General features: G+C 51.0%; 3 protein-coding genes across 6 annotated transcripts; all 3 read right to left on the reverse strand.

The window, feature by feature from the left end:
• Positions 1-5,987: 5,987 nt before the first annotated feature.
• On the reverse strand, positions 5,988-20,167 carry EPGN (epithelial mitogen). The gene is made up of 7 exons (XM_064149676.1): positions 20,076-20,167; positions 16,471-16,746; positions 16,186-16,384; positions 15,620-15,709; positions 9,982-10,102; positions 8,343-8,495; positions 5,988-7,584 (listed from the first exon to the last, which is right to left on the reverse strand). Exons 3-7 carry the CDS (start codon positions 16,220-16,222, stop codon positions 7,530-7,532), a joined length of 456 nt encoding a protein of 151 aa, XP_064005746.1. The 5' UTR covers positions 16,223-16,384; positions 16,471-16,746; positions 20,076-20,167; the 3' UTR covers positions 5,988-7,529.
• MTHFD2L (methylenetetrahydrofolate dehydrogenase (NADP+ dependent) 2 like) lies at positions 19,027-53,918 on the reverse strand. Of its 3 annotated transcripts, XR_010303654.1 has the most exons (9): positions 53,490-53,918; positions 50,379-50,563; positions 49,010-49,132; positions 46,654-46,806; positions 45,412-45,519; positions 37,303-37,395; positions 33,379-33,504; positions 20,428-20,753; positions 19,027-20,173 (listed from the first exon to the last, which is right to left on the reverse strand). XR_010303654.1 is itself a non-coding variant. In XM_064149668.1 (8 exons), exons 1-8 carry the CDS (start codon positions 53,633-53,635, stop codon positions 20,641-20,643), a joined length of 1,047 nt encoding a protein of 348 aa, XP_064005738.1. In that variant the 5' UTR covers positions 53,636-53,918; the 3' UTR covers positions 19,027-20,640. The 3 variants fall into 3 exon arrangements, 2 of the variants coding, with proteins under 2 accessions (XP_064005738.1, XP_064005737.1); XM_064149668.1 differs by having other exon boundaries at positions 19,027-20,753; XM_064149667.1 differs by lacking the exons at positions 19,027-20,173; positions 20,428-20,753 and adding an exon at positions 33,036-33,236.
• A 6,361-nt stretch (positions 53,919-60,279) lies between these two features.
• On the reverse strand, positions 60,280-62,441 carry LOC135178961 (alveolar macrophage chemotactic factor-like). 2 transcript variants are annotated; one of them, XM_064150391.1, is made up of 4 exons: positions 62,211-62,441; positions 61,997-62,123; positions 61,579-61,708; positions 60,280-61,373 (listed from the first exon to the last, which is right to left on the reverse strand). In XM_064150391.1, exons 1-4 carry the CDS (start codon positions 62,269-62,271, stop codon positions 61,365-61,367), a joined length of 327 nt encoding a protein of 108 aa, XP_064006461.1. In that variant the 5' UTR covers positions 62,272-62,441; the 3' UTR covers positions 60,280-61,364. The 2 variants fall into 2 exon arrangements, with proteins under 2 accessions (XP_064006461.1, XP_064006460.1); XM_064150390.1 differs by having other exon boundaries at positions 60,280-61,708.
• Positions 62,442-69,236: the final 6,795 nt, after the last annotated feature.

Below are 69,236 nucleotides of genomic sequence, written 5' to 3' on the forward strand. Positions count from 1 at the left end.
AGGCACCTTCCTTGTGTTTCTCTTCCTGACCAGCATCCCTCCAACAAACACCCAGGAGGTTGTGATGGTGTAGCCCTGAAAAGAGGGGGAAAGGCACAAAGCTCTCAGCTACATCCTGCACGTTCTATCTGCCCAACATGGCCTGCAGCTGAAGGTGCCCCTCACTATCCCTGCCTGCCGTGACTCACCCTGCCCAAGGGTGGCTGCTGGGCTGCCTGGTTTACAAGGCAGGGATGCCCCAAAGTGCCCAGGCTCTCCCTGCTGCATAAAGGTGTGACAGCTGCCTGCCAGGCCTGGTTGGTGTCACACAACCATCACCTTCTGAATGAGCATCTATTAAAAGCTTCCTGGAAAAGCACTGCTGTGCCAGACTGCTGCAGGCTCTGCCCCACGGCCAGCACAAGTCAATGAAGCTCAGCTCATCATGGGATTTGCTGTCAGGAGTGGGACACAAACAGCCTCAGCTTTACCTACAGGAATGATGCCAAACAAATCAGCTTTGCCTGAGTTAGTCAGAGGCTCCGGCAAAGCAGGGCCCTGTCCTCCAGTGCCTCAAGCCGTAGTGGTGCTGTCTGTCAGGTGGAGCTATGGAGAGGAGTCCTGCCACACCAGTCATGAGCATGGAAGAGAGAGGAATCACAGAATCAACCAAGTTGGAAGAGATCATCCAGTCCAACCTATCACCCAGCCCTATCCAGTCAACCAGACTCTTGCCTCTCACTATCCAGATCTGCAGAAGAAGAGGCTCAGGGCAGACCTCATTGCTCTCTACAACTACCTGAAGGGAGGTTGTAGCCAGGTGGGGTTGGTCTCTTCTCCCAGCCAACCAGTGACAGAACAAGGGGACACAGCCTCAAGCTGTGCCAGGGCAGATTCAGGCTGGATGTTAGGAGGAAGTTGTTGTCAAAGAGAGTGATTGGCATTGGAATGGGCTGCTCAGGGAGGTGGTGGAGTCCCCATCCCTGGAGGTGTTTAAAAGGAGTCTGGATGAGGCACTTAAGTGCCATGGTTTAGTTAATAAGAAGATGTGAGGTGATAGGTTGGACTGGATGATCTTAGAGGTCTTTTCCAACCTGGTTAATTCTGTGATCTCCAAGATCATCCAGTCCAACCTATCACCCAGCTCTATACAGTCAACCAGACTCTTGCCTCTCAATTTGGAACCTTCATGAGGAAACCTGATGGCCAATACTCACCAGATAAACTCAGCATGCAGTTCCCATTCAATACTAGTGGTGAAGCGACTCAGTGTTAGACATGGAATCAAAACCTCCTGTTTGGATACCTGTGGCCTTTCTAGCAGTTGGAAAACTGAGCCCAATGCTCAGCTCAGTTTCACAGGGGGCTTTATTTCCACAAAAAAACCCAAACCATCCGAAGGAAAACTCTCCCAAAAATGGCTGTGGAAGATATGACTCAACTCCCAAGTTCTGCTCATGTTGAAATGCTCCAGAGAATGTTTTTAACCCAGATTTCTCTGTGACATTTTCTGTCACTGACTGGTTTTGTGTGTAATTCAACCAGAACTTTAATTTGACTCAAAGACATTAACAGTTGGGCCTGACCTCAGCCTCTGTGTTGGGATGTGAACTGTTGCCTCTATGCCTTCCAGTACCTGAAGGGAGCTGACAGGAAGGCTGGGGAGGGACTATTGACAAGGACTTGTAATGACAGGATGAAGAGTGATGGGTTTAAACTGGCAGAGGGGAGATTTGGATGAGATGTTAAGAAAGGGTTCTTGACATTGAGCATGATGAGACACTGGCACAGGTTGCCCAGGGAGGTTGTGGAGCACAGAATCACCCAATGTGATCAAAGATCTGTGCTACACAACCTCCCTGGAGGTGTTCAAGGCCAGGCTGGATGAGGTCTTAAGCAACCTGTTCTAGTGGGAGGTGTCCCTGCTTATGGCAGGGGTTTGGAACTGGATGAGCTTTGAGGTCCCTTTCAATCTAAACCATTCTATGATTCTGTGTGAACTTAACAGCAGGTTGTGGACCATAACTGCTCTTTAAAATCAGCCACACAGAAAACTCCACTACAGAAGCCTCCTGAATGCTGTGCTTGGTTTTGTGTGTCACTTACTGCTTACAGTTTGACTTGTCTTCCTTTATCACTTTGAAGCTCCAGCAGGTCAGATGAGATCTAGACTTTGGTTCTCAGTTTCTATCCTTCCACTAACAAGGTGTCCACCAAATCTGGTAAAGGGCAACTTGTCTGTCTGTCTGTCCAGGCTTTAGGCTTCTGCTGTCCCCCTGAAATATAGAAGCAAAATGTTGTGTGCAAGCAGGAGGAAAGCAGGCAGCTAGATCCTGCATGAGCAGGCCAGAGAGCCACAGGAGATGCTCATGGCTGGCTTCATGCAGCTTGCCATTTTCTGTGCCTCTCGACCACAGCCATCTCCTGTCTCTGCTTCTGACTCCAGCAGCCAGCTGAGAGTGCTCTTCCCACTGGCACAGCATCTGGCACAAGAGCCTGGTGCAACACAGCTCCCAGCAACAGCACAATAAACAACCTCCTCTGCTGCACAAGGCAATGGTGTGGGCTGTGCTGTGACACCTCCCTCAGATTGCCAAGAGCTGCTGCTGCTCTGCCTCCCATTCAGAGCAGCCCGAAGCCTGTGCACAGTGCAAGGCTTTACTGCTGCCATGCTTGCCCTCCTCAGCTCTTAATGAGCACCTGCTTGTGTTGTTGAACCGGGTCTGAGGAGCACGACAGGCTTTGCTGGATTTGTGGGACAGGAGGAACCTCTACAGGCCTGTGCCTCTGCAGAGCAAGGCTAAGCGCAGGGCATGCAGCAGCAGCCGATGCCAGCAGGGCTCTGCCACGTAGAGTCCAGAACTTGTTCAGCCCCAAGAAGCTTCAGCTCCGTGTCAAGAGCTCCTGCAACGAGCAGGGCTGAGGAGAAGCCCACCTCGGGTTATTTTCCTGCACCAGGGAAGGGGCCTTACTGCAAACACACTACCCCCAAACACTGCCTTGCTCACAGGGATGCTCTCAGGACAAATTCACCACGGCCTGCAGGTTGCAGGGCTGCTGGGAACCACTCTGGATGTCAGGAAATCAGTTCCCTTGCCAAGGAAGCCTGCCCTTCGTGGGCTGCTTTTCCAGCCACAGCAGATTTCAGAGAGCAGAAATGAAACAGAACATGCAGAATGGCAGAGCTGGAGCATCATGCTGAGAGACAGGTGAGGCTTTAGGGTTTGTCTCACTTTTTTTGTTGGTTGTTTTTTTTCATTAAGTCCAGAGTCACTGGCAAGTAACTAACTTCTCAGCTAGTTCTGAGGACACAACCCATACTTACACCCATCCCCAAGAATCATAGAATCAGTCAGGTTGGAAGGGACCACAAGGAGCAGCCAGTTCCAACCCCCCTGCCATGCCCAGGGACACCCTGCCCTAGATCAGGCTGCACACAGCCTCAGCCAGCCTGGCCTTAAACACCTCCAGCCATGGGGCCTCAACCACCTTCTTGGGCAACCCATTCCAGCCTCTCACCACTCTCATGCTCAACAACTTCCTCCTCACATCCAGCCTGAATCACCCCACCTCCAGCTTTGCTCCATTCCCCCTAGTCCTGGCACTCCCTGAGAGCCTAAAAAGTCCCTCCCCAGCTTTTTTGTAGGCCCCCTTCAGACACTGAAAGGCCACAATTAGGTAACCTGGGAGCCTCCTCTTCTCCAGGAGGCTTGGTAGCCTTGTGCTGACCATGTGAGCACAAAACACTTCTTTCTGTGCACTAGAAGCTGGGGTGCCATGGTTAAGCGGGAAGGAGCAGAAACCCTGTTATGGTATTATGCATAATACACTCCTGGTTACCAAGGATAAGAGAAAATCTCTGAGGGAAAGCTGTCTCCTACCTGCCTGCCTGCGACCAGAGCTCTGAGAGATCTTCTGCAGCAGCCCCTGGCACTGTCTGTAGTCACTGGCTGGCTATGTGGCTGCTCCTGTGCCCTCTCATCTCGGATAGCTTCATCAGCCCACTGCAGGCGCTGCTGGTATGACCTGTGCTCCTCCTGGGGCAGGTCGGACAGGGCACTGTGTGCTCCGAACACCAGCTCTCAGCAGGCTTCCTGACACCTCCTTCCAGGGCTAAAGGCAGAGTTCCGAGGGGCCAGTCCTTTCCCACAGCCTTGCACCTCACCACTTAAAGCTTGCTGGGGCCAGAGAACTGCAGGCCACCAACACAACTCAGCAGAAGCTGGGTGCTGGATTCAGGGGAGGGATTGGAGTCCCAGCCAAGCACCAGCAACAAAGTGCAGCTCCGTGGTGGCTGCAGGTACCAGCGAGGCAGGCTGAGGGCTGGGTTGCTGGAGGGCAGCTAGGCTGCAGATGCACTGCAGGAAAAGCCAGTGTGGTTCCTCCACAGCCTCACACAGGGCAATGCTCTGGCCCTCAGAAAGGCAGAGCCTAGTCTTTAATGCTTCTCTCTTGGCCCTTCTGAGCTGAGGTCCCAACAATGTTGATGTAGGGCTGCCTAAAAGACACAAACAAGGTGGGTCCTCTTGAAATGACACTGCTGGACACAGGCAGCTGATAGGAAACAGAAGCTTAAAACCCTGTTAATGATGCCACTACTGAAGGAGTTTGAGTCTGATAAATGAGCCAGGGAAGATGATCCTGATCATCTGACAGGCCAGTTCTGCAGGAAATTCAGCCCTGTAAGCAGCAACATGCCATACTGGCCCAGAAGCATCTGTCACTTATCAAGGCAGGGCTCAGCAGGGCTGACTCCTCAAAGCCAGGGTCACTGCATCAAACAGCAGCGTGATTCACTCCTGCAGGGATGCCTCAAGCACAGTCTGGGCCTGATGCCCCCTCAGAACTGCAGTGACAATGCTCTGCTCCTGCATGGGCTCCAGCTGATGCAGAAAGCTGCTGTCTGTGCTGATGCACTCAGACAGTGAGGAACCCATTTCTGGAAGCCTCAAGACCACACAGGAAAAGAAACTAAAATAAAGCAAAGACCTCCTTCTTCTCACCATCTTTGTCTTTCTGTTCTGTTCTGTTCTCATTCTGTCTCAGAGTCTCATTTTGCATGGCACAGACTCCTCTGGTGCTTCACTCTTCTCTTACTACCAGCAAAAGCAAACCTTCACTGCTGCCCCAGAAACCAACAGAAAGCCTTTCACTTTTTAGTCTCATGCTAAATCGTGGCCCTGAAATAAACCTTCCTTGCCAGCTATGTTTAAGCAGACCTTAACACCTGGAGGGCAGTGTGTGTTCTGTAGGCACAGTCCTACTGCCACCAGTCAATGCTTCTGCAGAGCCACTTGGCCACTGGTATGCAAAGGCTGCATTCAGCCAAGTGGTTAAAGCCAAACAAAACCCTGCTTTGGCCAAGTGCAAGTTCAGTTGTCTGGACTTAGGCCTCTGTTACCAAGTGCAGGCACCTCCTGAGCAATTTGTATTCCTGTGGCTCTGCTCTGAGCCAAGCCTCTGTGCTGCCAAAGGCTGGGTCCTCTGGAAGGGAAGGCAACAGCCACAACGAGCAGAAAGGCAGAGACAACTCACTGCAGAGGAGGAGACTCCCTCTAGCACAAAAGCTTGGAGGCTTTGCATCCTTTGGCCTGTCTAGCTCTAAAATGTTCTTTGGGATGGCTGACGAGAGAGAGGAGCTGCACCTGTGCTGTCCTGAGAACATTTCCCCTCAGCCTGCCCCAGGGGTGCAGGGGGTGAAGGCTGAACATCTGTATGTGGATGCACAGACTGCAACTGACTTCTTTAGGGGCAGCTACTGGAAGCTGACAGGACACAGTGAAGAGCAGAAGCTGTCTCTCAGTGGATGCAGCAGAATGGAGAGGAGCAAATAGGCATCTGGAGATGAAGAAAACAAAAGGGCTGAGAGTTGGGCAGTCAGCTGAGTGCCTTGCAGAGCTCCCATGGCACAGAGCAAAGGACTGGTGCCTGCTTCCATCCAGCTCCTCTCCAGCCCTCCTGCCTGTGTCACACTCTGCAGCCTGCTGCAGGGGGACTCCAGCCAGATGTCTGCTGTGATCTTTTATTGATTGCCACCAAATGGAGAGCCTGGAGGGTTCAGTACTGACCAGGGCCCCTGTGTGAGAAGCCTGCAGAGGAGCTGCAGCCCACTGGGGTGCCAGAGGTGCAGTGGCTTTGTCCGAGCCCAGCCCACAGACATGCTGCAGCATTACCATGGTCTCGCAACACACAGTGGGGCTCAACAAATGACATCCATCCTGTTGTGAAAACTCCCTCACAGAACAAAGCAGCTGAGCTTTCCAGCAGGGCACCTCAGTTTAGGAGCCTCTGTCACCTCAGAAAATCACACAGCACCTGTCTTTTTCTCCCAGGTGACAAAGCAAAGCAGATGTGTCTGTGACATGCAGCAGCTGAACTGAGACCTCAGAGCCATCTCCAGTGTCATCAACACTGGCAAACACTCCAAGCACCAGAGAGAAGCCACCATCTTCAGAACCAATTTTCTCCCCTGTTCCTTGAATCCTTTTGCTTCCAGGACTCTTCACAGACAAGATGAATTAAAACCAGCATCAGAGATGTCCCCTGTTTGTCCAGGGTGGAGTAAAATCCTTGTGGTCATTTCTATCTTCCTGAAGTGGTCCATCACACACAGAATATGAGAGCAGCATAAAGGGAATGTTTCCTGAGCAAAGCTACACTGAAGTTTCACAGCAAAATGCCAGCTTCTCTAGCAAGAGCAGTCCTGTGCTGCAACCACAGAGCAGCCAGCTCATGTTCTGCTGAAGTTCTATCAAGCTGATGAGCTGCTCCATGATGTCAGGGAAGAGCAGAGCTCCTTGTCAGGAGTGCACTCAATAATCCATTTGGAGGAAGATGTTCTATTCCTCTGCTTAGGACAACAGGGCCAGAGGTCTCCTGAGATGATTTTCCAGGAGTTGCTTGCTCTCTGTAAGCTTCTGAGAACCAACCATTGCCCTCAGTCCAAAGGGCCTGATGGTTTTGTCCTTTGTGGCAGGAGAAGCCTACAGTTTGTTTAGCACACTGAATCATAGAACCATTTAGGTTGGAGAGGACCTTCGAGATCACTGCTGTGCTGGAAGAAGACTCTATCCACACACACAGGCAGCAGGCACTGAAATCAGAACCCAACTGGCTTCTTGTCAGCACATGAGGTTCAGAGCACAGCTCCACTGGGGGACAGTTGTGATTTTCCTCCAGAGGGGACAAAAAGGAAAAAAAAGAGAGAGAGAAAAGACCAAAGCAGAACACTGTAGGAGGGCTTGAAATGACTGAAAACAGCTGAAACCAAGCAGCCCTCCCCTCAGCAACACTAACAAAGGGGAGCACTGAGAGGGCTGCAGGTATCCTCAGCTGCTGCTCATCTCAGCTTGCAGCCTTTACTGCAAAGGAGGAGTCTGTCCTCAGAGGCAGAGGGAGCCCAGCAGTTTTGCAGGAGATCCTTTTAGGTACTCCTGCTGCCATTGCCTTCATTTCATCCCAGCAGCCAGGCTGGGGTAGCTGCCTGAGGGCGCAGGGTGGCCTCCCAGCAGGACTTCCACTTGTTGCCAGGTGAGCTCCAGGCCAGCTCCTCACAGCGCTGTCTCGCCCACACACACTTTGTAGGGGGATTTCAGTTTCCTGCATCTGGAAGGGACAAGAGCAGGTGATTTAATCACACAAGCACAGAATAGAGGGGGTTGGAAGGGACCTCTGGAAATCATCCAGCCCAACCCCACTGTCAAGGCAAGGTCACCTAGAAAAGGTCACACAGGAACACACTCAGGTGGGTTTGGAATGTCTCCAGAGATGGAGATTCCACCACCTCTCTGGGCAGCCTGCTCCAGGGCTCCAGCACCTTTCAATTACAGAAGTTCCTCCCTGTGCTTAGATGCAACTTCTGATGTTCCAAGTTTGTGTCTGCTACCCCTTGTCCTGTCACTGGGCACCACTGAACAGAGTCTCATGCTCCTGACACCCACACCTGATCAGCATTGATGAGACCCTCCCCAGCTGCTCTTTTCCAGTCTAAACAGCCCCAATTCTTTCAGTCTTCCCTCATCACAGAGCTGTTCCAGTCCCCTCAGCATCTTTGCTGTCCCCCTTTGCTGTCTCCTCTCCAACAAGTCCCTCTCCTTGACCTGGGGAGCCCAGAATTGGATGCAACAGGCCAGATGTGGCCTCACCACTGCAGAGCAGAGGGGAAGGATGAACTCCCTCATCCTGCTGCCCATGTTCCCCTTGATGAACCCCAGATTGTCATTGGCTTTCTGGGTCACAAAGGCACATTGGTGGCTGATGCAAGATCGGCAGATCAGCCCAGAGACAAGAGCACAGCTGCAGTGCCCTCAGCTCCATGCCCACCCTGAGTGGGCTGAGTGAGAAGGGCCCAGCCCAGCAGGTACCTCTTCCTGACGTAGCAGTAGACGATGGCAAGCACCCCGCTGGTGAGGATGCCCACGCCGATGCCCACGGCGATGTAGCGCTCGTAGGAGTTGTGTGCGTAGGAGTTGAGGGTGAGGTGCTCACACCTCTCGCCATTGTAGCCTGCCAGGCACCTGCAAACCCAACACACAGCAAGCCAGAGTTACTCACAGCTCCTCGGGCTTCGTGCCCCAGCAGCACACCTTAGTTTTTGTCCGCTCTAAACGAGCCAGACCAAGTCTAAAGGAGGAGAGTGGTGCTCCATCAGGACCCCTGCACTCCACCAAGACCACCAGCTGGCCCAGTCTGCCCAGCTGCAGGCTGGCTCCACCACGGCAGTGACTGCAGCAAGCATAGCCCAACCATACCCTTGTCCTGGAGGGTGTGGACAAAGTGCACTGTGCTCTGCTGATCCTTAGCTGCTGCCTCTAGAGGCCAAGGCTGCCCAGGATGGATCCTAGGAAGCCTTGAGGACACTCTAGTCCTGACTGCTGTGTAAGCAGATGTGGATTAAGGGAGCTGCAGGTGGTATCTTGGAAGATTCTGCCTCCTTCATTGTGTCCATTGGGAAGATCTGCTGCTTCTATCACTTGCTCCAGCACCAGCTGTGACTTGAGATGCCACCACAGCAAGGGTGCATTTTCCCTCTCCCTTGCCCAGGCACAGCACTTATGAACAGCCCTGAGGGACCACAGCACTCACAGGGGTGCATTTTCTCCTCCCCTTTACCCTGGCACAGCACTTATGGACAGCCTGAGGGACCACAGCACTCACAGGGGTGCATTTTCCCCTCTCCTTTACCCTGGCATAGCACTTATAGACAGCTCTGAGGGACCACAGCACCCAGAGGGGTGCATTTTCCCTCTCCCTTACCCAGGCGCAGCACTCATGAACAGCCCTGAGGGACCACAGCACTCACAGGGGTGCATTTTCCCTCTCCTTATCCAGGCACAGCACTCATGAACAGCCCTGAGGGACCACAGCACTCACAGGGGTGCATTTTACCCTGGCACAGCACTTATGGACAGCCCTGAGGGACCACAGCACTCACCGGGGTGCATTTTCCCTCTCCTTACCCAGGCACAGCACTCATGAACAGCCCTGAGGGACCACAGCACTCACAGGGGTGCATTTTACCCTGGCACAGCACTTATGGACAGCCCTGAGGGACCACAGCACCCACAGGGGTGCATTTTCCCTCTCCTTACCCAGGCACAGCACTCATGAACAGCCCTGAGGGACCAGAGCACTCACAGGGGTGCATTTTCCCTCTCCTTACCCAGGCACAGCACTCATGAACAGCCCTGAGGGACCAGAGCACTCACAGGGGTGCATTTTACCCTGGCACAGCACTTATGGACAGCCCTGAGGGACCACAGCACTCACAGGGGTGCATTTTCCCCTCCCCTTTACCCTGGCACAGCAGTAGTGCCTCACAAACAGCTCTGAGAGACCACAGCACTCAAACCTCTGCCAAACTGGAAGCCTGCAGGTACCTGCCTGACACTGAAAGCTGTGCTCTGCTGAGAGTGTGGCACAGTAGATCAGTGACAGGCAGCAGGCAGAGGGGCAGTGCCAGTGCTGTTATTTCCCTAGGAAGAACTTGTAAGTGCTCTTTACTTGCAGATAGGTCTCCTCAGCTCGCTGTGGAAGGCACAGAGCCCATTGATGCAGTAGCTGTGGTGCTCTTCAAGGCAGGTCTGCATCAGCTTCAAGAGCTTTGGCTGCTCTGTGTAATCTGCTGTGAAAGGGGGAAAAGCCATGTTAGATACAGGCCAAATCAGACCATTGGAGGGTATTTTCACAGCCCAGGTGGAACAGACACTGTCTGCAGAGGAAACTCAGCTGACATGGGACCATGGAGCAGGACAAGCTTCTAAGCCATCCCAGCACAGCTTTAAAGAAAGCACAACCCAGACCTGCTCTTGAGAAGGGTGTAAGAAATGGCTCTGAGAGATTCATCTGAGGTGACAGAAGCACAACCCAATCTGCAATCCAACCAGAAATCCACCTCAGGGATCCCAGGGGTTTAGGACACATGAAGAGGACTGAATTATTCCCACTGTGCTTCCCAGCCTGAATCCAAATGAGGAGTTCATTCCATTTGCCTTCCCCCTGACTATTGCAATTCCAACCCTCCTGCCTGCCAGCTCTGCAGCTCTGTGGGAGTGATAGGCAGTGGGACTGCTCCCATCATCCATTCTCTGAGGTCTGATGTTAGCTGAGGGTCCAGTTATCCTTGCAAGCACCAAGCACTGCCCAGGTGCTCTTCCCACACAAAAGCATCATCCACAACTCTCAACTTCTGACCCTGTGCACAACCAGAGGCACCCAGGTCAGCCAGCAGGCTTCTGCTTGGCAGGCACTGCCATGGCTGCCTTATTCCCAATCACGGTTGCTCAACAGGGGATAAAGGAGAAGGCAAAACAGTCTTTGGGGGTCTCGTATCTGAGTTGCACACTGACAGAAGAGCCCAGGAGCCCACCCTGTGAAGGAGGGCAGCAGAATCTGGAATAAAGCTAGAAGCAGGGGTGAGGCAAGTGAAGAGAAAGCTCCAAAGCTTCACCATGACAGCAGCTCTCTGCTAAACCGCTCTCTCTGCCCAGCTACAGCAGCCACTGGAGGGTTGGGCTGTCCAAGCAATGTCTGTCTTTTCAGGGCACTGTTTCAGTGACAGCTGAAGGTGATTTCCTAACCCAGTGTATGTCAACAGCAGCTTTCAGTTATGACCACGAGAAAAATAGCAGGGTGCAGGAAAGTGACCAGGTCTGCTCAGGGTGACAGCACAATGGCACAGCCAGCAGAAACCTCCCCTTCTGACTAAGTGCTGAATCAAGGCCTGGAGATACCACACTGATGGAGCCACTCTCACAGACATAGACCTCAAGCTGTCAGCTCAGGATCAGCAGCACCAAGCCCCTAAATTCCTGACCAGATTCCGTTTTGAGGTCTCTAATGGCAGGAATCCCCTCTGTGCCCTCAGCTAAGCTGTATGCTTCTTGGTCCTTTATGCAGCTTCATTGCAGAGGTGGTAAGTGATGGTGAAGACCTGCACTTCAGAGCAATGCACAGCTTCAGTTGGACATCCAAGAGGCATGATGCTATTGCTGGTACTCAGATCAAACAGCAATACCATGAAAAGATTCACCTAGGCTCTTCTTTTTGGGTCAAGGAAAATAATGAGTGATGGTTCCTAAATATTGGGTAGATAGACGCTAAATAGAGATTGAAGGTTAACAAATTGATCTGGTCACAAAACAAGACCAGGAGGTTAACATGCTCAGCCAGAAGTAAATACCTGTGTTTGGTCATTTGCTTTCAATCTAGACCTCTTGCCCAAATCTTCTGGGTGCTCTTTGGCTTTTCATTCCAAGACATTCCACAAGGGCTACAAGAATTGGGGCTGTTCAGACTGCAGAAAAGAAGGCTCCAGGGAGACCTTAGAGCAGCCTTCCAGTACCTGAAAGGGGCCACAAGAAAGCCAGGAAGGGACTTTTTACAAGGGCTTGCAGTGATAGGATGAAGGGTGATGGCTTTGAGCTGGAGGAGGGCAGATTTAGACTGGATATTAGGAATAAATTCTTTACAGTGAGGGTGGTGAGACACTGGAACAGTCTGCCCAGGGAGGTTGTGGATGCTCCCTCCCTGGATGTGTTCAAAGCCAGGATGGATGAGTCTAGTGAAAGGTGTCCCTGCCCATGGCAGGGGGTTGGAACTGGATGATCTTAAAGGTCCCTTCCAACTCCAACTATCCTATGATTCCTATGATTCTAAGAGTGGCCTCTAAATCCTGACAGAGTATTCAGGCTTCCAGCTTATCAAGAGGCTTGGAGAGAGATAACAAGTCTGCTTCAGAAAGAACATGCTGGGTTACTACACTTGCTTGGGAGAAGGTGGCAAAGCCATGTCTTGCTTTAAATCAAGTATCTCTGGGCTGAGGAAGGGGCAGGCACACTCACAGCCCTGAAGCACGCAGCCTGTATGGCAAGGAACTGGCACTGGCTGGGCACCAGCTCCACTGTCGAGCTCTGCCTCTGGGAATGCTGCCCACAAGCTCCAGGGACAAGCTTGATGGCTGAAAGCACATCAGCACATGAGCAGGCCTTGGAGGGCCAGATTTAAGGAAGAGAAGAACTGAAGAAAGGACTCTTTTCAGGAAGAAAAGACAGCTTTTGGAAGAAGAGATGATGCTGTTTTCTGCAGAGGAGGACTGTACAACTGAGAACAAAGCAGATGGCAGAGGCAGCTGCAGGGCTAAGCATGCCAAGCAGAGCCAGGATGCAGGAAAGCTGCAGAAGTCCATTTTCTCCTCAGCCTGAGGTACCTGTGAACCAGCTAGTGAAGCTCTGCAGGGCAGAGGCTCAGCAAAGAGCCACCACTACATCCACACTTCCCTGGTGCCTCTCCTCAAACACCAAACACCTGGATCCCAGCTTCTCTGAACCTAACTTTGCAGCACAGCAGGGGCTGGACATGCCACTGCACATAACCACTCACCAAGCTCCTTCAATGCACATTTCCTGCTGCCCAAAGCACTGCTTTTCTAGGCAGGCCCCAAAAAGATGTCTCCTAGACAGCTTTAATCTTTCACTTGACAGATGGGGGAAAAAGGAAATAAATGAGGAAGGTGCAAGCGTGGACAGCAGAGGCATGCAAGCCCCAGCCACCTCTCCTCAAGCCTGCGCTGGCTAAGATGAACACAGCAGGACACTTCCTCCTGCACTGCACCACAGCCGAGAGGTGGCAGCCTCCCATTTGTCAAGGGCTGGGAGAAGGCGCAGGAAACCTCTCCCCTGAGTGCCCTGGAAGTCAGCACTGTCATCAGAGACAAAGGTCAGCCGGGAGCAGGAACCTGCCTAGAAAGCATCTCACTAGACAGACACCTCTGTGCTGCCGACAAGTGAACACTTCAGTCCTCCCTCCTTCCTCCCTCCTCAGGAGCTGATCCCGGGCTGCAGGACCAGCTGTGAAAGGTACCCACAGAAATCCCAACTGCTGGTTACTTTGGCACTGCAGGAGTACAAATCACCTCTGAAGGAATGATGATACCAAAAACAAAACAAAAGACCTTCTAACCCATGCCAGAGCATTATGCTCAGTCATCTCACATCATCCACCTAGGTACTGCTCCAGCTGTTGAATAAACACATCCATGTGCCCTTTCATGCCACGTGAGGCAAGCAAAGCATGCTGAGTAAGCACTTGGCAGCTGCCTGCCCCGAGTCACTCACACGGATACACCTGGCAAGACCCAACACGAACTCCAAACTGCAGGTATTTGGGAGCCTGGGCATGCCAAAACTGACAGCCCTGCCACCCAGGGCAGGACAGCTCAGCCCTCAAGTATGGTGTGTCGAGGAGGAACAGCAGAGTCAGAAAGGGGAGGCAAAGGGTCAGCCCCAGGGTCAGGGCTTCCCGTAGAGGCTGCAGGGAAGCAGCAGCTCATGGCAGCGAAGGGATCTCATTTTACTCCCCAGTGAAGCCAAGCCCTGCTCTACTCCTAGCTGCCTCTCTTGTTACACAGACTCCCCTTCAGCCCAGCCAGCCTCAGAAGTTCTTCATCCTTGCTGTTCCAGCTCCCAGGCAGGTATCCTCTCCATCCCCTTTTCCCCTCTGGCTGATCACTGAGCCCGACGTTTCCCAGCCCCAGCGCTGGTGATGAGTAACAGAAAATAAGGAAATGGGAGGCAAATGGACTGAGGAGAAATTAATGGTTTTCCAACAGGCCTCCTTCTCCTGAGGACTCACAAACCCCTGAGAAGCTGCCAGCTCCTCCAGTGATGCTGACCCAGGAATTCCTTTTCTCAGGCTCCCTGGGTATGAACCTTACTATAAACCTAATTCATGCAGTAACAGGGACCACAGAAAATCTTCAGAGGCACAGGCAGGATTTCTGGTGACTAAGCATTTCTTGGCCACTTTCTTTCTGGAGATGCTGGTTTTTAACTTCCCAGTGGCTTTGTAAAAGTTCTACTCACCCAGACTTCTAACTGCCCATGGGTGCCTGAATTGCTTGTCAATCTGCTCCTGCCTTTGAGGGCAGCACACTGCTGGCATCCAGCTGACCTGCACAGCCACAACGAGCAGAAAGGTCCAAGGGACAGTCACAGACAGGGCTGTGCCCTGGCAAGAGGCCTCTTGTTTGTTAAAATATGGTCCTTAACTCCTGCTTTCTACAAACTCTACAAACAGGGTAACTAAATCCACTAACCCAGGCCAGAGTGCTGCTCTGGTAAACCACTCTGCAGCCAAAAATCAGCTTCTTCTCCACTTCAGATCCAGATGTGTGTGTATATTATGTGTGCTTTACACACAGAGACATCAAACCCACACGTGGATGAATCTCTACCACTGCATCCCTATTGACAAATTAAACACAAGATAAAAGAATACCCTGTCTCGTTGTGAGGAAAATAAAGCCCAACAAAGAGCTGTTAAGCCACCCTGTGCTGACTTACAACTACAGCAGATGCTCTGCATGCATATTTTTGTCCTTTTTAAAGTACAAAGATGCTAATGAGTATCACAGTTCAAACCCTTCCCTCCTTTACTGACCTGCCAAAACCTCAGCTCCAGATCTCACAGCTCTCCAAAAGCAATGACATCACTACCACCTCAAGTAAGATCAAGAGTGCAGCTTGCAGGATAAACACCATGCTCTGGTCTAGCAGGTAAACAGCTCGAGTTCACATGTCAGTCAGGAAAGAAGACAGAAAAGAGAGCCAGCACTCTGATGAGGGCTGGGGAAGCTCTGATAGCCGAGAGCAAAACTGCAAGAAAGAAAGAAACTGCTGAGTAGCAGCAGCGAGAGACATCACTGCAAGTTATGCTGGCTGTGCTCTCACTTGTGTGCAGAAAGATTCACGCTGCAGAGAGCTGCAAACCAAGAGCTGGCTCAAAGGCACAGACAACGGCCAGCAGCCCAGGGGAGCTGTCCCAGCTAGCCTTAAAATAGCTGCTTCAAATGGTAACTGGCTTCGGACCCTCCAGCTGAGGAGGATCTGTCTCAGCTCCATGCTGAGCCTACCCAGGTGAGCAGGACCTCTGACTTCAGAGAGGTTTTTAAGGCTCCACGAAACAAATCAAAACACAGCAAGAATTCAGCAGTGTCTGAGTGACAGAAGCATTACAGCACCTAGCAGCCTAACAGATTTTGTTGGAGGCTTTTGGTTTGGGGTTTGGTTTGGGGTTCTTTTGCTTGTTTGTTGGTTTGTTAAGTGAGAGGTTAAGAGAAAGGCACAGAAGAAAGAGGAAATACCTTCAGCGTGGTTTTTGGTCCAATTACTCCGTAAGTCTGTGCTGAGGGATGGACCAGTAGCAGCTGCCTCTTCGCTCAGTGCCCCCATTGCTGTGCAAAGCAAACAGATGCTTACTGCAAGGGAAGAACTCAGCATCTCCACTCCAGCTGCACTCCACCCAGAGAAGATGGACCTGCTCCACACAGCTCTGATGCCATGCAGCAACACAACTCATTTCAGTCTTGCCTCCAAACTTCCTTGTACCACACAATTAGGCTTGTGGGGAAACAAAACTGTCGTTTGCAAATCTCCAAACTATCTCTCCAGTCTCTTCCCTCCTCTATTATCTCACAGGGTTTACAACACAGCTGCTACAGCGTTACACCTATTTACCAGCCTAAGTAGCTTCTTTTCAAAGCAGCTAAATTACAGCCTATCAGTTAAAATCTCAGCCAGGCTGAAAAGTGCTGAAGTAATTCTGCCTCTGCACCGCTTCCCACCCTTACTGCTGCTTTTGGGAAGAGCCAGCTCTCCTCCAACACAGCCTCCTACCTCAGGGACACCCAGCAGGCTGCTCCAAACCTACCTTTCAGCAGGATGTAGATTAGCATTCCAAATGCCATGGCAAGCAGCTGCTTTAGCACCTTCTCGGCTCTCCTCTCCAGGTGGCTGGCTTGCTCGGCTTATCGCTGCTCCCAGTGTTTCCTCTCGCACTTATACGCCAGGAAGCGTCATCTGCTCCTCTCGCCAATCACAAAGAGGTGCATCTGGCAGCAACCTCACCCCTAGGGCAACCACACATTTATTTAGGAAACTGCTATTATCTTGCAATGGGATCGGGTTTTCTTTTGAAACCCTGGTTTCCTATTACCTGTGGGCATCGTTGTGCGTGAGGAGGTAGAGTTTAGAGAGGAGAGAGCTGGTATCTGCCAGAGCAGGGCAGCTCAGCAGAAGGTGAGCAAAGGTGTGGTGAGAAGGGGGAGCTTTCCTGCCACTAGCACGTGCCTCTTGCCTTGCTTCCACAGGAGGACAGTCAGCCTTTGAGGTGCTGCTCTGGAGGGCAGGGTCCCTGCTTTTCCTCTCTTCCTTCCTCGGTCCTCCTTGTGCCTCCGCTCGCTGCCATCCAGCAGCGGCACGGCGAGAACAGCTACGCAGAGATGAGAAGCGATCAGACACAGAGATAACGGATGGTGTTCTCCATCAGCGACTGCCAGCGAGAGGCCTTTGATCCCAGGCTCTGGCAAGCACATTCAGCCCTGCCACCAGCCCCGCACGGCGCCTGGCTGCGGCTCCACACGGCTGTGCAGAGCGCTGGCAAAACACACAGTGGAGATCAGCTAAGCTCTGGACTCCTGTGCTAGGTGAGCCCTTCATTGCTCCTGCCACAGCAGCCCATCTCTACCTTCTCAAAGCAGATAAACATCATGAGAACAATCGCAGGTCTTACACAAAGCGTTTGTAAGCCACACCTGTGGTACACATCTCACTCTAAGCCTCTCTCCGCAGCCCCAAACCCTGCCCAGCTTCCTCAGTCACAGGCAGCTGGGAAGGAGAGGGACTGGTCTCTCTGGAGGGTCCTTGGGTAGGCCAGACACAGCAGAGCAGATAGGCCCAGCTGAGTGGAGCACACACCCCCAGGTCAGCACCCAGCTCTCACCAGGGGAGAGCAACACTCCTCAGCAGCTCCCTCCTCCTCATCTGCCAGCTCCAAGCAACACAGGCATGTCTACAGAACAGAAACCTTTCTATTTGCAGCAGTGAAGGGAGGCTGTAGCCAGGTGGGGTTGGTCTCTTCTGCCAGGCAACCAGCAACAAAAGAAGGGGACACAGTCTCAAGTTGTGCTGGGGGAGGTCTAGGCTGCATGTTAGGAGGAAGTTCTTCACAGAGAGAGTGATTGGCATTGGAATGGACTGCTCAGGGAGGTGGTGGAGTCACCGTCCCTGGAGGTGTTCAAGAAAAGCCTGGCTGAGGCACTTAGTGCCATGGTCTGGTTGACTGGATAGGGCTGGGGGATAGGTTGGACTGGCTGAGCTTGGGGGTCTCTTCCAACCTGCTTGATTCTATGATTCTAAACTCTTCTGAGAAGCGCTCCGGTAGCTCTGGTGGGCTCAAGGCTTCCCTCTCCCCCCTGCCCTCTGCCCCGAGGTCTGCAGGATGGCACCGAACCACCTCACTCAGCAAGGGGCAAACACAAGCTGGCAATGCACAGCGTAATTATGCCCTCTTCAGGGACTGCATTCCAGGAGGCTCTTCCCTCCTGTGGCTGCCGGGAGCAGCTTCTGCTCTGCCAGGAGTGTTTGTGCTGCCCAGACAGCCCCCGAGCGGGGCTGAGCCCCCCACAGCGTGGCCTAATGCAAGGCCCTGGGTGCGGCAGGGTCTGCCTCTGTCCGACACAGCTGGGCCTGGCACACCAAATGTACTCTGGGTGTTGGTTAATCATAGAAACATAGAATGGTTTGGGTTGGAAAAGCCCCCCAAGATCATCCAGTCCAACCACCAACCCAACACCACAGCCACCAAACCACATCCCCAGGTACCATGGCCACACGTTTCTTGAACCCTCCAGGGATGGGGACTCCCTGGGCAGCCTCTTCTAATCCCTGACCACTCTTGCAGCAAAGAAATGTTTCCTCATCTCCAACCTAAGCCTCCCTGGCACAATTTCAGGCCATTTCCTCCCCTTGTGCCCCCCGAGACTACGGAGAAGAGGCCAACCCCACCATGACAGGGGCAGACTCACTCAAGCCATGTTAGCAGAAGTCACTCCACAAACTGTTACTCCATGTAAGCAAAACACCACAAACTGTTACTCCACCCAAAAAAATGCAGAGATGAAGGTAGTTAAATCAAAGAAATTTAACTGGACTCTAGCACAGCAGCAGCAGACCTACATTTGCTCCACCTCAGCACATTGATCAAAACCAAGCAACTGCTCCCAGAACCATGCTCAAGCTTGCCACCAAGATGAACAGCACAGCGACCAAGTCTTATCACAGCATCAACCAGGTTGGAAGAGACCTCCAAGCTCAGCCAGGCCAACTTAGCACCCAGCCCTGGCCAATCAACCAGACCATGGCACTAAGTGCCTCAGCCAGGCTTGGCTTCAACACCTCCAGGGACAGCAACTCCACCACCTCCCTGGGCAGCCCATTCCAATGCCAATCACTCTCTCTGCCAACAACTTCCTCCTAACATCCAGCCTAGACCTCCCCTGGCACAACTTGAGACTGTGTCCCCTTGTTCTGTCTAGTTCCATCCTAGCCAGCAATGGGCTGACAGCCTAAATATCGTCTCACAGGCACCTTGATCCTCCTGACCTTTACACCTTCAACAGCTAAGTGAGTGTCTGTACCACTCAGTAACGACTCAGCCAGGCCTTGAAACAAGCTCTCAGGAAGTCCACCAGAAGAACAATCAACACATCAGTGACAGCCCATCTCGTTTCTTTTATTACAGCAAGCACATTCTTTGTTTAACAGCAGTAGTATTTAGCCACAACTCAGTTTTTCTTCTCCTTTCAGTCTGCTGGCAAACCCCTAAGGCTCTTGACAGAAAGAAGAGACAAACCCACAGAGTCCAGACTGGCTCCCACTGACACCAAAGTCCATAACGCACACACTCAGTTCAGCTGGCACCTTGGCAGTACCTTCAGCTGGAAGACTGCATGAGGTTATTCCAGATCCAACCTAGATCCTAAGGCTCTTGATGGAAAGAAGAGACAAACCCACAAAGAGTCCAGACTGGCTCCCACTGACACCAAAGTCCATAATGCACACACTCAGTTCAGCTGGCACCTTGGCAGTACCTTCAGCTGGAAGACTGCATGAGGTTATTCCAGATCCAACCTAGAACTAATACTTTTTTGGGGATAGAAACATCTTACTCTCCTACAAAGTCCTCTCTAAGCAGCAAAATATGGTAGCCAAGGATTCACAGGGCTACACCATGCACCCTGGACTCCAACACACCTCTTCATGCAGTTTCAGAAAAGAAGAGAGTAATTAAGAAGAGAACAATTAAATGGCTTAAAATTCCAACACAAAGGTTTCACCAGGATAAACGTTTGCTTTTCTCTCCTCTCTCTCCCCATCCCCCCAAACTATACACCATGTACACACAGAGTACTTTTAAACACATTCTCTCCAGCTGATGCCCATCCAGCCCACCCAGCTCTTCAGGTTTCTTTAAGGGGTATTGCACACCAAGATGTTTTGTCAAACAAACCCAGACACAGAAAGAAGTCTGCCCTCAATGCTAGCCACATCTCTGGTGTGTGTTTCTGTCCAGCTGATGCCCACCCAGCTCTTCAGGTCTCTTTAAGGGGTATTGCACACCAAGATGCTTTGTCAAACAAACCCAGACACAGAAAGAGCAGAAGTCTGCCCTCAATGCTAGCCACATCTCTGGTGTGTGTTCAAGGTCAGGATGTCACCAGCGTTCAGGTTCACTCGACTGCTTTCACACAGGTACTGAACCTCTGCATCCAGGTCAACACTGCTGCCTTGCAGTCAGAACAGAAATTGCAGTCCTGCACTCCTTCTGGATCCAAGATTTCTGTTGCTGTCTCCAAGGGCTTAGAGAAAAAAAAAAAAGGCATTTTCAAGACTCCAAACTACATCCAGAGCACTTCATGACCTCAGAGCCCAAACCATATTTTTTTTAAGCATATTTAGCATGGTCAAACTTGTAATTTTTATACTCTTTGATGAAAACTGAGGGTCCCAAGTGCTTGAAAGCCCTGGGTAATTGCAAGCCCTCCCCAGACAGACAGGAACATTTGTAATTCATGCTGCCTTTCACACACACACACACTCCCCACCAAGGTACCTGCATGACTTTCCCATTGAGCTTTGCTCACAGAAGTCCGTAGGAGGTTACACAAAGTTATCTATCAGCTTGTAAACCATCAGGTTCAGTGTACTTCAGATGGAAAAATAAATACAATGTAGAAATAAATAATCTTTGTAGTAAAAAATAAATGTTTTGTGTATCAATAAATAGAACAGCTTCGGATTCCTCTTCCAAGGCAGCCCAGAGGCTTTAGTAAATGAGCTTTTTTGCAACTAGGAGAGTGTTCTTCAGAAGCATGGCCACGGTCATAGGTCCCACCCCTCCTGGCACTGGGGTGATAAAGCCAGCCTTCTTCTTCACTTCTAAGAGAAAAGAGAAAAAGGCATTGATTCAGAACATTTCCAAAGCCATTGTGTCCCTTCAGTTGCCCACAGATGCCCAGCTGGCAAGGAGCACAGCCCAAGTACTGCAGGATACAGCAGAAGTTACACAGTATCACAGTATCACCAAGGTTGGAAGAGACCTCACAGATCATCAAGTCCAACCCTTCACCACAGAGCTCAAGGCTACACCATGGCACCAAGTGCCACGTTCAACCTTGCCTTGAACTGCCCCAGGGACGGTGACTCCACCACCTCCCCAGGCAGCCCATTCCAGTAGCCAATACAAGTTCAGGCAGAGTCCTCCTACAGCCGTGGTGGGCATAGAACACAGCCAGGACCAGGGCTGCAGGGCAGCTCTCTTCATCTGAGCATGAGCACCCAGGGGCTAGTCTGGTGCCACAACCTGCTCCTGCTGATCTACCTGCAGCAGGCTGCCCTGTGCTGAAGGGAGCAGCAGGCACTCAAGCAGCCCATGCCCAGGCAGACAGAAAGTGAATGCTGCTCCACTTCTTCGGTAAGGGGCAGTTTGTGACCTGGCTGTCCTGCTGGCTCAGGAACATCTGGCTGACACAAGGGTACAGCATCAACTTGCATCACATCCATCTATCAACAGGGATACTGCACCTTCAACAGCCAGAAGAACCATGGAAGCTGGGGATCTCCTGCAGGGGACAAAGGTGAGCTTCCCATCACACATTCCTGAGAAGCAGCACGCAAAGCACAACAGCAGCAGAGCAGCACCAGCAGTTAAGTCACTTGCTTAGCTTTCCCCCACGCTGGCCTGCTCCTTCTAACAAGGACATTCCATGACTACAATAGGGAAATTAAACCACAGAGGGTGAAAGTTCAGTTTCCTGGTCGGTTTGGTTTTCTGCTCCACAGTATGGACAAGGCACAGAAATAGGAGTTGTTTTCAAGGGGAGAAAAGGGATTCTTGGAGCAAAATTCCCACTGCAACTTCAGTCATTAACATTCAGCTCCTCCAAAAGCCAATTTTTGTTTGGTTTTTATTTTTTTGGTTTGCTGTCTTTCTGAAAACCTGGAAATAGCTCCAAGCACCTCACTCTGCCCCAAGTAAGTTCACACTTTGAGTGCTTGCATTAAGAGGTAAAGACTCTGAAGCATTGTTTGACACCTGCCAAACTCTCCTCTGTGCACAAGGAATCCATCTGATGGAGCAATAAAATCTTCATTCTGAAAACCTGGAAATAGCTCCAAGCATCTCACTCTACCCCAAGTAAGTGTACACTTTGAGTGCTTGCATTAAGAGGTAAAGATTTGTGTTTCTGAAGCACTGTTTGACACCTGCCAAGCTCTCCTCTGTGCACAAGGAATTCATCTGATGGAGCAATAAAATCTTCATTCTGAAAACATGGAAATAGCTCCAAGCACCTCACTCTGCCCCAAGTAAGTTCACTCTTTGAGTGCTTGCATTAAGAGGTAAAGATTCTGAAGCATTGACACCTGTCAAGCTCTCCTCTGTGCACAAGGAATTCATCTGATGGAGTAATAAAATCTTCATTCTGAAAACCTGGAAATAGCTCCAAGCACCTCACTCTACCCCAAGTAAGTTCACACTTTGAGTGCTTGCATTAAGAGGTAAAGACTCTGAAGCATTGTTTGACACCTGTCAAGCTCTCCTCTGTGCACAAGGAATTCATCTGATGGAGTAATAAAATCTTCATTCTGAAAACCTGGAAATAGCTCCAAGCACCTCACTCTACCCCAAGTAAGTTCACACTTTGAGTGCTTGCATGAAGAGGTAAAGACTCTGAAGCATTGTTTGACACCTGCCAAGCTCTCCTCTGTGCACAAGGGATTCATCTAATGGAGCAATAAAATCTTCACTCCATAACCTTCTCTGCTGCACCAAATGCAATCCTTTGGTACTGCAGGTTACTTGCAAAGGAAGGAGCTGCAACGGCTGGGAACTCATTGCATGACAAGGGGTAATGAGCAGCTATTTGCTAACAATGCTTAGGCCAAGTGGCATCTTACTAACCTGATTACTACAGAGGTTTTCTTCCCCAGTGCCACCGGGAGAGGCTTTTTATTTGTTTGTTTGGGGCTTGGGGTTTTTTTTTTGCTTGCTTAGAAATAATTTCATGCAAACTCACAGCCAATGCTCTTTTAAAAGCAGGCAGAGAGAGAGAGAGAGGAGAAAACTGAGCAAGCAGAACTCTTGACACACGAAATATATTTGCAGTGAGGTCACTACAGAGAAGCAACACCTGGCTGTGGGAAAAGATGAGTGGATGGGGAACTGGGCCCCTTCTTTTGGAGCAAACAAGCCAACTTGCTTCACTGTGGAGAATGTAGGGGCCCACCAAAAATAGTACAGGAGCACTGAGCAGCTGGATAGCAGGGTATGGGGACAGAATATTTGATAGACTTCAAGGACTGAAAATTAAATAACATCTCCTCCCCCAGCCCCAGCTTCTCCCTGCTGTTTGAACCTCAAGGCAGGGACCTAAAAAGGGCTTTAGCAGAAGTTAATGCAGAACATCACCGGGTAGGGTGTCCTTGCCCATGGCAGGGGGGTTGGAACTAGATGATCCTTGTGGTCCCTTCTAACCCTGACTGATTCTATGATCTCACTTTGCTGAAGAACAGCAGGTCCTGCATCTGGAGCTGGCAACCTCAGTCACAAACCCAGGCTGGGTGCAGAGTGGGTTGAGAGCAGCCCTGAAAAAAGAGACTTGGGGGTGTTGGTTGCTGAGAAGCTCCCCAGGAGCCAGCAGTGCCCTCATGCAGCCCAGCAGGCAGCTGTGTGCTGGGCTGCAGCCAGAGGAGTGTGGGCAGCAAGGCAAGAGAGGGGATTCTGCCCCTTGGCTCTGCTCTGTTGAGATCTCATCTCCAATCCTGCCTCCAGTTCTGGTGTCCCCAGCATCAGAAGGACACAGAGCTGCTGGAGTGAGAACAAAGATGATCCAAGGGCTGAAGCACCTCTGCTGTGAAGACAGGCTGAAGAAGCCGGGGGTATTCAGCCTGGAGAAGATTCCAGAGGGACCCTAGAGCTGCCTTCCAATAGCTGAAGGGATCCCGCTGAAAGGCTGCAGAGAGACTTCTCCTGAGGGTGTCCAGAGACAGGGCAAGGGGGAATGGTTTGAAGCTGAGGAAAAGCAGGATTAGAGCGGATCTTAGGAGTAAGTTCTTCAGTCTGAGGGTGGTGACATTCTGGAACAGGCAACAGGCTGCCAGGGAGGCTGTGGTTGCCTCCTCCCTGGGAGTGTTCCAGGCCAGGTTGGACGAGGCCTTGAGCAGCTGAGTCTAGTTGAGAGGCATCCCTGCCCATAGCAGGGGAGTTGGAGTAGATGATGTTTGAGGTCCCTTCCAACCTGAGCCATTCTACCATGCTAATTACAGCTGGCACATTTGCAGCTGCCTGGTACCCCCAGACTCACTGCTGCAGAATTTGGAGAGGGAACCCAACAGCAGTGTGGGATTTCCAGCTGCACTCTAAGCAATGAATGGAGGTGTCAGGTTCCAGTTAACGTTCTCAAGCACACACACTGTGTCTCTGCACCAGTGAGGCTGGCTGGAGCTGCCTGCCACTGAGGTGGGAGCTTATGGCTAATGCAGTTCCTGCCAGTTCCCAGATTCATGTGATAGTTACTGAGATGCAGCCACATCTGGAACTTGTCCAGAGAAGGGTGACAAAGCTGGTGAAAGGCCTGGAACACAAACTCTATGAGGAGAGGCTGAGGGAGCTGAGGGTGTGCAGCCTGCAGAAGAGGAGGCTCAGGGCAGACCTCATTGCTGTCTGCAACTATCTGAAGGGAGATTGTAGCCTGGTGGGGGGTGGCCTCTTCTGCCAGGCAAGCAGCAATAGAACAAGGGGACACAGTCTCAAGTTATGCCAGGGAAAGTCTAGGCTGGATGTTAGGAGGAAGTTGTTGGCAGAGAGTGATTGGCATTGGAATGGGCTGCCCAGGGAGGTGGTGGAGTTGCTGTCCCTGGAGGTGTTGAAGCCAAGCCTGGCTGAGGCACTTAGTGCCATGGTCTGGTTGACTGGCCAGGGCTGGGTGCTAGGTTGGTCTGGATGAGCTTGGAGGTCTCTTCTAACCTGGTTGATTCTATGATCTGAGGGAGCACAGGAATATGCTGGGCACTTGGAATGTCACTAAGCTTGTTTCCATGGTGATGCTACAGACCTCTTTCTGTGCTGTTATTCAAACTACTCCAATCTTACAAAGAGCTACAGTGCACAAGTGGACCAAGCCCTCCCTAATGAGTATCACACACAGCATTCATTGCCTCTGGTGTCAGGAACAATCCTCAGCATAAACAGCAGGCAGCTTTCACAGCTTGCTGGGTAATTTCTCTAGCCCTGCTCTGTCATTATGGAAATACCTGTGGGACAGTGTGGCAGCAGATTTGTTTGGTATCTGTTAGCATAAAACCACCTGGGGAGCTCCTGCACACAAGCTGACCCACGTCTCTGAATGCACAGCAGGTGCCTATGGTGGGGACAGTACCTATGGTGTCTCAGTTCTAATTCCCAGAGACTCAAATATGTTTGATAGAACCAAACAACAATTTATAAGTGCCCTTTCCTCTTCTCCCTCCTTTCACGAAAGAAAGGAATTAGATGTAGAAAGAGGAAAAGGTAAGCACAGTCAAATAAATCATCTCACTGTGACTTGGAAGTTAAACAGAAGAAAAGTTTAACAATAAATTAAAAGGTATCTGAGGTGGGGAAGTTACAAAGGTATAGGGAAGGGAAAACAAATACCAAATGTGTGAATAAAAGCAGATTTTTGGATGGTAAGGGCTTTGTCTGCCTCGTGGGTGATGGCCACGTGGTAAGAACCAGGGACAGGATGGGGATGCTGGTAAGCAGAGAGAGAGAGAACAGGCAGTCCCCCTGCTTTTATAGGCCTTTAGACAAGAAGGGGGAGTGGGCTAACCATGAATCACCTGGTGGTGTTCAGACCCACCCCTGGGGAGGGGTCAAGACCACCTAGGGTCAGGTTCAAGGTCGCTCCCCCTGGAGGGTTAACCTTGTACACCAGGTGACAGGGTTCTGCCTCTAGGAGTAAATATTGATCTGAGGAATGCCACTGCCCATGAGGAATGGCAGCCAGTAAAGGGGCAAAAAACCCTTGCTCCTCAAACATGTAAATAGATGGTTTTTTTTTCTGCTGAAGTGCAGCAGGCACCTCACTGCAACCAATCTCATGCTGACAAAGGGGTGCTGGTATAAGGGTGGCTACCAGAAGGATGGAGACTTCGTTTTTCCAAGGAGTCCCATGGAAAAGACAAGGGGTGATGGAGACAAGTTGCTGCTTGAGAGCTTCCCATTGAACTCCAGAAACAAATGTTTCCCTATGAGAACAGTTAGACACTGGAATCACCTCCCAAGGGAAGCAGTGGAGTCCCCTCCACTGGGCAGTTTCCAACTTCAGCTTGCCAGGCTGCTGGGCCAGCTCACTGCAACCTTGGTTGGACCAGATGAGCCTTGGAGTTGTTAAAGGTTGGACCAGATGAGCCTTGGGGTCTCTTCCACCCTGGCATTCTGTCACTCTGTGTGCTGCACTGTGGTTTCCTTCTGGAGCCTTTGTTTCTGCTGCTCAGCAGGGTAACTTTGTCAGCTCTAAGTGCTCTCTCTGGGTGCATGCTGCTCTCCCAGGAGCTTCTCTGCCAACTGGAAAATGCTGGGATGCAAATCAGCTGCCTATGGGGGAGGAGCTGCTATTTTGCAGCTTCTGTAAAACCCTAAAATCTTCCTTTGATTCTTCAGAAGAAATGAAATGTAGATTGTTTCCTTGAAAAACAGGATCCACTGCTTTGGAAGCAGCCCTTCATTCCTGGGCTCCTTTAAAGCTAAGGACATCAGACACCAAGCGGGGTTAATCACACAAACCAGAGGGCAAGTCTCAACCTGAAGGCAGTTCTGGGTCTGGTGCATCTGCACTAAGTGATGCAGAGCAGTTCCTGCCTAAGCACTGTTTCCACACAGCTTTGTTGCTCCCTGTAAAGCTCCTCTGGATTGCTGCAGCCCTGCAGAAGTGTCAATCACGTGCCCAGCAGTCCCAGCAGGCAGCCCTGTTCTGCCCTGCACGTTCTGGGTTTCTTCTGACTGTGCAACCAGCAAGTGCCTGCCCCACTTCTCACATCTCCTTGCTGTCGATGTTAGCCCTGCATCTCCTACTGCAGCCATCTGAAACAGCAACCCAAAGGAAAACCAAAGGAGTTATGGCCCAGCACTGTAATTCCAGCAGTGCAAACATCTGTGCTACTCCAGCACCTCCAGAAGCCAAGCAAGAAAGGCATCCTGGGCAGGAAAATCCAGTGCAAAAGGATGCTCAACAGCTTCTTTGCCTTCAGCTAAGCACAGGCAGGTGGATGGGATGGCCTCTGTGCCATCTGTTAAGGGACCCTTTTCTGGGAAGCCCTCCCTGCTTCTGGTGGTACCATTTTTCAGAGGCTCTTACACTGCTTTGGCTGTGCAAAACAGAACAACTCTTCTTTACAAACCCTCCCACTGGACCCACATCCCTTGGGCCTTTCCTGAAAGAGTTCTTCTCTATACAGGCTCCCAACAAAGACTCTGAGCCCAGCATTGCTGTGTGCCTGTCCAAGGGGGTGGGAGGACTCATCAGCATGCAGAGGCAGCACTTAAAGCAAATCCCCCTGGGGTCCTGCATGCTGGGGTGTTGTGGGCATTCCCACTTGCAGTTTCAAAGGTTAGCTGCTGCACTGCTCTGTTGCTACCCTGCTCTACCAGCCACTCCTGGAAGAGCTGCTCCACCCAAAAGAGCTGTTCCAGCTCAATGCTCTATGTGAGTTGCTGCTTTATTTCATGTTCCTGGTCTCTGCAGCCCTCCTCCCCACTTAGTGCTGCTGCTGTGGCAACAAAAACCCTATAAACCAGGGCCAAGAACACCCACACCTGCATTGCCCTGCTCACAGAACCACCTCCCCCTTCTTGAGACTGAAACTTGCTGCCCCAAAGGAACTAAAATGGTCCTGGCCAAAACCAAGAGCTGCCACCACTTCTCCTGCCTGCCTCTTCACCTTCAGAAGCTGCAAAGCACCTTCCTGCCTGGACCATAGATTTTGGGCAGTTTTTAACAGAAAGAGAGGTGCACTGAAAGTGCTGGCCTGGTTGTGTGTGGGGAGGTGGACAGGCAGAGGGAGATGCCCCAGCAATACCAGGCTAGGCACCTCAGTGCCTCAGAGTGACCTCCAGGTTTGCCCGTTTGTCCTTTACTACCTCAGACCTGCAGAGTGAACTATTCACAACTGAGCAGTCCTGTTGCTCCTCATCTACTGGAGTTTAAAGGACAGCCCAAGTGTGCTCCTTGGCTTGAGAGCATGTCCACACAAGCACTCAGCCCTCAGCCCACTGATGCAAGTGGTCAAGGACAAGGTCCCTGGCTGTGGGTGACTGGATGCAAGTCAGCTGCCTGCAGCAGAAGTGGATGGGACTCAAAGAAACAGAGATTTTAGCAGAGATTTCCAAGCTCATTTTTGAGCAGCTACCAAATTCTCTTGGCCTGTGGTAGGATTTTTTTTTCCCTCCAGGCATTTCTCACATGGAATTTAATAATGAACAAGGTTAAACCCCAAGAAATTGCAACAGCATCCTTTTGTGGTTAAAGAGACAAAAAGAAGCTTCAGTGTCTAACCTAACCCCTAGAGATCAGAGGATGGAATCCAAGTATTGCTAGGATCTGGCAAATGAATCAAAACAACTTCCACCCATTTAATAAACTTAACTTCCACTAGAGGTTTTTTCATTCATGTGACCAGGTGAAGAAAGCCACTTCCATCTCCTCACAGGCTCACAGGATGTCAGGGGTTGGAAGGGACCCAAGGAGATCATCGAGGCCAACCCCCCTGCCACAGCAGGACAATACCATCTGACACAGAGCACAGAGGAACACATCCAGACAGGCCCTGAAAGGCTCCAGAGAAGGAGATCCCATGATCTCCCTGGGGAGCCTGTTCCAGTGCTCTGTGACCCTTACAGGAAAGAAGTTCCCCCTTGTGTTGAGGCAGAACCTCTTTTGCTGCAGCTTACACCCACTGCTGCTTGTCCTATCCCAGGGAGCAGTGAGCAGAGCCTGTCCCCCCCTCCTGGCCAGCTCTCAGATAAACATTTATCGAATCCTCTCTAAGTCTTCTTTTCTCCAGACTAAGCAGCCCCAGGTCCCTCAGCCTCACCTCATCAGCCATGCCCTCCAGTCCACTCATCATCCTCATAGCCCTCTGCTGGACTCTCTCCAGTAGATCCCTGTCCCTCTTCAACTGGGGAGTCCAAAACTGAAGGCAGTACTCAAGACAGGGTCTCACCAGGGCAGAGCAGAGAGGGAGGAGAACCTCTCTTGCATTGCTGGACACACTCTAATACACCCCAGGACCCCACTGGCATTCTTGGCCACAAGGGCAATCTCCTCCTTGTAAACCAAATGCAACCTCTGCTTGGCCTGTCAAATTTCCCCTCCCTCCACAGCCACTTAAAGAAGTGGATGATGAAAGAGCAGGCATTGGTGGGCTACAGGATGTTTAATGAGTGCTGCAAAAGTCATTCTCAGGCTGATATTGAAACTGGGACTTCTTGAGCAAGCTGGGCTACTGTGCTGGTTTGAGGCTAATTGGAATAGTTTACTGAGAGAAATTCAATCCTTAGCTGTGAGGAGAAAGAAAGAAAACCCAACAGTAGCCTATATCACTCATTCTCCTGCTGAGAAATGCAACTAGCCAAAATATAGATAAGACACTCACTCCTCACACACTGCTCAGTTAGCTCTAGCTTCTGTTCCTTCTTTCTGGCAGAAGGGCAAGGACACCTCCCACTAGAACAGATCACTCCAGGCCTCATCCAACCTGGCCTTGAACACCTCCAGGGAAGGAGCATTTACAACCTCCTTGGGCAACCTGTGCCAGTGTCTCCCCACCCTCACTGCCAAGAATTTCTTCCTCATCTCTAGTCTCAATCTCCCCTCTTCCAGCACAAAGCCATTGCCTCACATGCCATCAGTACAAGCTCTTGTCAAAAACCCCTTCCTGGATTTCTTGTAGGCCCCTTTCAGGTCCTGGAAGGCTGCACACTGTCACTGAAGAAGTCCCAGTTTCAGTATCAGCCTGAGAATGACTTTGGCAGCATTCATTAAACCTCCTTTTCTCCTCTAACCTCCTTGTCATCTTTTTTTGACATCTCACCTCAGATCTCTCCAGATTTAGCAGGTGAGATAAAGGGGGGCTGTTGATCTGGTTACTTCTGAAGGGAGGGAAAGAGGGGGGAGGGGGTTGGGTCAGAGCCTCCTGGCAATCTGATTGCTTTGGGAGGGGTATTGTGTTTCAGTATTACTTTTAACCTGTATATAACTGTATATATTGTGTATATATATGCTTGCAAATCGTGCTAAGCTGTAAATGTAGCTTCACTCCTTAACTTCCAGCTGGCTGAGACTAATCTGAGTGATTTCATGGTGTGAGGGATTGGGTAATTCCCAAACTATCACAGCTAGTAGGAGGTGTCACTGCCCATGGCAGGGGGTTGGTGCCCAGGTGGTCAAGAGAGCCAATGGCATCCTGGCCTGTATCAGGAACAGGGCGGCCAGTAGGACAAGGGAGGTTCTTCTGCCCCTGTACTCAGCACTGCTCAGGTCACACCTTGAGTGCTGTGTCCAGTTCTGGGCTCCTCAATGCAAGAGAGATGTTGAGGTGCTGGAAGGTGTCCAGAGAAAGGCAACAAAGCTGGTGAGGGGCCTGGAGCACAGCCCTGTGAGGAGAGGCTGAGGGAGCTGGGGGTGTGCAGCCTGCAGAAGAGGAGGCTCAGGGCAGACCTCATTGCTGTCTACAGCTACCTAAAGGGAGGCTGTAGCCAGGTGGGGGTTGGTCTATTCTGCCAGGCAAGCAGCAACAGAAGAAGGGGACAGAGTCTCAAGTTGTGGCAGGGGAGGTCTAGGCTGGATGTTAGGAGGAAGTTGTTGTCAGAGAGAGTGATTGGCATTGGAATGGGCTGCCCAAGGAGGTGGTGGAGTTGCTGTCCCTGGAGGTGTTGAAGCCAAGCCTGGATGAGGCACTTAGTGCCATGGTCTGGCTGAGTGGATAGGGCTGGAGGATAGGTTGGCCTGGATGAGCTTGGAGGTCTCTTCCAACCTGGTTGATTCTATGATCTTGAAGGTCCTTTGCTAAACCATTCTGTGAATCTACGAAATTCAGCCAAGCCATCAGACAGAGGACAAGGCTGAAATGATTTGCTACCTAACCCATTCCCTCCCTCCTCCCATTCCCTCACTGCCACATCTAGCAGCTGCCAGGGGTGATGCACTGCAGGGCTGTGCACCCCAGGATGGGGTTTGGTGATGGTAAGAGATTTACTGAAACTTTCACCGATACCAACGACCCAACAACAACTTCCCTTTGGCAATGCACACTGAAATGCTCCTTGCAACTGCAGTGGCATAATCCCAGTTGAAGTTCCTCCCTCTTTTTTTTTTTTTTTTTTGGATCTTCCCTCCCCCCAGGTAAAATCCTGAGCACAGCCCACAGCAGACATGACGAGACAGATACAGGGCATTGCTGAAACTCTGAGTCACGGCCCTGCCGCTGCATCTACACCTAGGTGAGATGGCAAGAGAAACAAACAGGAGGCTACAGTTGCACCTTTCTCAGAGCCAGAGCTTTGCTGCTCCCACACCTGCTGAACAAACCAGAAAGCCTGAATGTTCTCTGTACTTAGAATCATAGAATCAACCAGCTTGGAAGAGACCTCCAAGCTCAGCCAGGCCAACCTAGCACCCAGCCCTGGCCAATCAACCAGACCATGGCACTAAGTGCCTCAGCCAGGCTTGGCTTCAACACCTCCAGGCACAGCCACTCCACCACCTCCCTGGGCAGCCCATTCCAATGCCAATCACTCTCTCTGACAACAACTTCCTCCTAACATCCAGCCTATACTTCCCCCAGCACAATTTGAGACTGTGTCCCCTTGTTCTCTTGCTGCTTGCCTGGCAGAAGAGCCCAACCCCACCTGGCTACAGTCTCCCTTCAGGTAGTTGTAGACAGCAATGAGCTCTGCCCTGAGCCTCCTCTTCTGCAGGCTGCACATCCCCAGCTCCCTCAGCCTCTCCTCTCAGGGCTGTGCTCCAGGCCCCTCACCAGCTTTGTTGCCCTTCTCTGGACACCTTCCAGCACCTCAACATCTCTCTTGAATTGAGCTCTGAAAGCAAAAAAATAAAACAGGGATTCCAGTACCTGAAAGAAGCTACAGGAGAGCTGAGGAGGGACTTTTGACAAGGCCTTGGACCGACAGGATGGGAGGCAACGGACTTGAGCTCAAAGAGGGGAAATTGAGACTGGAGATGAGGAAGAAATTCTTGACAGCAAGGGTGGGGAGACACTGGCACAGGTTGCCCAGGGAGGCTGTGGATGCCCCCTCCCTGGAGGCGTTCAAGGCCAGGTTGGATGAGGCCTTGGGCGAGCTGGGCTAGTGGGAGGTGTCCCTGCCCGTGGCAGAGGGTTGGAACTGGATGATGTTGCAGGTCCTTTCCAACCCAACCCATCCCATGAATCTCTGACCCTTTCACTTGTGGAGCCACAAGCAGCAGAAGAAAGCCATCCAAACATTCCAAGGCATGCTCTGCAAGTGCTTTCCTGCTGGAGCTCTGTGGAACACACACAGGTAGATGCCAGGACAATCACTTAGCTGCACTCGTGCAGGTAATTTCTTCTGCTCTACCAGAGAGGCATCAGGTATGATGAGTAAAAGAAGCAGGAACTGAGGCAGTGATGTAATTTACAAACACATACAGCTGGCTAGAAACATGTGGAATTTAATTAAGCTTTGAGACATTCTGCCAGCCAAGAAAGAGGGAAAAAAAAACAAACCAACCCAAAACCTGTGGGTGATTTTCATACTTATCAAAATAAGGAACTGTTGAGAACCATTAATAATGTGGGTAAATGCTGTCTAAGCTTCCCACACTCAACTCTGCCAATAAGCTTTAATTTTCAGCTGCAACAATCCTGCTATTCCAGTCTGGAGCTCCTCCAGAGCAGAGATATTTAATCAAGTCACGCTGTGAACTCGTTCTGCAACGCATCAAGCATAAAAAGATCAATATGGAACACCAATTTTTATCTGTTAGGCTTGCCTGGGCCAAGATCAACAGCTGAAGATGAACCCACACTAAACTTTAGCACGAGGGGCACTTCTGAAGCAGGAGGTGACGTTTTCACACGTGGTAAAGAGTGAAGGAGGCTTGAGAAGCTGTGGTGTAATGGCATTTGCTGTGAACAGTGTGCTTGTGAAAGAGCAGAAAGTGTTTTTATTGCTTATTCTTGAAAGCTTCACAGACTCTCAGAGCATTACAGAGCAAACATCTTCTGCCACCACACTGCCACAAGGGCTCCTCTGCGGGTCTGTGTCACTGCAAGTGACACTTTCTCTCTTCAACAGCTCACCACTTCTGGAGAGCAGGTAGACAAACACAGAGTTTGTTTTTCCTATTTAAGTGAATAAACCAGAAAATACCACTGCAAAAGCGCTGTTCCACCTGAGCCCCTGGCTCCTGCAAGGGTTTGGCATGAAGGAATCTCACAACCTCCACCAGCTTTCCCCAGCAGGCTCGCAGAGCCTTTCACTGACCTTCAAAGTCCACGTCCCCAACTAATTTGGTCTTCCCTGTAAGAGGATCATGGATGTGGTTGATGCCTACGTCAATCACAGCTGCACCTTCTTTGACCATATCAGTTGTAATCAGCTTTGGGATACCTGGAATCATCAAGAGACATTTGATTAACGTAGCCAAGAGGTCTTAGGTCAGCACTTTCAGACTATGCACATGAAAGAAGACAACTCTTTCCCTTGAGGATTTCTTGATACACCACACACAGCAAACAATTACCCCTCACTTCCACACAGGTTGGGTGTTGAGAAGGAAAAGGCCTATTTGTCCACTTGACTGAGTATTTCCAGCTAAGCCTGTGCTCACAAACACAGCCAGCATGACCTCAGTGAAGCAAGTGCCTGCTGGTTTGTGGCAGTTTCAGAGCACTGTCCTGGTGACAGACTCTGATCTCTCCCACATCTTAACTTGAATCCTGTCCTGCTGCTTCAGCAAACTGGGAGACTTCCCTGCTTGACCTGAGGGCCTGGCCTCAATGCTACATCCCTTCAGCACCTCTCAGTGCGCTACATCTGTGCAGTGTCCCGGGCTAGGATTTTGCTGCTATGAAGAAACTCCAGCTAAACAAAACTCCACCTAAATCAGAGTGCTTCCACAAGCTGCATTCTGGGTGAGCAGACATCTGGAAGTCCATGCCTGGACAGCTGCAACAAGCCAAGTGTCTCCTGGAATGCTAAGTCAAAGCAGCATCCGAGACCAAAGTCACTACTAACAACACTAGATCCTGACAGATCCCATCACACCTTGACTGCCACAGCTGTGATCTCTTCTCCTTGTTCACTTCAAATGACCTCCTCAATGTCTTTCCTGCTGTGCAACCTCCGAGTGATGGAAAATCCCAACTTCAGGATTACAATTTGCCTTGCTTCTTGAGCAATTCTGTGAGAAACAGAGGTCCCCAAAGACAGAATCTAAGCTTCCCTGTCCCCACCAAAGCAGCTTTCTATCAGGTGGAGAGATGAATAAAAAGGGAGAAGAAAGCAAATGCACAGGGTTTGAGCCTGTAGCTTCACTGAAGGCAAGCACTGGTCCACCAAGGGCTTTGGCTCCATCTGAAGTGCTGGATGACAGCCAGGCAGTCACTGCCATACAGGCAATACAAGAACCTTCCTGGCTCTGCTTTTCTCACTCCCCCATAGGACACAAGCTTGAAACTCTGCTTCTACTGTTGAGCAAGCCAAGACCTCAACTTCTTTCCTGTGCCATCTGATAACATCTGGCTGCGTCTCCTCCAACGTTGCGCAAGCAGCTGCGGGCTGGCTGCTCCCCGGGTCCCGGCTCAGCCCAGCGGGGGGAGCTGATCCGAGGCCGGCAGGGCTGGGAGCGCCTTAACGGAAGCTGCACAGTTACACCCTTTGTGAAAAGGTTTGATAATAGGCCAAATACTTAAGAGCAACAAATAAACTAACCCCCAAACCAAATGAGCAGATCTGTTTACTTAAGCCTGCTTTACATAGCAAGCAGGAAGAGATAAGCCTGAGAGCAGCTGTTCCTCAAATGCACTGGCTGGAGGACAGGGGAGAGAGAACCTTGCCCTGGTCATTTTTGTAGAGCACGATGAATCAGGTTTGCAAGGAGAGGAAAGAAAGCCCTGCTTAATCCTGGCGTGGGGACAAGGACTGGAAAACAGCCAACTGCCAGCATTGCTAAGCAGCCACTGCCAGAGTAAGAGAAGCTGACAAGCCAGCAAGCCCTACTCAAGAGGATCACAAATCACATCCTGAGTTGTCCCAGGAGAATTTCATCTGGCATTTGGCAACCCAGTTGCTTCTCTTTATCCCCTCCCCAAACCTAGCAGGCAGATGAGTCTTCTCCCTCAAGGCAGACAGCAGAAGCAGCAGGCTGACTAGGCTAAGACTGCCCACTGCCTCCACTGCCCTGGAAGCACTGGAGTGGGCTATGTGAGCACCACAGGTGAAGCTGCACTTACTCTTCTACTACAGGCCTGGGATGATGGCAAGAAGAAGAGAACCCATGAGATGTCTGCATAGACAGGGACAGCAGGCAAAGGTAGGAAGGCAGCTGTGCTCAGGAGGAAACATCATGCTTTGGCCAGAAATCCCAAAGCTGTGTGGTAGTGAAGGAGCTGAGAAAGCTCCACCTGGAAGCAGAGACACACAGTAAAATATTTTAGGGAGGGGTAGGCTGGACAAGAGCAGCATTGTTGGAACTTGTGATGCAAGAAGCTGGAAGGGAATGGGAGGGAAGGAATAAATAGCATGGATAGCTATGATGAAAGGAAACAGGGAAACTGGGGTCGCAAGGCTGGGGGCAAATAAGAGACAACCAGTAAAGGTGAGTATTGTTAGCTCAAGAGAAGAACCAGAAGCAGCAGAGCTGAAGTGTTATGAAAGCCATGAGTGCAAGTGGATAGAAAAGCCCTCAGAATGCAGAGGGCTCTTCCAGAAGCACTACCTGGGCAGGGATAGTGAGAAGAGGAATCCTGCTCTTGCACCCAGCCACATGCAGAAAGCTGTTTTCCATCTAGCAGCTGGTTTTGCCTGGCAGGGTAGAAGTTACCTTTTTTTGCAAGAGCCACTGAGCAGGTTCCACATTCCCAGCAAGGTGTGATCCCAAAGGCACAAGGTTCCCTGTGCTCAAGTAGCAGGAGGCACTTTGGAGGGATTCCACCTTCCTACAGCAGCCACCAGGGTCTATCTCCTGGTGTGTAATGAGAGCTGCATTGTGCTCCTGCTACACAGGACACCGAGACCCAGGCAAAGAACAAAGGTGGGTGGATTGCTACGGAAACGTTTGACCAGGAGCACAGCTGCTGACAAACTGATCAGCATAAGAAGTGAGGATTAAAGTGGAAGTGGTGACTTTGGATGCAGTTACTCCTTCAGTTCCAGGCAGCACACAGGTTATTATCTTCCACTCACTGTGTGTGAGTTCTGCTCAGGCCCACAGCTGAGTCACCATCTGTGGGACAACTGAGCTGGTTCTTGTTCCTGACCTGGCATGAAAAAGAGATAGTGCTGAGAAGCCCTGAAGCAAAGGGCATCTCACCTCAACAGGAAGTGATGAGCTTCAGACAGGCACCTATCTGTCTCCATCTAGACAATAAGTAAGCAAGAATTTGGTCTTGAGGATGATGAAGTGGAAGGAAGGGAGGAGAAAAGAGGAAAGACACATTCCTAAATGGTATGGGAGAAGGAGGACACCCTGAGCTGTGAAGGGACACAGAACTTAGCCAAGGTCCTTAGTGAGCTGGATTGCTTAGTTTGGGTATTTTAACCAAATCTCTCTTTATAATAACCATAAACAAACCCCAGAGGCTGCTCAGCAGCAGAGTTCTGCCTGTTCCTTTGTCCTAGCCCAGTTGCACCGCAAGTGTTTCACCCTACTTTGCTTTAAGAACGTGGACACTGATCTTCCTGACCCCTTCCTCCAGGCCTTTCCCTCTCTCTTCCTCTTCACAGGGTCATGGTAACAGAAGCAAAATGCAATTCAGCCATTAATCACAACTGTTCCCAAGGCACAGAAGGGAATGATGCCACTGTTTCACAAAGGCAGCCTGCAGCTGGTGGAAAGAAACCCTCCTGTCCGAACGCCAGTGACTCACGGGAACCTTTGCATTTACATAATGAGAGCTGTGTAAACTATGCACAGGCTGCTTCCCAACCTGGAGTTCACTCTCAAGTCTCCCTAAGGGAAAGGTGTCACATGTGAGGAGAAACACTTTATGAGTCTGCAAATGTGAAGGGCAAGAACAAAGCAGCCAAATCCCTCACCCTCCTTACAGCCAGAAACCCTGCTGGCTGTGACACCCTGGCAAGCAGCAGCACCAGCTGCCAGAAAGGTCTGGCAGTGCCACCAGCACCAAAGGCTGCATTTTGGGTGTCAAACGTTGGGGCTGGAGGAGTGACAACAACCAGCATTACCTGCAGCCACTATGACAATGTCAGCCAGCTGCGTGTGGATCTTGAGCTGCTCTCTCGGGGTGTATCTGTGAGTGATGGTCACTGTAGCATCGCCTGGAAGGAAGAGATTGGCAAGAAGCTGTCATCTAAAAGGCCTGCAGAGTGCTGACTGCCAGTGCAAACGACTCTGGTACACTGTCAGCAGCACAGATGCTCACCAGGTATGTCTGGGGGTGCAGCACAGGCAGAACACTCACATCACTTGCTGGCCACACACAGGGAGAAAGCATTGATGCTTAACAACTGTCACAGGATCATTTCACTCAGAATCAGAGACTCACAGAACTGTTTTGGTTGGAAAAGAACTTTAAGATCATTAAACCCACCCATCAGCCCATCACCACCACGGCCACTAAAAACCATGTCCCCAAGTGCTGTGGCCACACCTTTCTTGAACACCTCCGGGGATGGGGACTCCTTGGGAAGCCTGTTCCAATCCCTGACCACTCTTGCAGCAAAGAAATTTTCTCATCTCCAACCTAAGCCTCCCCTGGCACAATTTCAGGCCATGGCCTCTCCTTCTATCAGCTGACACTAGAGAGAAAAGACCAACCCCTGCTCCACTACAAACTTGCTCCTTTACCAGCTTTGTTATATGCAGCAAAGCCAGCATGGACTTTCTTACTGATATTCCCTCTCAAGAATCGATCTGGCTGATAACCTGGCCAGCAAGAGGAGATGACAGCTGAGGCTCTGCTCTTTGTAGACCCTGACTGCTTAGGGATGAACCTAGTAGCTAGGACAACAAGGACACTCCTGGGCCAAGTGTGATTGCCTGGAAACCCTGCTGAGCAGTAGCTACATGCAAAGGTTCCCTCTCTGGACTGAAGCACTAACAGATCTCATCAAGGAGAGGCAGATATTTTGCACATCCTAAGCATCCAAACATCCTAAGGCATCATTTTATGTAGCTCAAGCACAGCAACAGGAATGAAAAAGACTGGACAGAAAGATGCTGAGATTTCTGCAGGTGTCTTAACCCTTCTTGTATCTCCTGATAAAACAGAAACAGTTGAACCCTTGCTTCACACCAGGCCAGGATGTGTTTGTAATCACAAACAGGAGCACAATCCCCAAAGATCTGGGGCCTGCTCCTGTGGGTATCCACATTTCTTGGCAAGAAGCTGCAAATAAACCCTTCTAAGACATGAAGAACCTCCTGCTATTTGATAGGGAACAACTTGTCATAAGGATAGGGACTCAGGTCTCCAGGTGTCACACTGCATCCAATAGCAAGGCGATGACTGCCCAAGAAGCTAATCAAAGGAGGCTCCTCCCAACACTTTCTCCATTTGGCCTGCAGAGTATTCAGCTTTTGCATCCCCTCACCTACACCTTCCACTCACTGCAGGCTCCTAAGCCACATTAATTAGAAGTGTTTGCCATCTCAGATGTTACCATCACCTCTGTCTCCTCTGGAATGGGTCATGCCTCTCTCTCATGTGGCCTCTTCCATCTCATCTTCACCCTGCTGTGTTCTCCCTTCTCTGCTCTCTCCCCCTTCTCTTTCAGTCCCTAAGGTGCACATCACCTCCTCAAAGCAGCAGATCAAGACATTTCCAGACAGTGAGAACAGAAAGGTACAGATGTGCACCAGCAATTCCATGGAATAACAGGGACTACCAGAAGCTAGAAGTCTCTCACCAACTTTCTGCAGCTTCCTGTGAATTTAACGTGTATTGAGAGCTCAGAGAGCTAATTGTCTTCAAAAACACCTCCACAGCAATCCTTTATGTGGCAGCAACATCTCAGCGAGGGGATAGAGCCTCCTGAACACCAAGGTTCCTTCAGCTCTCCTCCTCAAATATCTTTGGGACCATAAAACAACAACTCAGGCAGACAGAACAACTGAAGCAGGACCCAATGAGGTCTTGCTTATTGTTACTCCTCATGCTGCCCACCTAAAGCAGCTTGTCTCCAGCTGCTGGCTGCTTTGCACTCAGGCCTTGCACACGTTCTGCAGTCAGCAGCGCACAGCCTCTGTAGATGATGGGAATTTTCCTTCTCTGGGGGCCTCATTTTCCAACCATATTCAGAGGCTCACAGGATGTTAGGGGTTGGAAGGGACCCAAGGAGATCATCGAGGCCAACCCCCCTGCCACAGCAGGACAATACCATCTGACACAGAGCACAGAGGAACACATCCAGACAGGCCTTGAAAGGCTCCAGAGAAGGAGACTCCACAACCTCCCCGGGGAGCCTGTTCCAGTGCTCTGTGACCCTCACAGTCAAGAAGTTCCTCCTTGTGTTGAGGCAGAACCTCTTGTGCTGCAATTTACACCCATTGCTCCTTGTCCTATCACAGGGAGCAGTGAGCAGAGCCTGTCCCCCCCCTCCTGGCAGCCTTCAGATACTTATAAACATTTATCAAATCCCCTCTCAGTCTTCTCTTCTCCAGACTAAGCAGCCCCAGGTCCCTCAGCCTCTCCTCATCAGCCATGCCCTCCTGTCCCCTAATCATCCTCATAGCCCTTTGCTGGACCCTCCCCAGCAGATCCCTGTCCCTCAAACTGGGGAGCCCAAAACTGAGCCCAGTATTCAAGATGAGGTCTCACCAGGGCAGAGTAGAGGGGGAGGAAAACCTCCCTCGATCTGCTCTACACAGTCCTCCTAATACACCCCAGGATCCCATTGGCCCTCTTGGCCACAAGGGCACATTGCTGTGCCATGGTTCTTGTTTGCTCACCAATCCCTTTTTCCCCTGTAGCAGAACCAGGCCTGCTCTTCCCTGCTCTTGGCTAACAGCCTGGCCATCACACTCCAGCTTCTGAGGATTATCCTCCATGCAGAAAAGCCAAATAATGGACTTAGCACTAGATCCTGGAAGGAAAGGCTGGAATAAAACAAAGGAGCTTCCCAATTTAAATGAAAGAAGGGTGTCTGGCCCAAAATCATATTCATAACTTCCAAAAATATATACAGACTTACTTCTGTTGGAAAAGACCTTCAAGATTCCTAGATTCATAGAATGGGTTGGGTTGGAAGGGACCTTGAAGATCATTCAGTTCCAAACCCCTGCCATGGGCAGGGACACTTCCCACTAGCCCAGGTTGCTGAAGGCTTCTTCCGACCTGGCCTTGAACACCTCCAAGGAGAGGGCATCCACAGCCTCCCTAGACAATCTGTGCCAGTGCTTCCCCAGCCTCACTGTCAAGAATTTCTTCCTCATCTCCAGTCTGAATCTCCCCTCTTCCATCTCCAATCCATTGCCCCTCATCCTCTCACTCCCAGCCCTCACCAGAAGTCCCTCTCCATCTCTCCTGTCACCCCTATCTGCCTGTCCTGAGGCTGGTGCTTGCCCTGTATTCAGCAGAGTAAAACCCATAAAATCCCCAGTTACAAATAGTGACACCTTCTGAGAAACCAAATCAGGGCTACTTGCCCCTCGAGATCTTAGTGAGGAATGAGTCTGCAGTCAGCTCCTGCAACCAAGTAACTGCTTTCACTACCAAAGAGGAAAGGAAAGAAAAAGAAGAAAACCAACCAAAACCCAACCAAAACAGGCCCCTACCTTCCACAGAGAAGTCCAGAAGCTTACAGACACCTCAGGAAGGGCAGGGCTTCCATTTATTTATGACCAGGTGAGGCCAAAAGAGAAAATAAACAACTATTTTTACACTGCTACTTCTGCTGAAAGAAGAGGAATAGATGGAAGAGTTAAGATTCTGCATGCTGGTGCTGAGCCAAGTCGCTAGCTCATAAACCAGAGATGGTCTCTGGGCCTGCCCACACAACCTCAGCTGGGTTTTAAGAGTTTGGGCAGGGCTGGACCTGAGCAGATGTTGCCATCTGCAGGACACTGCAGCTTCTACATTCAAATCACCCCAGAAGCAGACCCCAGCTTTTCAGTTTTGTTGAGAAGATGTTACAAAACCCAACCTAAAAGTTACACCAAACCCTAAAGTCACTCCAGACACACAACCATGGGATTGTTGTGCTTAGAAACGACCTTCAAGAGGGTGGAGGAACACTGGAGCAGGTTGCCCACTGAGGTAGTTGAGGCCCCATCCCTGGAGATATTCAAGGTCAGGCTCAACGAGACTCTGAGCAACCTGATCTCATGGAGGATGTCCCTGCTGACTGCAGGGGGGTTGGACTGAATGACCTTCGGAGGTCCCTTCCAGCCCAAACCATTCTAGGATTGTATGATCATGGAGATCCTCTAACTCCAGCAAGGCTGGTGCTGTACCATGCCCCTCAGCAGCACAGAAACATCCAGGTTGGAAAAGCACCTCAGGATCACCAAGTCCAATCTAGAATCCTACTCTACAAGATTCACTTTAAACCACAGCCCCAAGCACCACATCCAAACGACTCTTAAATACATCCAGGGTTGGTGACTCCACCACCTCTCTGGGCAGCTCATTCCAGTCCCTGGCCACTCTCTCTGTGAAAAACTTCTTCCCAGTGTGCAGTCTAAACCTACCCAGTCTCAGCTTGAGGCCATTCCCCTTCCCTCTGCCTCCAACCACCTGTGAGAAGAGCCCAGCAGCAGCCTCTCCACAATGTACCTTCAAGTAGCTGTAGACAGCAATGAGGTCTCCCCTCAGCCTCCTCTTCCACAAACTAACCATCGCCAGCTCCCTCAGCCACTCCTCATAAGCTTTATTCTCTAGGTCCTTCTCCAGCTTTGTTGCCCTCCTCTGGACCCACTCCAGCACCTTCACATCTCTGCCTCGCTGAAACATCCCTAGGGATGGGGATTCAACACCTCCCTGGGGAGCCTGTTTCAGTGTTTCAGTTCAAGTGACCAAGCAGCACATTAACTTCCTTCACTCTCCCACCTTGCACCACTTCTCAACAGCAATTATTCAAACCCAGTCCCACTGCTGATAAATCCCTGTCCTGACTGATAGCCTGAGAAGATCTCTTTCAGCACCTCACTGTAGGTCTTGAACAATAAAAAAGCTTCCACTCCATTTGTGCTAACAGGTTAAAATTGCTGTAAATTGAAGAAGAAAGCCTGCCTGGTTTTTACTTGCTGTGTGCTTTTCCAGGCCAGAACACACTTCAGCTAGAAACAACTCCCTCACTTGGCCACCTCATTTTCTACCCTGACAGATGCTTCTGTTCCTAGCATGCAAATATGACCCTGCTAAGAAAACAAGTGCAAAGGACTGTTGTGTTACAGCTGTGATTTGGGTTTATGGCCACCTTTCCCATCTTTCTCTTAGCTCCACATCCCTGATCTCATCACAATTTAGCTTTATGAATTTTCTTTCACTGTCTGTCTCAGCTTTACCTCATCTGCTTTCACTCTCTTCTTCAATCGCCTTCTGTAGAGCAGCAGAGCAGAAAGCCAGCTGCAGAACACCACCTGAACTTCAGGGACAGCCTGGTCTGCCAGTCAGGAATGAAAACCAACCCAGACAACCTCAGCCACCAGTGTTTATCACCAACTACCTGGCAAATGCCTACTTAACACTAATTCAGTGTGAAAGAATACAGCTGTTCCTTTGTTCTCGAATTGCCAGCTGCTTTATGCTGTAGGCTGCCACTTGGTGCTGGGAAAACAAGAAAACTACCTCAAAAATAAATGCATTTCTTCAGAGTAAGATACCTCCAAGGACTTCACTCTTTCACCATCTGGATTCCAGCATGAGGACAGCTGAATGCTTTTCTGTCCCTGCAGTGAATGCCCAGCACACAACACAGAGAAGCCTATGAGGAGAGGCTGAGGGAGCTGGGGGTGTGCAGCCTGCAGAAGAGGAGGCTCAGGGCAGACCTCATTGATATCTGCAACTACCTGAAGGGAGGCTGTAGCCAGGTGGGGTTGGTCTCTTCTGCCAGGCAACCAGCAACAGAACAAGGGGACACAGTCTCAAGTTGTGGCAGGGGAGGTCTAGGCTGGATGTTAGGAGGAAGTTGTTGTCAGAGAGAGTGATTGGCATTGGAATGGGCTGCCCAGGGAGGTGGTGGAGTCACTGTTCCTGGAGATGTTCAAGAAAAGCCTGGCTGAGGCACTTAGTGCCATGGTCTGGTTGACTGGATAGGGCTGGGTGCTAGGTTGGGCTGGGTGATCTTGGAAGTCTCTTCCAACCTGGTTGATTCTATGATTAGTGCCATGGCTGCCAGTGAGGTGTAACACGTCAGTAAACAGAAGGTAGGCTGATGACTGAGAAGCACAACAAAGCTCCTCCACAGGCCAAGGAACTGGCAGACCAGCCCCTCAAAACAAGTCAAATCAGAACTACAAACCCAAGATGCAAGTGAACAAAACAGCCAAGGTGCCACCTCTCACCAAAGGTGACAGCCAAAACACTCAGGCAACTACCACAGGGTTTGTAACAAGTTGCTCCAAGAACTACAGGTCACCATCACCTCATCTCCAACTGAGAAACTTGCAAGCAGCTTGCAACATCCCTCTCTGTGTGGCCCAAAGCCTGTTTCAAACGCAGGCTCTGCTCTCAGTAATGAACCTGACCAAAGGTCTGCCAGGACAGGGCAGAAATGATGCTCATTTGCCTGGGAATGGAGATGAAACCAGAACCATGTGCTGCTGCTAATTACAATTCAAACACTGAGAGAAGTTGCAAATAGCCACTTTCCCACAGAGGGTGAATGGAAAACCCAACTCTATGATTAGTAAGAAGCTTTTAGTGTTTTATTATACTAATAACAGATTTCACTCTGCTCCTATTAAATAAATATGCCTGTGATGAAACATTCCTGTTTACCTCATTTGCACACACCACCAGGGCAGCTTCTAGCAGCTGCAAGAGGCTCAGTGTTCTATGGAAATCACATTTGGTTTTCTCTCTGCAGCACAATTACAGCAGCACACGAATGCCTTTCTAAGTAGAACGACTTAAAAGTATTTCCATTCCAGCCTCTAATTTCCAGGGGGATATAAAGTGCAGGAAAATCACACAGAATCACAGAATGTCAGGGGCTGGAAGGGAACTTCAGAGATCATCCAGTCCAATCCCCCTGCCAGAGCAAGATCACCTAGACCAGATCACACAGGAATGCATCCAGGCAGGCCTTGAGTATCTCCAGAGAGAGAGACTTCACAACCACCCTGGGCAGCTTGTTCCAGTGTTCTGTCACCCTCAGAGGGAAAAAATCCTCCTTGTATTTACATGAAACTTCCTCAGCTTCCACCATTGCCTTTTGTCCTGTCATTGGGCAGCACCCAGCAGAGTCTGGCTTCATCCCTTTATAAACATGAGTGAGGACAGTCCTCAGGCTTCTCCTCTCCAAGCTACACAGCTCCCTCAGGCTCTCCTACTAAGGAAGATGTTCCACTGCCTTCAGCATCTTTGTGGCTCCGTGCTGGACTCTCTCAAGCAGTTCCCTAAGGTCCTTCTGGAACTGAGGGGCCCAGAACTGGACACAATATTCCAGATGTGGCCTCACCAAGGCAGAGTAAAGGGGGAAGAGAACCTCTCTTGACCTACTAGCCACAGCCCTTCTAATCCACCCCAGGATGGCATTTACCTTTTTGGCCACCAGAGCACATTGCTGGCTCACACTCAAGCTCCCATCCACTAGGACCTGCAGGTCCTTTTCCTCTTCACTGCTCTCCAGTAGGTCAGTCCCCAACCTATACTGCTACATCCCTCAAGCCAGCACGTAAAGGCACAGAGCTCACACCAAAAAGGCCCTTTGTGGGTCACTGGGATGTAGTGACAATCATCACCTAGCCAGCACAACACAGGAGCCGTGTCACACAGATTTCTTACATCTCTGTGTACCCAGAAGCGTGCACACATCTATCACAAGCCTGAAATCAATACTACACAAGCAGGAGGAGAAGGCAAACAGCTCTGCTACTCTGCAAAAACTTCACACCAATCTCTGGAGCTCTTTAAGGCCACAGTAGCAGCCTGCCCTTAGCCTTCAGGGCTAACCAGCTTCATCTGTTTCAAAGGGAGGACAAAACGATGCCGTAACACCAGAGAAAGTCTAGTCCAAAGACTGAGAATCCATCAGACAATGTATTAACACATTTATCCCCTTGCTCTGTTTGCAAAGACTGTACAAGAAATGAAAGCTTTCTCTCTTGTATCTGAACCTTCTGGTCAGCTTTAATGATTGCAGACATTGAAACCAGAGTCATGTACTTACCTCCAGGCCTTTCATGCTCTCCATCAGTGTGTAAAAGCATCGAAATAGGCATCCCAACATTCTTAGATCTTCCAGCTACAACAACATTCTTCCCAAATGTTTGTATTCCTTGTGGGAAAAACAAAAAGAAAAGAGAAGTAACACAAAGAAGTTGCATCTCACTGTGCTGTTGTACCTAACCCCTCCTCTCAGTCACCACGATACAAGGATCTGCTGTCATGGACTGCTGATATCAACATGACTGCAAAATCCACAAGGCTGAACTCGAGGGATTAATCCAACAAACAACTTTCAGCTTTGAGAAACACAACTGGCAGCTCCTTCAGGTTCTCTGAATCATCACCCTTTGGAGGGACTTCATTGCCACAAAGGGCAGTGGAGCTCTTAGACCTCTCAGTAAGAACACACGCACTATACAGTGACCACTGCCAAATGCCTCTGCAGCCTTTACCCTTCCTGGTACTGAATGAAATGCTCCCAATTTTGTTGTTTCTTCCCTTTCCCCACAGTAATTCAAATCTCCTGTTTGCTAAATAATCAGCAATCTCACAGGAAGCTGCCTGCAAGGCCATAAAGGGCAGAAGTTGCCAAAGTGTTTCTCCAAATGTTCTACACAGACTGCTGTCTACACTTAATTATAGCTATGCTGCTGGCAAAAAGATCTCATCTGTTTGGCACCTCCTTGTTACTTAGATTAATCCTCTAAATGTTTGTTCTTCAATCAGCCCAATACATTTAAGTAACCCACAGCTTTTAACTCACACCTGACTTGATCATTCATTCTCTGAGATAAAAGGTGCTCCATAACATTACAGACGTGCTTCTGTTGGAAAAGACCTTCAAGATTCCTAGATTCATAGAATGGGTTGGAGGGGACCTTGAAGGTCATCCAGTTCCAAACCCTTGCCACGGGCAGGGACGCTTCCCACTAGTCCAGGTTGCTGAAGGCTTCTTCCGACCTGGCCCTGAACACCTCCAAGGAGAGGGCATCCACAACCTCCCTAGACAATCTGTGCCAGTGCTTCCCCAGCCTCACTGTCAAGAATTTCTTCCTCATCTCCAGTCTGAATCTCCCTTCTTCCATCTCCAATCCATTGCCCCTCATCCTCTCACTCCCAGCCCTCATCAGAAGTCCCTCTCCAGCTCTCCTGTCACCCCTATCTGCCTGTCCTGAGGCTGGCGCTTGCCCTGTGCCTCAACAGCACAGCCCTGTGTGCGTTTGGGTGTGGCTGGGGCTCTCACCAGTCCTCTGGATGATCTCCCAGACAGCAGCAGCAGTGGCAGGGATGATGGAGGGCTGGTCCAGGCACAGCCGGCCGATGTTCATGATGTGGAAGCCATCCACGTCCTTGCTGGGCGCGATGGCGTTGCAGACCGCGCGCTCGTCGATGTGACCTGCGGAGCACAGCCTGGTCAGGCAGCTCCTCACACCCAGACACACGAGCTGAGGCTAGCCAGGGGAGCTGTTAGTGTTCATTAGGAACAGCCTGCACCCAGCCTGCACAGCAGCATTCACGACTTCCCCTTCCAAAGCCACCTGCTGCAGAGGAAATGATGCCCTTTGGGAGCTGTGCTGAGACATGGAAGGTTCTTCTTCCCCTCTACTCTGCCCTAGTGAGACCACACCTGCAATACTGTGTCCAGTTTCAGGCTTCCAAGGTTCAAGAAAGACAGGTGCCTGCTGGAAGAATCCAGCAGAGAGCCACGAGGATGGCTGGGGAGCTTGAGCATCTCCCCTACAAAGAGAGGCTGAGAGCCGTGGGGCTGTTTAGTCCGGAGAAGAGAAGACTGAGAGGAGATCTCATCAATGTCTATCAACATCTGAGGGGTGGGTGTCAAGTGGAGGGGAGCAATCTTTTTGGTGCTCAGCAGCAGGATGACAAGGAACAAACTGAACAGAGAAGACTTCAACATGAGGAGAAACTTCTTTACAGTGAAGGTGACAGAGCCCTGGAGCAGGCTGCCCAGAAAGGTTGTGGAGTTTCCTTTTCTGGAGACTTTCAAAACCTGCTTGGATGCATTCCTGTGTGGACTACCCTGGGTGACCCTGCTTTGCCAGGGGGATTGGACTCGATAATCTCTGGAGGTCCCTTCCAACCTCTGAGTGCTTCTGTGACACAGTCAGTCCCAGCCTTTCACAGCAGAGGGACACTGGGCCTGTACTCATCTGCCTCTTTGCTGCTTACAGCTGAGGAAATGGAGAGTTTTTCATGCTCTATCTCTAATGTTTCACAGCCATCTTCCAGGCAACGAAAAGAAGACAGAGGGAACTCTCCATCAGAACAGCATCACAGCAGAAGTCAGGCACTACAGACATGCACAGAAGGGAAGTTCTCCTCAGGCAAAGATAACAATCCTCAAAGTTAAGCTGCTCCAGCTCACAAAAGTGCAAGAGAACAAAGCTATTTGCCGCTTCTATTTTTACCCCAGTGTTGATCCAAAGCCACACCTGTATGGGGTTGACTGCAAAAAAAACACAACCCCCCACACAACAACTGCAGCTCTGGAATAAGCAACCTCCACTGATGAGCCTTTTACAATATCCAGGCTTTATCTTCCTCCATTGCAACACAAATCAAAAGACTTTTGGAAAACAAACAGGACAGAATAAACTGTTGCAGTTGGAAGGGACCCACAAAGATCATCTAGTCCAAGTACAAGGACTGACTTAGCTTTCTGCCCTTCTGTTTCTGAAGTTCCTTAGGGAGAAATAAAGTGACTCAGTAACTGGAGGTGTATCTGACATCTCCTGTGGAGACAACTTCCTGAGCATCTTCACTTTGCAGTACCTTGCACAGTTAACAATGTAGCCCTGAACAAAACCTCTGCTAGTGATTAAATTACTCCAAGGTTTTTCTAAGTGAAGTCCTCAGCTGGCAAGTTTTAGAGGCTGGAGGAAGGCTACCTAGTCTTCAGGTACTTATTGTGACAGATGGACTGCAGCTTCAGAGGGATCCTCAGTATTTAGAGCTTAAATATTTAATATCTAGCATCAGACATTGGAACTGACTCAGCTGGAATGATCTCCAACTAAATTTCAAGACATAAGTGGCCAGACTCCACTTGGTGTGCAAGAGCTCCTTACTTGGTGTGCAAGATGCCAGGCTCCTCACTTGGGTTACACCTCCACCTTGTGGCCAACTTCTTTCAACAAGTGGCTGATTGCAGTTTGCTTTTGGCTAAAATGAAGTTTAATATACCCTTAAACACCACTTTGCCAGCTACTGCCCAGTGAGATTTGACAACAAACTAGGAGAAGAGAAATAAACTCCAAGAACACAGCAGATGCTTTTAGGACCTTAGTGCAAAGCTCACCTGGAAGATTAAGGACAGCACAGAAAACATGAGCAAGGATTTAAGGCAAAGCCTGGAACCACTGTGAGAAAGGCTACAGCAAAGCCTGGAATCACTGTGAGAAAGGCTATCTGCTAGACAGTGCAACTTAGTATGATGAAGGGGATGGAAGCAGGGTAAAGCTCCTGGAGATCAAGACAAAACAGTGCAATCTGTTAGAAAGCCTATCAAAGCCACAACAGACCCCACAATTTCAGACTGTTTTCTTTACATTGACAGTAACATTGAGTGGAACAAAAGGTACCTGGGAGAGGTAGCTGAACTAATAAACCACTAACTGTTGAATCCTTGTTGAGTTTGACTGTCATATCCAAGAGCTCTTCCTGAGAAACGTCCTTAGGCCTCAGTATGATCTCACTAGAAATGCCTGCAAAAAAGCCAGGAGACACATATTAGGATCTGGAAATTTACCTACAGACAGCTCAGTTGGTTTGGCCCAAACTCTGCCTGATGCTTTACAACTGCCTTAAATAAGCATGGAGGACTTGCTCACAATTCTGCTTCTCTGCCTGGTCTTTGATGCTCTTGTTTCTAGATGCCATGTACAAAACACACAGTAAAAAAGAACCTATAGTTTGGCATAGGAGCTCCAAAGTTAAACAACAGTTGAGGACTACGGAAAACAAATCCTCTAACTGTCCTGTAGCCTCTAAATGCTCTATCTGCCTTGCTGTCCTGCAGCCCAGACAGCAACCGTGTGCTGGGCTGCAGCAAGAGCAGCGTGGCCAGCAGGGCAAAGGAGGGGATTCTGCTCCTTTACTCTGCTCTCCTCAGACCCCACCTGGAGTCCTGTGTGCAGTTCTGGAGCCCCAAACATAAGAGAGACATGGAACTGTTGGAGTCAGTCCAGAGCAGGGCCACAAAGATGCTCAGAGGACTGCAGCAGCTCTGCTATGAGGACAGGCTGCAGCAGCTGGGGCTCTGCAGCCTGGAGAAGGCTTTGAGGAGACCTTGGAGTGGCCTTCCAGTATCTGAAGGGGCCCTACAGGAAGGCTGGGGAGAGACTATTGACAAGGTCTTGTAATGACAGGACAAGGAGTAATGGGTTTAAACTGGCAGAGAGCAAATTCAAACAAGGTGTTAGGAAAGGGTTCTTTCCAGTGAGGGTGGCAAGACACTGGCACAGGTTGCCCAGGAGGCTGTGGCTATTCCCTCCCTGGAGGTGTTCAAGGCCAGGCTGGATGAGGCCTTGAGTGACCTGTTCTAGTAGGAGGTGTCCCTGCCTATGGCAGGGGATTGGAACTGGATGATCCCTCAGATCCCTTCCAATCTAAACCACTCTATGATTCTGTAACTCTTCTCCACACTGACAGCAGCCACACTGAAAGTTACTCTTCATGGAATCATAGAAGTTGGAAGAGACCTTTAACATCACCGAGTCCAACAGTATCACAGTATCACCAAGGTTGGAAGAGACCTCACAGATCATCAAGTCCAACCCTTTACCACAGTGCCCAAGGCTAGACCATGGCACCAAGTGCCACCTTCCACCTAAGACCACCACAGAGCACCCTTGGCTTCAGAAGATGGAGTGGTCCCAGGGAGCAAAGCACTTGAGCAAATCATTACTTGAGTTGGCCTTATCAAAGAGCCATTTCTGAGCAGACACATACCTACAGCTGCAGCTGCTTTAATCTTGTTTCTGACATAGATGTGACTAGCTGGGTTGTCTCCTACTAGTATGACAGTGAGGTGAGGTCTCCTGTTCCCAAGGGATATCCAGGATTCCACATCCCTTCGAACTTCTTTCAGAACTTGGTTAGCAAGCTTTGTCCCTGAGATAATGGTTGCTTCATCACTAGAAAGACAAAAGGATAGGTCACGTTTAGGTCAAAAATGTCACAAACTCAGCCAGAGTTTCTCAGTGTGAGATTTGCCATCTTAAATATTTGCAAGTGCTTTGATTGGTTAACTTCCTGGTACTCCAAACCTCAGCATCAGAATTCTTCTTCTTATTATTATTATCATCTTTCTATTTATAACAAATAACTTTATCATAGTAATACCAACTATTTTTATTACATATATAACGAAGTGTGGCCAGCAGGGCAGGGGAGGTCATCCTCCCCCTCTACGCTGCTCTGCTGAGACCCCATCTGGAGTACTGCATCCAGTTCTGGAGCCCCTAGGACAAGAAGAATGTGGAGATGCTGGAATGTGTCCAGAGCAGGGCCATGAGGATGCTCAGAGGGCTGCAGCAGCTCTGCTGTGAGCACAGACTGAAAGAGTTGAGGCTGTGCAGTGTGCAGAAGAGGAGGCTCCCAGGTGACCTTCTTGCGGCCTTCCAGGATCTGAAAGGGGTCTACAAAAATGATGGGGAGGGACTTTCTGGGCTATCAGGGACTGCCAGGACTAGGGGGGGTGGAGCAAAGCTGGAGGTGGGGAGATTCAGAGTGGAAATGAGGAGGAAGCTGTTCAGCATGACAGTGGTGAGAGGCTGGAATGGGTTGCCCAGGGAGGTGGTTGAGTCCCCATCCCTGGAGGTGTTTAAGGCCAGGCTGAAGCTGTGGGCAGCCTGCTCTAGGGTAGGGTGCCCATCGCCATGGCAGGGAGGTTGGACCAAGATGATCCTTGTGGTCCCTTCCAACCCTGACTGGTTCTATCATTCTGTATTTATAGCTATATATAATTATAGATATTAATACAGAGAATATATTATTATTAAATGCAACACAATAATAATTCTATTATTAATAATAAATTGATGATGATGATTGCCACTACAAGAACCACCACTTAGACTGATTTTAGCATTTCTTGGATGTTTCCTAGCAAGAGTTTTCAACAGAATCACAGAGGTTAGAAAAAACCCTTGGAGATCACCAGGTCCAACCACTAACCCTACTCACCTTCACACAGAGCAAACAATGTCATCTTCCATGGCTCAGCACCCACATTTTACCAAGGATAACACAACTGTTACCTTCCTTAGAGCACACAGATGATTTTGTGCCTCTCTGACACGGTTAGGTGTCCCTCCCCAGTAAGCAGCTATTCGTGCACTACCATTCTGCTGCTCTGCTTCATTAAACAGAAGAAATGACACACGAATACTTCAGGTCCACACTTAACCATGCACACTCCGGTCCCACAAAGTGAAACCCCAACAGGTGGCACATCTAGAAACGTCCTACAATGAATTCTGCCAGTGGGGATGATGATCTAGTGTCCAGCTGCTCCTCATTACAGCGAGCCAACACACTGCTCTCCCCAAGAATTAACTTAATGAATTAAATGTAATCACCACAATTAATCACTTTATTATCACAGTATCACAGTATTATCAGGGTTGGCAGAGACCTCACAGATCATCAAGTCCAACCCTTTACCACAGAGCTCAAGGCTAGACCATAGCACCAAGTGCCACGTCCAATCCTGCCTTGAACAGCTCCAGGGACAGCGACTCCACCACCTCCCCGGGCAGCTCATTCCAGTGTCCAATGACTCTCTCAGTGAAGAACTTTCTCCTCACCTCCAGCCTAAACTTCCCCTGGTGCAACTGTTTGACTACTTTGATTTTTGGTGCTTGGGCTTTGCTTGGCATAAATTGAAGCCCACTGTGGTATTTTTCCTCTCTTTTCTAAGAAGACAGCAGTGTTTATTATTTCTCTGGGTCGTTTGGCTTCTAGTGGGGTTTCATCTCTAGAGTTTTAAGACTAGGGCACAAACTCAGCAGGTCACAGCAATGGGCATTACCTGTTGTGCAACACAAGTTGGAGGGGGGGGGGAGGTAGCTCCACAGACAAACCTTCTTGGGAAGAAGGCAGACAGACAGACAGACAGAAAAAGGCCCAGTAGACTAAAAACTGTTTGATGAGGTACTAAGAGAACAAAAGCAAGACATCTCTCGTTGCCTGACTACTCTAAACACCCCAGACTGAAGCCTTTCAACTCTGACCTGCTGGCACCATCAGGCAGCCCTTCCACAGAGAGCAGCGTTCTTTGGCAGAGGTTGAAATCAGAGGATTGCAGGAATGGTTGGGGCTGGAAGGGGCCTGTAAAGGTTTTCCAGTCCAAGCCAATGAGCAGAGGCCTGGCAGAGCTGCCATATGAGAGAGATGGCTTTGCTCGGCCTTCAGAGGAGGAGGCTCAGCAGAGGCCCCAGCACCATGGGCCAGCACACACAGGGTGGCTACCAGGAGGGTGGAGAATCCCTTTTCCCAAGGAGGCTGAGGGAAAAGCCAAGAGATGATGGATCGAGTTACTGCTGGGGAGAGTCCCACTGGCCTCCGGACGCAGGTCTGTCCCCGTCAGAGCCGGGCAGACATCTGTAACCATTCCGTGCAAAGCCAGCGGCAGGCTCCGTAAGGCGCCAGGATCAAGGCCACCGCATCCCAGTAGCTCAGAGAGCCTGGATGGCTGGGGGTAGGGTAAGGATCCCCCCCAGGATCCCGCCGGTCGCCCCTGGGGCCGAAGCAGGAAGGGTGACAGCGCCGGCGGCCCCAGCCCCGCGCACCATCCGAATCCCCCCGGGATCGGCACCGCCAGCGCCGCAGCCCTCCGCTCCCCCCCGCCCGGCCCCGCCGTCCCCGGGCAGGGCCGCGCCTCTTGCTGGGGGCGAGGGTCGCGGCAGCGGCCGCCCCACTCTGCCCTAGGCCCCCCTCAGCTCGGGGCCGCCCATGGCGAGCGCCTCAGGGCGGCTGCCAGCCGCTCCGGCACCGCTTCCCGCCGCACCGCCGCGACGAGGTGGCGGCGGGCGCGGGATGGAGCCATCCCGAGCGTACCTGGCGGCGCTGCGAGGGGAGCTGCTGGTGCTGTAGGCGGCCCGCGGCAGAGGACGAGAAAGGCTCCGCCACCTCCTCAGCGGTGCCAGGGCCGGGCGCAGCACGGAGCGGGAGGAGGAGAAGGCGGCCGCCGCCACCGCCGCCATGTCGGGCCCGACGGACGGAAGCGGCGCCGCCACCCAGCGCCCAGGGGAGGAGCAAGTAGCGGGCCCGGGGCCGCCGCCCTGCGGGGCTGGGCGCGGGAGGAGCCGGGGCCGGGCGGAGCGGCGAGGGCAGCGCCCACCGAGAACGCTCAAGCGGTAAGGGCTCAGCGCCCGAGGCTGCGCTTGTGGTGCCCGGGGGCCGGCAGCTGGACACTGGCACCGCTGGGGGCAAAGAGGCTCCGGCCCCTGAGCTTGCAAGCCGGCAGGGCCCAGCGGCCGCTTTGTGTGTCTTAAACACATGCACATGCTTTGGCTTGCCCGCAACGGGCACATGCGGATTATTTCTTGGAGCTAATCACCACATTTACGTATTTAGTACAGCACAGCTCCGGGTTAGGCTCTGAAGAGTCTCTGATAGCCATTGAGGGGTTTCTGGTGGCCTCTCAAGGCTCTCTGGTAGCCCCTGAGGCGTCGCCGGTAGCGTCCGAGGGGTCTAACGTAGTGTCCTTCGGTTGAACTCCGGCGCTGAGTTTGCAGAGCTTGCTGGAACTTCGGTTTCCAGCCTTCACGGTGTCTCAGGATGGCCTAATCCGGGCCGGTTTGCTCCCTTATCAGAGAAGCAAGGCTCCTCCTGGTCTGCTGTGCGTGGTGAGAGCATCCTGCCCTTGAGGATTCCGTTTGCACGGTTGCTCTTTGCTGCAAAGGCTTCGTTTCCACCGGGACGTTTTTTTTTCCTTTATCGATGGCCTGAGGCAGGTGGACCCTGCAGGTTTGTGTGCTGGGGTGTGACTTTTTGCCCTAACCCGTGGCACCTTTTTTCCCTGCCCATGCCACCTCCGAGGCGTTGAGGAGGAAGTTGTTGAGCAGGAGAGTGGTGAGAGGCTGCAATGGGTTGCCCAGGGAGGTGGTTGAGGCCCCATGGCTGGAGGTGTTTAAGACCAGGCTGGATGAGGCTGTGTGCAGCCTGCTCTAGGGTAGGGTGTCCCTGGCCATGGCAGGGGAGTTGGAACTGAATGATCCTTGTGGTCCCTTCCAACCCTGGCTGATTCTATGATTCTATGACCTCTGCAGATGCTGGTGTAACAGATGATTTGCATTTGCACCATTTGGGTCTTTTAAGAAGAAACACTGTTGCCCCTGGGAAGTTTGTACTTTCAGGACACTCATTTGCTGGCCTTCTTTTGCTTTCTGACAGTCCTACTCCCATCTACAGCCTCTCTTCTTGAAGGACACCAGTACTGGGGACGAACAATCATAGACTCATAGAATCATGACCTCTAAGATCATCGAACCCAACTGGCAACCCAGGACCTCGGGTCCTTGGAAAGAGAGGGTCGGCCGTTAAACCGTGGCCCAAAATGCCACATTCACACATTTCTTGAACACCTTCGGGATGAAGACGTTGACCTTTCTCGAGGTGCTATGATCTGGCATCCGCAGCACCAGCTGCGGACTCAGGCCGGATGTAACCCGGGCGAGTGTTCGCCTGCCCTGGCCAGCCATGCCATGCGGAAAGCGACCACCAGAGAGCGCGCATCCCACACCTTAGCCTCGCTCATCGCTCCTGCCGCCCGGTGCGGATGCGCTGCCTGGGAAGCCGCAGCTGGTTGGGAACGTGGTCAGCGCTAGGCTGGAGGAGGACAGGCTGAGACTGCGGATTAGAGAGAAATTCTTGGCGGTGAGGATAGGGAGACACTGGAACAGGTTGCCCAGGGAGGTTCTGTGGCATTGGCAGCACCTGCTGCGGACTCAGGCCGAATGTAACCCGTGCAAGTGTTCGCCTGCCGTGGCCAGCCATGCCATGCGGAAAGCGCCCACCAGGGGGCGCGCATCCCACGCCTTCGCCTCGCTCATCGCTCCTGCCGCCCGGTGCGGATGCGCTGCCTGGGAAGCCGCAGCTGGTTGGGAACGTGGTCAGCGCTAGGCTGGAGGAGTGCAGGCTGAGACTGCGGATTAGAGAGAAATTCTTGGTGGTGAGGATAGGGAGACACTAGTTCATGTAGTTCCAACCCCCCTGCCGTGGGCAGGGACACCCTACCCTAGATCAGGTTGCCCAGGGAGGTTGCGGATGCCCCCTCCCTGGAGGTGCTCAAGGCACCCTCTCTAAGCTTGTGGCACTTTCTTTACTGAAAATGTGTGTGTGTTGTCCCAACTCTGCCTGAAAATGATGTGGACCCCACATTGCCTCATCCATCTGCCCAGTTTCACCATCCTTTGTGAGGAGCTGGGGACGTGGCAGCAGTAACTTGCCACTGGTGCAAAGTTCTTGTCTCTTGATACTTGGGTTTGGTGTTTTTCTGGCACAAAGTTTTTGTCCAACAGAGCCGAAATCCTCTACCTTTCCACCACTAACTTTTTGTTCTTGTTTTTTTATTCCTTCAGGCCAGGACAGATGGTTCCTACCCAAAGTTTGCTTCTGGAGACTGAAGAGGTGTTTCCTTCTGAGCCAAGGGTGGAATGCTGGCATTCATGGCTGAGGTGAGAGGTGATTAAACATTGTGAGCAGGGCTGGAAAGGGCTGGAAATCACCTGGGAAAAAGCTGCAGGTAACTTGGTGGGCCAGACTTGGGGAAAAACAGAGACAGATTTCTGTTAGGTTACTCTGAGCACTCTTATTTTTGGGATGCAACTTTCTGTACCGAGGGGAGTTGGTAAATTGATCTCCATGGCCTAAGGAATGAGAGTGTGTCACTGTTGGAGAGTCTGTGTGCTGCCAGCAGACTGGGATCAGCTGGAGAGTTGTAGAAAGAATGCTGCCGTGGGTCTGTGAAAATGTGTATTTGATCCCAGCTCTTGTCTCTTGGAGAGAAGGACATGGGAGAAAACGTCCAGAGAATTATCTGAAAATGGTCTAGTTTGATTTAAGTGGAGAAAGAAAAAGGATCCATGTACATGGTAGTAACAGTCTAGTTGGATGTCCTTGTGCTGAGCAACAGCAGTGTTCCTGGAAAGCAGAAAGGGCCAGAAGTTAGAAGAGTCTAAGGGCAGCAATTTCCTGTTTCTCCATGAAAATGTTCTGCTTCCACAGTCTGCAGCTGTGGAGAGCAAAGCACTTTGCTCACCACCCACCTAAATGTCATGGAATCAGAGAATTGTTTTGGTTGGAAGAGACCTTTAAGGTCATCAAGTCCACAAGACCTCTGTTCATCAGGTTCTTTACAGCATGGCACAAAGCCCCTTAAGTTAATATCACTCAAAGCTGGGACTTTACTGGGAACCTCTCTTTCTGGCTCCACTTTTTACACTAAGAAAAGTAACTGCAGGGGTTAAACCTAGTTTTAAGTTGCAACCCTAGCTGCAATTTGATGGTCCATGGGAATTTATGTGAAGCTCTTTAGGGTCCTGTCAAGCTTTACTTTCATTGTCTGGAGAGTTTCAAAAGCCTAATGATAAAACATCCTAAATCCCTTGAGGGCTTAAAGTAAAAAGAGGGTTTTGATGTTTCTTGTTTTACTATGGTTTCTTGTTGGGCAATCTATGTCCATGCTAAAACGGGTTGGGAGGCAAAAATCCAGAGTTGCACAAGATATTTCCATTGCTGTTTCAGTAGATTAAGTGCATCTGAAGGAAAACAGATGACATAGAGCAGGAGGGAAGAATTGCAGCAGTCTGCACTGAGCCACAGTTTAGCAAAGTAACATCTAAACCAGACATCTCTTGTGCAGGAGGTAACTTAACTCTCTGGGCTCTTGTCAGTCTTTTAGTCCCAGTCTTTGGAGTGAACCAGGCAGTGAAAGTGAAAATTCTGCCTTGGAGATCTGGGATTTTCCCAGTGCCTGCTGCTCTGGTCAAGGGAGGCTGGAATCCATGTGTTCCCAAGACAGACATGCTGCAGCTGGTGATGCTTTCTGACAGACAACACATAGTCACAGAGATATTCAGGTTGGAAAAGCCCCTCAGGTTCACCAAGTCCAACCAATATCCCTACTCTACAAGGTGCACCCTAAACCATATCCCCAAGCACCACATCCAAATGACTTTCAAACACATCCAGGGTTGGTGACTCCACCACCTCCCTGTGCAGCTCATTCCAATGCTTGACCACACTCTGTGAAAAAAATCTTCCTAATGTCCAGTCTAAACCCACCCAATTGCAGCTTGAGGCCATTCTTTCCAGTTCTATCACTAATTACCTGTGAGAAGGGACCAGCAGCTGCCTCTCCACAATGTAGAATCATTGAATCAGTCAGAGTTGGAAGGGACCACAAGGATCATCTAGTTCCAACCTCCCTGCCATGGGCAGGGACACCCTACCCTAGATCAGGCTGCCCACAGCCTCATCCAGCCTGGCCTTAAACACCTCCAGGGATGGGGCCTCAGTGTCATTTCAGGTAAACAGCAATGAGGTCTCCCCTCAGCCTCCTCTTTTTCAAACTAACCATCCCCAGCTCCTTCAATCACTCCTCCTAAGATTAATCTCCAGGCCCTTTCCCAGCTTCCTTGCCCTCCTCTGCACTCACTCCAGCACCTCAACATCCCTCTTGTATTGAGGTGCCCCAAACTGAGCACAATACTCGAGATGTGAACACAATACTTGAGGTTTCCTCCATCACTTGATGGAGGAAAACCATTAGGTGTGCAGATGCACCCAAGTCTGCTGAGCGGTGACCAGCACGGACACAACTCTCTCAGGGTTGTGGAGATGGAGCAGTAATTTCAGGTCACCTGTAAATGGCAGGAGAAGATGGTGAGAGGGAAAAGGAAGAAGATGTTTCATGCTGTCTGTCCATGGCTGTGTTTTGGCACTGCAAGGTCAAGGATGGGCGTTGCATACCCACAGCGATTCCTAAGGCAGGTTTTCATCTGCCTTCTGTCCTGCTTCATCAAAAAGCAGAATCCTTTGTTGTTGCAGTGTAGTAAGGTGCCACCTATCCATGTGCCTCTTTTCCACAAGAGAAATAAGGAGGTGTGATGGTATGGGAGTTACCTGTCCCCAGCCCCCATTCTTATGAAATCACCCAGACTAGACTCAGCCAGCTGGAAGTTAAGGAATGAAGCTTTATATTCACAGCTTAACACAAGATACAAGCATGTATTTACAGCTGGGTGCAGAAATAGACAAGTTAAAAAGTAGTACAGAAACAAAATACCCCTCCCAGAAATCAGAGTCCCCAGGAGGGGGTCCCAACCACCCTTCCCTCTTCTTTCCACCCCTCTACCTTATCTCAGAGTTTGCCTTACATGCAAGGTGAGTTTGGAGGATTGGCCAGGGGGCTTAGAAGCAGAATTAGTTGGGTTATTCAGGGACAAAAAAAGCTCAGGCACTGACTGTGACAGACACACATGCTGAATGTCTTATCTATGTGTTCTTATTTGTTAGACATCTCAGCAAGCCTATGAGTGAAGTAGACATCACCACTGTTTCCTTTTCATAGCCTATCATCTAAGTTTTCTCATTAAAATATTCCATTTAGCCTCAAACTAGCACAGGAGGGTAAGGGATAAACCATCCAGCTTCTGACAGTGGTAGACTGCAGAATGAGAGGGGTTGGAAGGGACTTCTGGAGATCAAAGAGTGAAGTGCATGCCGCTTGATGGGACTGAAGCTCCATCGAGCCCAGGTTTCTGTCTAAAAACTGACTTCTATGAGAGGGCTGAAGAACAGGCTGGGCCTTGGCAGGACTTTCCCAGAAATGCTCTGTACTGCCAATGATTTGTGCCTTCTGGACAACTTGAGCTAGGCAGCATCTGGGGGTTTTCTGCCTTCTGTATGCACATTATGCATAGGAGACCCCTGTGACCTCCTTAAATTTGCAACAGCCTTTGCTTAGCTCCAAGTTCACAGGCTCACAGGGTGTTAGGGGTTGGAAGGGACCAAGGAGATCATCGAGTCCAACCCCCCTGCCACAGCAGGACAATACTAACACAGAGCACAGAGGATCACATCCACACAGGCCTTGAAGGTCTCAAGAGGAGACCTCACAACCTCTCTGGGGAGCCTGTGCCTGTGCTCTGTGACACTTACAGGAAAGAAGTTCCCCTTGTTTTAAGGCAGAACCTCTTTTGCTGCAACTTACACCCATTGCTCCTTGTCCTATCCCAGGGAGCAATGAGCAGAGCCTGTCCCCCCCTCCTGAACAGCTCTCAGATATTTATAAACATTTATCAAATCCCTTCTAAGTCTTCTCTTTTTCATACTATACAGCCCCAGGTCCCTCAGCCTCTCCTCATCAGCCATGCCCCCCAGTCCTCTCATCCATATAGCCCTCCACTGGACCCTCTCCAGCAGATCCTTGTCCCTCTTCAACTGGGGAGCCCAAAACTGAACACAGCATTCAAGATGGGGTCTCACCAGGGCTTGCCCTGTGTTCCAGCCTGGCTGCTGCAGTCCCCAGGCAGTAACACAGCAGGGGTGAGCTGCGGGTCACTTGGCGCAGTGGCTGTTGAGGGCACACCTCTTTGTGAAGCGCTGCTTTAAATGGGATGCCCTTCCTTCTCTGCTCTCCTGAGAGTGCCACAGTGCTGTCTCAGCACAGCTTTGAGCATCACTCCACCCTAAAGTGCTGCATTTTGGACCTCTCTTTGCACGGATCAAGCCACTCTGCAACAGACAAGTGGGATAAGATAGGGAGCTGACCTTATTAAGGTTTTAGCTAAGCCCTCTTCTGGTTATGTTCTGGTTGTGTTCAGATACGAATCTGCTGGAGTTTTCCACAAGGCAAATGTATTTTTATTGCAGTCTTATTTCATTGCATGATCATTTCATGAGAAACCCACCTATTGATTTTCCAAAGCAGCATATGGGAAACTTCTCTTTCCCTCTGGATTCTGACAGTATGTCATACGAGCAGACATAAAATATCTCACCTCTTCAGAACACTTTACTGTTCTGTTACAGCTTGTGTATAAACACCAAATATTTCAACGTGAACTCATCTGGAAAGGAACAAACCACCCAGCCCCAATAGGATTTTGTTAGAAGCTAAAACCATCTCAGCAGGAAACTTCACAATTTCTCAAAGTGCCCTAAATGTTGACTAGAGAGAGACTTGAAGAGCAAAGCTCCCTGTAATTCCATTGTGCTCACAGGTCCTAGGGCTGCCACAGTAACTGCTAAGGGAGTTGCAGTGGTGGAAAAAAGAATGTTCTGAGCCTAGGGCTCCTTCAGGCACACGAGGCAGCAGGTTGAGTGTGGCAGCACCATGCTGCTCTTGCTTCAACCATCTCATTTCAACTTACACCATCACCCAGGAAAGCTGGGCCAGATGATCCTTGGGATCATTTCCAGCCTGGTGTTCTGGGATTCCTTCACTCCCATCTCAGCCTAAGCAGGCACTCCAGTGCCAAGGGGCAGGCATCAGTCATTGCAACGTGGTCCCACTCCAACCTCTGTGGTCAGGCTGTCTGCAAGCACTGGCACAAGGGTCTCCACAATGCCCCCATCTTCTTTTGGGATATTAATGCTGTTTGTAAAAACTCATTGGCAAATACTATTTGGAGAGAAGGAGTTTATGCAGAGGTTCTCAGTCAGATGGTGAGAGCTGCAGAGAGGTGTCTGGCAAGGTCCGTGTTGCGTTATCAAACTGCTTCAACCACTCTATCCTAGTCAATAAATACATAGGAATGGGCAGAAATAAATATGAGGGGAAGGGAGGGAAGGGTCTCAAGGGAAGTGATCATAGAACAGCTGGTCCATAAACTCATTCAGAACTGGAGAGCTGGGCTGTTTGCTTCTTCCAGCATCCATCTTCACCAGTAGCTTCATTTGGAGATGTTTCCTCCTCAGAGCTGCTTAGGTGAACTGCAACAGGCATTAAGCAAGTCACAAAGCCAATCAGGAGATCTTTCCTTCTTCCATGCCCCACGCACCGAGTACCACAGGAGATGTGTCTTCTGGAGAGTTGCCTGGTGGTGGTAGTGGCACAACCAGGCAGCCTGCCCTCCAGAGACCAGTGGCAGTTACTCCTGGGACACCCAGGCTGATTTCACACCCAGCCAGGAGCTACCTTGGCCTCCAGAAGGGCTGGAGTTAGGGTTGGTCCCCGCTGGTTTTGCTTGAGGATCCTGGTGAGGATGAGCTTGACCCAGGGTGCGGAGGGGTCCAGGCAGAGCATCTGTCCATGCTTCGTCGTGGCTCTGCAGGGTGACAGAGGGGGTGAGACCAGGACTGCAGTGAGCCCGCGGCCAGGATGATGGCTGGGGACTGGGTGAGGGCTACAGCCGCAGTGAGGACCGAGATCAGAGTGAAAATCAAGGCGGGATGAGGACCGTCCCGGGTGAGGACTGGGACTGGAATGAGGACCAGGTTCGGTTGAGGACTGAGGCTAGGATGGGGCCGGGGTGAGGACTGAGGACCGGGACAGAGATGAGGACTGGGGATCGGACGAGGAGCGGGGCTGGCATGAAGAGCGGCCGGGCACTTACATGACCTCGGGCACGGAGCAGTGCGGCCCCTCGGCGAGCAGCTCGATGCGGGCCAGCCGCCGCGGCGGGACGACCTCGCTCACGACTCGCAGGCAGCGGCAGCGCAGCTCCCCGGCCAGCGGCACCCCTGGCAGCGGGAGGAGCAGCCTGAGCCCCGGCTCGGGACCTCCGCCGCACCCCCCGCACCCCCCGGGACCCTCCCGCAGGCTCTTACCGCGGCAGGCGGCGGCGGCGGCCAGCAGCAGCGCGGCCAGGAGGCGAAGGCGCGGGCCCATGGCGGTGCCGGCTGCGGAGGGGCTGCGGCAAGCGGCTGGGCAGCCACGGTGTCCGCGGGGCTTTTATCCTGCTCCGGCAGCCGCCGGGCAGGAGAAACGTGATTCAGCCACCGTCACGGACCGTGCCTCCTCCTGCGCATCCTCGGGCGGCCGCTGCCTGCCCGCTCCCCTGCCTGTCACCTGCCAGCTTGGCACGGCTCGGCACGGCTCGGCACGGATGCATGAAGGGGCTGCGGCGCCCGTTCCGTGCCCCGCCGGTCCCCTTGCCACTGCTTCTGGCTGTCCCTATGGGCTCCGCTTGCTGGGAGCCCAGCAGTGCCGGTGCCAGCTGTTGAGCTCCGGCAGGGACAGACTCTGGCTTAGGCACCAGAATTTGGAGGTTAAGGACAGGGACTTGCTAGAGAGGAGACACAAAGGGTTGCAGAAGTGCTGAGGGGACTGGAACAGCTCTCTGATGGGGAAAGACTGAAAGGATTTGGGCTCTTTTAGGCTGGAAAAGTGCAGCTTGAGGGGATCTCATCAGTGCTGATCAATACTTCAAGTGTGGGTGTCAGGAGGGTGGAACCAGGCTTTGTTCAGTGGTGCCCAGTGACAGGACAAGGGGTAGCAGGCACAAACTTGAACATCAGAAGTCCCATCTGAGCACAGGGAGGAACTTCTGTAATTGAAAGATTCTGGAGCCTTGAAGCAGGCTGCTCAGAGAGGTGGTGGAGTCTCCATCTGTGGAGACATTCCAAACCCACCTGGATGTGTTCTTGTGGTCTTCTCTAAATGACCCTACCTTGGCAGTGGGGTTGGATTGGATGATTTCTAGAGGTCCCTTCCAACTCCTACTGTTCTGTGTGACTCTGTGTGTTAAATTTATCCCAGCCCAAGTTTTGAGTGGGTTTTGTTTGCTTGGTTTGGTTTTGCTTTGTTTTGTTTTTAATTCCTAAGCCTAAAAGATGCAGGCAGAAACAGAGACATAAAATCCTTTGCGTAAAGGAGAAGTTCCCATTCCAGTTGGTTTCTGTGCCACAGATCCAAGCACTGTGGATTTAGCTGTTAGCCAAAAAGCAGAGAGCCCTGACTGCTGTGAGAGCAGGCAGTGGTAGGAGCCCTCTCCAGCCTGCTGGAAAGTGGTCAAGGATTAAAGTCTTCCAGAGGATCTGGGACTGTGTCTGAGCAGCAGGTGCAGTCCAGAGGTGCCACAGCCATCCCACTTCTTCCTTTCAGTCCTTGGAGATCATGCATTGCTTTATTTCACTCCTCCTGCTTTGCTCTGGGCTGCTCTTGGGCTTTCTGTGCCAGCAAAGACCTATCAGCATTTCCCCCTTAACATCTTTTCAAAGATGTGGTAATTGTATGACTTTTTTTTATCCCCCCTTGGTCTGGGCAGCAAAAGAACCAATTTGATATTAGGCAATGGACACCTCATTTCCTTTGGCTTGGGCAGGTGGAGCTGACAGCAGAGACTGATTTATTAGTGTGGTGTCTGCAAGCTTGTAAATCAACTCCCTGCTTAGTTGCAAAATATCCCCAGGAAGAGGGAAGCTGAGAAGAGTTTTGTGTTCACAATTTGTCTGTCAGGCGTTTCCCTGCCCAGCAACCATTTTCTCTGCCTTCCTGTTCAAATACCTAATTCCTGCCTATTTGTAGTTGCTTTTGCCTTGCTGGTGAGGTTTCTGAGGGAACTACAGCTTCTAGCTCAACAGGTAAGCATCAAATGCTAACCTGGATGCTAATCCTTGCTCCACACCGCCCAGACACACCTACAACCCTGCAAGTTACTGTGAAAATTCCATTGAAGGTGCCATGGAAAAAGGATATTTTCTAGCTGAGAAGCCCAAAAATAATCAGAGCAGAGCCTGAAGTGATGTGCTGGGTGTGCCAGGTGCAAAAGGACTGTGAAGACAAAATCTGCCTTCAAACACACGGCCTCAAGATGTGCCAGGGGAGGTTCAGGTTGGGCATGAGGAAAAATTTCTTCCCAGCAAAAGTTGGAACAGGCTGGCCAGGGAGGTGGTGGTGCCCCCATCCCTGGAGGCATTGAAAAGAGGTGTGGATGTAGTGCTGAGGGATATGGTTTAGTGGCAGTGGCTTAGCAGCAGTGGTGGGATTGTGAGCTCCGTGTGAGTGGATGGATTTGGTAATCTCAAAGGTCTCTTCCATCCTCCACAGTTCTATGGTGCTGCGATTCGATGATTAGAGTCTCTGTGGACTGGTTCCTGGCATTTCTCTCCCTGTATTTCATGTTCCCAACAGCCACAGTGTGAGCTGTCATCCCCTGCCTGGTGGCAGTTGATAGGATGGGGAGTTCTGTGCTGGCTTTTGTTTATTTGTGAAAACCTTTCCCACACCACCAGTTTGTGTTTCTTTCTGTGGTGTGTTCTGTGCGAACAGGTTTGCTGCTGCGGCTCCGAGCGCCAGCGGCTTGGATTTCAGGGCAAGGACTTCACTTGTTGCATCAAGTCCTCCTCACACTGACGTCAGTGGCAGCTTAGCTGAAGTTGCTTTTCACCCCTGGCTTCTGCTGTCACTCTAAGTAGACCAGGTAGAGAAGAACAGTTGGGGCTGACCTGCATTTTACTCCTTTTTTTGAGCAATTCATAGAAGCACAGAACCGTAGATAGGTTTAGGTTGGAAGGGACCTCAAAGCTCATCCAATTCCAACCATCTGCCATAGGCAGGGACACCTCCCACTAGAACAGGTTGCTTAAGGCCTCATCCAACCTGGCCTGGGACACCTCCAGGGTGGTTGTGGAGCACAGAATCACCCAATGTGATCAAAGATCAAAGATCACATTGGGTGATTCTGTGCTCCACAACCTCCCTGAGCAACCTGTGCCAGTGTCTCACCACCCTCACTGCAAAGAACTTCTTCCTAACATCCAGTGTCAATCTCCTCTCTGCCACTTTAAACCCCTTACTCCTCATCCTGTCATTACAAGACCTTGTCAATAGGCCCTCCTCAGCCCTCCTGTAGCCCCCTTCAGATACTGGAAGGCCACTCCAAGGTCTCCTGGAAGCCTTCTCCTCTCCAGGCTGCAGAGCCTCAACTCTCTCAGCCTGTCCTCATAGCAGAGCTGCTGCAGCCCTCTGAGCACCTTGGTGGCCTCCTCTGGGCTGGCTCCAACAGTTCCATGTCCTTCTTGTGCTGGGGGCTCCAGAAGTGCACCCAGGACTGCAGGTGGGGTCTGAGGAGAGCAGAGCCAAGGGGCAGAATGTCCTCCCTTGCCCTGCTGCCCACACTGCTCTTGCTGCAGCCTGTCTGGGCTGCACTCACACTGCAGGCTCCTGTTGAGCTTTTCATCACCCCAGACCCCCAGGTCCTTTTCCTCAGGGCTGCTCTCAGCCATTTGCCACCCAGCCTGGAGTTGTGTTTGGGATTGTGCCGACCTGGGCGCAGGACCTTACACTTGGCCTTGTTGAATGTTGTGAGGTTGGCCTGGGCACACCTCTGCAGCCTGTGCAGGTCCCTCTGGATGGATCCCTGCCCTCTATCAAGTCGACTGTGCCACAGAGCTTGGTGACATGGCCGAGCCTTTATGAAATTGCTGTGGATGGGGCATTAAGAACCCATCTCCTGGAGGAGAAGGATTTCTGTTGGGTAGAGGCCAGTGCCTTGTGTCATGCAGAAATCTGCAGGAACAGAGCAGATTTCCCTGGCTTCAGCCTTATCCAAATCTCTCAGCAGGAATTTATGTGCAGGAACAGGCTGAGCTGCCAGAAAGCCAACCAGACCCTGGGCTGCATCAAGGGAAGTGTGGCCAACAGGTTGAGGGAGGTGATTCTTCCCCTCTGCTCCACTCTGGTGAGCCCCCACCTGGAATACTGCATGCAGTTCTGAAGCCCCTGTTACAAGAAAGATCTGGACATGCTGGAGTGTGGCCATAGAGCAGGGCCATGAGTGTGATCAGAAAGCTGGAGCACCTCTCCTATGAAGACAGACTGAGACCCCTTCCAGCCCCTCAATGTCCTTGGAGTGAGGGCCCCAAAACTGAACGCAGGCTTTGAGGGGTGGCCTGATCAGTGTCACAATCACTTCCCTATTCCTGCTGGCCACACTACTGCTGGCACAGGCCAAGATGCTGGTGGGCTTCTTGGCTGCCTGCACACACTGCTGGCTTGTGCTCATTGACATCCATCCTCTGGCATGGCCGTGGTGTGAGCTGGGCCATGACTCAGCACCCATTCAGCAGCTGAGCTGGGACAGGATTGCTTCTGAGGGGAGATCTGAGCGCGGAGCAGCTCGTGACAGCGAAGCAGGGACGTGTCAGGGAAGCAGAAAGTCACTGCAGAGAGAGGTGAAGAAGCTCTGAGATTGCTTCACCGTGCCAGAAAGGAAATTCTCCTCAATCAGCAAATGTGGCCTGGTGACAGATGTGTAACATCTGCAGCACTCATGAAGGAGCTTCTTTGCTCACTCATTTTCCTGTGAAGTAACTCAGGGCTTTGTTTGACGCTGAGAAGAGCATTTATTGATGAGCTAGAATATCTCCACTCTCTGACACATCAAACTCCTCAAGAGTTGGCCTTGACCTTTAGCCCAGACTAGAGCTTTGGGAGGTCTTGTGCAAATACCCACCACACCAAGACAGCAGAAGTGGGAGGAAACTCAAGATGTACCAAGACTCAAACAAATGTCTTATGTGCTCAGGAGCACTGCTCTGTCATGTCTCCCCCAGGCTGTGCTAGGCCAGCACATCTGCCTCATACTTCAGGGGGCATTATCAGGACATTGCTGAAGAAAAAATGGCAGGACCAAGTCAGATGAACACCATTTATGCTGCTCTGACCTGGGGAAATGAGAACACCTTCTGCTGTTTGCAGTGGTGCTAAGAATATAGAATCATAGAGTCATAGAATCAAGCAGGTTGGAAGAGACCTCCAAGCTCATCCAGCCCAACCTAGCACCCAGCCCTGGCCAATCAACCAGACCATGGCAATAAGTGCCTCAGCCAGGCTCTGCTTCAACACATCCAGGCACAGCGACTCCACCACCTCCCTGGGCAGCCCATTCCAATGCCAATCACTCTCTCTGACAACAACTTCCTCATCACATCCAGCCTAGACCTCCCCTGTCTCCCCTTGTCCTGTTGCTGCTTGCCTGGCAGAAGAGACCAACCCCACCTGGCTACAGCCTCCCTTCAGGTAGTTGCAGACAGCAATGAGGTCTGCCCTGAGCCTCCTCTTCTGCAGGCTGCACACCCCCAGCTCCCTCAGCCTCTCCTCTCAGGGCTCTGCTCCAGGCCCCTCACCAGCCTTGCTGCCCTCCTGTGGACACTTTCCAGTACCTCAACATCTCTCTTGAATTGAGGAGCCCAGAACTGGACACAGCACTCAAGGTGAGCACTCAAGGCTGAGGGAGTTGGGGCTGCTCAGCCTGTAGAGGAAAAAAGCTTCAGAGAGACCTTAGAGATGCATTTCAGTACCTGAAGGAGACCTACAGGAAGGCTGTGGGGGGATGGTTCAGAAGGGCCTGTGGTGATAGGACAAGGGGCAATGGTTTGAAACTGGAGCAGGGCAGATTTAAATTGGACATCAGGAGGAAGTTCTGCACAACAAAGATGGGGAAATACTGGAATAGATTGCCCAGGGACATGGTTGAGGCCCCATCCCTGGAGACATTCAAGATTAGCCTTGATGTGGCCCTGAGCATCATGCTCTAGTGGGAGGTGTCTCTGCTGCCTGCATGGGGATTGGAGAAGAGGGTCCTTTCCCACCCAATGCAAACTGTGACACTGTGTGGTTCTGTAGTGTCCTGCACCACTGGAGCCAACAGACAGATCTTTGATGAAGGCTGTGATCAGGAGATGACTGAAATGGTGGCTGTGTGCTCCACACTGTCACTGGGGAGGTCTAGGCTGGATGTTAGGAGGAAGTTGTTGGCAGAGAGAGTGATTGGCATTGGAATGGGCTGCCCAGGGAGGTGGTGGAGTCGCTGTGCCTGGAGGTGTTGAAGCAGAGCCTGGCTGAGGCACTTAGTGCCATGGTCTGGTTGCTTGGCCAGGGCTGGGTGCTAGGTTGGGCTGGATGATCTTGGAGGTCTCTTCCAAGCTGGTTGATTCTATGATTCTGTGATTCACTGTACAGAGACTCTGCTTAGAGTTTAGAGGAAGATCATTCAGGCTCACAAAGGAATGGATGAGGAGCAATGGCTTTGAGATAGAAGAGGGGAGATTGAGGTTGGAGAGTGTGAAGAAATTCTTGACAGTGAGGGTGGGGAGGCACTGGCACAGATTGCCCAGGGAGGTTGTGGATGCCCCCTCCCTAGAGGTGTTGAAGGCCAAGTTGGATGAGTGAGAGGTGTCCCTGCCCATGGCAGAGGGGCTGGAACTGGATGATGCTTAAATTCCCTCCCAACCCGACCCATTCTCTAATCCCCTGAGCTCTTTCCAGGATGATGCCCTGGGTAATTAGCTGAGTTTGGCAAACGGCAGCAGCCCAACCTCCCGGCCAGGCTTTTCCACTGGCAGGGACACTCCCCTCCCTTTTCCATCTGACACAAGCTGGTCATTAGTTACTGGTGAGACATGAATGAGGAGTGATGAAGGCCACAGGCAAGCTCTGCCCTTGCGCTGCTGCCTCCTGGAAGCTGGGACAAGAAAGGGAGGCAGATCAGATCCTTTCCTTACAGCAGTGAGCATGAATCAGGACAGCCTGAGGAGAAGGAGTAATGTGACAAGCATCTATCCATGATGAGGTTAGTGTGTCAGCAGGTCTAGCAGGTGACACAAAGCATCTAGAGATAGTCAGAGGTGATCTTCTGAGCTTTATTTACACAAAGGTTTGGTTCAGTTGTGGCCAGAGCACTTTCCTTTGTCATTAGTTTCGGTATGAAGCAGGCTTTTGCACGCCCTTCTGTTTCACAGCTGATCCATTCTCTGCCTTCTGCAGCTGCTCCTGAGCATGAGGAGCTCACCCATCCAACTGGCCTGCCTCAGGCTGCCCTGTGGCTTGCCCCAATAATTCGAGTGCCTCAT

This window comes from Pogoniulus pusillus, chromosome 10 (genome assembly GCF_015220805.1).
Source record: "Pogoniulus pusillus isolate bPogPus1 chromosome 10, bPogPus1.pri, whole genome shotgun sequence".
NCBI lineage: Eukaryota > Metazoa > Chordata > Aves > Piciformes > Lybiidae > Pogoniulus > Pogoniulus pusillus.

Coding starts and splice junctions, on each gene's coding strand:
- EPGN (XM_064149676.1), bottom strand. CDS start 16,222: ATGGCATTTGGAATGCTAATCTACATCCTGCTGAAAG. Junction 15,710..16,185: donor AATCTACATCCTGCTGAAAG/GTAGGTTTGGAG, acceptor TGCTTTGCACAG/CAATGGGGGCACTGAGCGAA. Junction 7,585..8,342: donor TACTGCTACGTCAGGAAGAG/GTACCTGCTGGG, acceptor TGTCCCTTCCAG/ATGCAGGAAACTGAAATCCC.
- LOC135178961 (XM_064150390.1), bottom strand. CDS start 62,271: ATGGGCCCGCGCCTTCGCCTCCTGGCCGCGCTGCTGCTGGCCGCCGCC. Junction 62,124..62,210: donor CGCCGCCGCCGCCTGCCGCG/GTAAGAGCCTGC, acceptor TCCCGCTGCCAG/GGGTGCCGCTGGCCGGGGAG. Junction 61,709..61,996: donor TGCTCCGTGCCCGAGGTCAT/GTAAGTGCCCGG, acceptor GTCACCCTGCAG/AGCCACGACGAAGCATGGAC.
- MTHFD2L (XM_064149667.1), bottom strand. CDS start 53,635: ATGGCGGCGGTGGCGGCGGCCGCCTTCTCCTCCTCCCGCTCCGTGCTG. Junction 50,564..53,489: donor TCCCCTCGCAGCGCCGCCAG/GTACGCTCGGGA, acceptor TTGTCTTTCTAG/TGATGAAGCAACCATTATCT. Junction 45,520..46,653: donor GGAGATCATCCAGAGGACTG/GTGAGAGCCCCA, acceptor TTTTCCCACAAG/GAATACAAACATTTGGGAAG.